Below are 71,461 nucleotides of genomic sequence, written 5' to 3'. Positions count from 1 at the left end.
ACACCGTGTTGCAAATCAAACACCTCGCCCTCGCGGTCAAGATCGAGCTTGGTGCTATGGAGCTCCGGCGGTCAAAGCCTCGATCGTCGGCGCCGGTTCTAGGTCTGGGTCGAAGGACGACTCTGTCGCCGGCACCTCTCTCTCTCTCTCTCTGGCACGAAGCCGTCACCGGTTGCTTGGACCTAGCCTTCGACTCATCCAGGCAGCAGGAAGCGGAGACCGGTCATCCCTCTCCGATCTGCACTTTCTCTCTCATCCCTCTTCGAGGTGGCGGCCGGGCTGCTGGTAGACGGGAAATTGGTGGAGGATAACAACGATTTGGTGCCCAGAGCTTTTCTCTGGGTGCCCAAACTATTTTTTTTTTTTATAGATAAAATGGGGCAGAAGACCAAAATGAAAGAAAAATGAAAAAAAAGAGGTTCTATTGGGGCAATAGACGTTTTGAATTGATGTAATCTCCTTGTTTTTTTCCTATAATCAAAGTTTTATTTGTCTAAATTTAAAGAGATTAGTTCTCATTCTAGCAACTGAAAGTCTTATTGGGGGATAGTAGACGTCTATTGGGGGGCAATACATGGCTGATAGACGTCTATTGGGGGCAATACATGGCTGATAGTCGTCTATTGGGAGGGCAATACATGGTTAATAGACGTCTATTGGGAGGCAATACATGGCTGATAGTCGTCTATTGGGAGGGCAATACATGGTTAATAGACGTCTATTGGGAGGCAATACATGGTTGATAGTCGTCTATTGCCCCTTTATTGGGGGGCAATAGACGTCTATTGGGGGGCAATACATGGCTGATAGTCGTCTATTGGGGGGCAATACATGGCTGATAGTCGTCTATTGGGGGGCAATAAACGTCTATTATGGGGCAATAGACGTCTATTGGGGGCAAAAAAACTTTCCGGTGGGTGGTAGCCGGTGATCGGAATCCGGCGGCCGGTGACCGGATTCCGGCGAAAATTGGCCGGATTCCGGCGAAGTTGTCGCCGGAATCCGGCGGCCGGTGACCGGACTCCGGCGAAGTCCCCTATGGTTTCTCTCTCTTCCACTCTCTCTCTCTCTCTCTCTCTCTCTCTCTCTCTCTAAGTAACAAAGGTGAGGGTAAAATGGTATTAAAAAAATAATAAAAACAAAAAAAAAATCTTAATGGGGTATTAGGGAAGACTCCCTTAGAGTGTATTGGGTAAGAGGGAATTAAAAAAACTTAGTGGGGTAAGTGGGAAAAAAATCCCTAGAAATGGGGTAAATGGACAAAATCCCTTACTATATATTATGATGTATAACAACTCCGAATTTAGGTACTATGTACTAATAATATTTAATGATCCAATTATGGAAAGCTAAGCAATCATTCCTTTCTTAAACTCTCTGCTCATGTCAATGGCCTCTGTCTCTTAATATGCACATGTGACCCCCTATTTGCAAGGAAAAATACCTACAACCCTACTAGGGTTGTTCTTTAGTCACCATCATATTGAATGGTTTTCAATGGAACTTTGAGTTGCAAGGGTGTCCCTGTTTCCATTGCTTATTTCTCTTTGGGGGGTGAAATTTGCACACCCCCTTTTCCATTCTGCACACCCTTTCTAATATTTTAATATTTTCTGATGTTCTCTTATGTTTGTTTTTCATAATACCCTTCTTCTCCAAGCACTCAGTGCCTAACTTTGCTTCTCTCCTCTCTTCTTCTCTCTTCTTCTTCTTTTTTCTTCCTCCTCTGAAAAAAACCCACCATTAACAGACTCAACCTTTAAAACCAACCCACCATTACCAAAGACTCAATCTTTACATCACACCCAACACCCAAAGACTCAACCATTAAAACCATTAAAACATTTGAAATGCACCACAACCATAGAATCATCCCCACACTCGATCTCCTTCTCCACCACTTTTTGTACGGACAGCCACTCTGACGCAGTTCAAAGCTCCCGGTTCAAGGTCTTCGATCGCGATTTCCGACGCAAACAGGTTCTACCTCCTCCTTCTCCTTCACTTTTCCTACCGAGTCTCCCAATTCAGAAACTGGATCATGCAATTACTGTGTCAGTTAAAATTGATTTGATCCCGAGCAATTTTATGTTGGCTACAGCTTGATCGAGCATCATGGTTGTGCTCCTTCACCCCCAAATAGCTCATCCCAAGGTTCCGAAACGCCGTGAAATCACACAACGGAAAATGGATGTGGACGTCGATTTGACCCAGTCTGAGGAAATTCGGGTCGACTTGGTCCTTTGAGTTCATCATGAACACCATGACTCTCTCTTCGGCGCGTAGCACGAGTTGAGCAAGCCGTCCATGAAGTTGGATATGCCGGAGAAGCTGACCGCCGTCGATTTCTCGGCGAAGAACCGATCCAGGTCCTCGATGAGGATCACCGACTTGCTCGTGGTCTGTAAAAGAAGCATCTTCAACTCCGAATCGTCTTTAACCCTAGAGAGGTCGAGATCGTAGACGTCGTAGCCGAGGAAATTGGCCATGGTGGCGATAAAGCTGGATTTCCCAGTGCCGGAGGGGCCGTAAAGCAAGAAGCTTCGGTTCCATAAGCGGCCGAGTCGGTTGTAGTACTGCTTGGCTTTGAGAAACGACTCCAAATCGGACTTGATCTTCGATTTGAGATCAGCTTCCATGGCAATCGTCTCCAGCGTAGATGGGTGCGTGAACGGCGCGGTCCTCCACCGCGCGTTGCGGAAGTCGTCGTCGGCCGTGGCGGAGTCATCTACGTTCATGTACAGCAGCAAATCTCGCTTCCGCTGGTCCTGCTCTTCTGCGACGACGTGGATGTGCTGCAAATACGGCCGCAGAATCCGCCGCTTATCGGCTTTCCGAACCTTCAACACCAAATTCTAGTAGTTATTAGAACCCTTACTTACTTCGCTTTGCCACCTGACCTTGGCCCCGAGAAAGTCGTCTTCGATGGTCTGGTCGGGGTCGAGCTAGAGGACGATTTCGTTGGGCTTTTTTCCGGTGAAATCGGAGTCGTCAATGGAGGTCAATGAGTTGAGATAAACGATGACCTTGCAGTAGAGCTGATTCAAAGAGGAGAGAAGCAAAGTCGGGCACTGAGTGCTTGGAGCAGAAGGGTAATATAAGAAACAAACATAAGAGAACATCATAAAATATTAAAATATTAGAAAGGGTGTGCAAAATGTAAAAGGGGGTGTGCAAATTTCACCCCCCTTCTCTTTTCTCTCATAATTTGCATTTTAACTTCATTCCAGATCCAACAAACCCTCTTCAAGTTTTTATGTCCTTGGTTTGCATTACATTTTTATTTGCACCTCTGGTTTTTCCCAAGTGTGTATGGAAATAATTTTCAGATAGGAAAAGATCATCCTGCTCGTTGAAAATTTGAGCCTCGGACTTGTGGAGGTCTCAATTTGCTCTTCATCAAATTACAATGTGTGTGTCTATTGCAGGCATCAACTAAGAAAAATTTAAAGAGAGAAATTTTACTATGCTCTGTCTTTCGTATGACTTTTAACATAAGTTCATGCAATCATTTCGATACCATTTTAGAACTGAATTAAACTTTCACAACACGCTCGAGACCTTTCAGTATATAAATATTTTCTCTTTATATCATTTTAAAATATACTATGTTTTATTCCCTCCAATGTAACCCAAAAAAAAAAACCACTAAACTAATAATTAGGTGAAAAAAAATATGTAATCCAATTGAGACCAAATTAGTCTAGCAACAATAGTAAATGAGATCCTAAATTCAGATTTCCACTTGCCCTAACGAAAAAATAATGTACAGCCAAGAAAACCCAGGCTTGAAAAAATTGGGTCCATTAATGTGGGCTGAGAATGAGAGGTGGACTGGACTCAACGGAGTAAAGTTAGTGGTAAAGGTGTTAGGCTAAGATTTGGGCCTTGCGGTGTAGAACTAGGCCTAGTGAGTTGGGCTTTGTGCTTTTGAGACTTGTTGGGAACTTGGGCTTTCAGTGACACATAATCTTTTCTTCCCAGTCGAAAAGACATAATCTTTTAGTATCTATAACTTGGACCTAGTCTTTGCTAACAAGTGGGAACTTATTCATTGTTCCAAATTCTAATATAAGAAAAAACTGAAAGCACCTTTTGTAACATCATTGGGCGATGCATCTAAATCCACAAGAACTAAATCCTTAAATTATTTTCAACACATGAAAACGATTGTGTGATGTTGATGTGGAAGATATATATCCTCCTCCTCATCTTCATCCTCATCCTCGCCTAAAAAAAATGGGACCTTTCTGTTGCTGATAACTTTACGCGACGACGACGACACGACTCGTCTCGCTTTTACGTTTCTTTTTTATTAAAATAATGACCCTTTTTAAATCTTTTCTCTTTTCTTTTCTTTTTTCGTACGACCAGAAAAACAAAAAACAAAAAAATGCGGTGGAGACATTTGTCGTTACCCGTAACGGGTCAAGAACGTAAAGGCTAAGCCGCTAAGCTTTAGCTAAAATGACCGATATGCCCTTGCCAAATCCGACAGAGTCTTTTGCCTCTGAAATATCTAACAGTTGGGGTCCAGGGGTCAATGCGTGAATCCAAAACCAATGAGAATTCTTATAAGGCCCAATATTCAGTTCATCTTGCCCAAAAAACACATTTGTGAATTATTTTATGAATTTTCCAAATAAATAAAACAAAAATTGGATTGATAATGAGAGCATAAAATGTAGGGCACATGAGAGAAATTACGTGTTTTTTTTTTTTTTTTTTATAAATTTGAGAAGCATAAGCATTTATTTTGGGGAAAAATTCTGTCTATTTTTTGGGTATGTAGTGTCGATGTAAACATTTGTGAAAATAATGCAATGACTTTCTAGTTTCTATGAGTAGCACCATCTCTTTCCATGTCCTTGAAGATATTAAGCATATACCCTTAAGCTTATTGATTATAAGAAGTCGAAAGAACACGACTCATGTCTTTTCAATGCAAAAAAATCTTAGAATATATGTATGTCGTAAATGAATTTAGGGCCAATAAATATCATCCGTTAATTAGGTAAATTCGATTTCAGTCCTTATTTAATACTTAACTGTTTAAAGATAATCATGAACAGTTTATATATATATAATAATAATAATAATAAAAATAGTAGTAATGAGACAAGATTCTCCATGACAAAATAATTGAAATATTTGGGAAATGCGTACTACTCCAACAGTCCTCATGTTGACCATATCTTGGCCCATGTGAACTATTGAGCATTTCTTAATTAAAGTAACCAAGATTTGAAACTTGATGGGAGTTTTCATTTTAAATAGAAGACGTTTGATTCCTAATAGGTTTGGGGACATAGCAGGTTCTTCTTTGGACCCTCACCCACTCCCAAAAGAATTTGACTTGTTTAAAAAGTTGAATGTCAATAATCTTCTTCGTGGACATTTTTGCCTCCATATTCGAATCGGTTGTATAGTTTTATGATTGGAATTCATTCTTGAGGTTAGTGTTTACAGTTGATCCTACAAAAACTTAACAAAGAACTATTGATCAACCTTTTTTTTTTTTTTTTTTTGTGTGTCAAGCCAATTGATCAAGTTCAACAATGGGGCTCTTAAAACTTTAAGAGATGAAAGAAGTACATCTTCTTCCCCCTCCTCCTACTCCCAACAAAGACTTTACCCATTTAAAAAAAATGGAAACATAAACATACTCACGTAGAAAGATATACGATCTTCTTTTGTTTTCTTTAAGCATGCTTTTGTTTCAGTCCCTTGTGGTGAATGTTTGTCCCTTAGTCCAGTCTTTCTCCTAAAACCGTTTTCTTATTTTCTCTAAATTTGAATCTATATGCCAATTGAAGGGTTTAGGTTTAGTTACCCAACTGTTTGTACCATATTAATTACTTTTAGATTTTGTGGGTTTAGAACTTTAGATGAATGTTAGATAATTTTATTTTATTTTATTTTATTTTATAAAAAGAGGATCAAAGGGTTTCACTCATGCCTCCATGGTGACTCGAACCCATAACTTCGTACATAGGTAGTGGGTGCTCTAACCGTTGAGCTAACACTACTTCGTCAATGTCAGATAATTTGTTATTGGTTGGATTGTTTGAGATCAAGTTAATTCTAGATCTACTGCTCATTCAATATTCTCTTCTTACTTAAACGCAACCTTTATTACCATGGGACTTCAATTTTTGGTCTCGTCAAAATTTAGGCTTATAGTTTTAGTTAGGGTTTTGACTATCTTGGGTAGTTGGGTTGTGTTAGCCAAGTTGGTTAGGGAGCATTCTTTAATTTTGTCAAGGTGATTTTGCCTTTTAGAGATTGTTGCTTTAATGTTTTATTTAAGCTCATTTTTGTTGCATTGTAGTTGATTTTGTTTTGTGTATACCGTCAAAGTTTTGATTCGATATTCTAGAAAAAATTAGCCAGCCAGGTGTGATCATATAGAAAATGAAGGTTCATTGTGTGAAAATACATGGCAAAACAGGAATGATAAAAGGAAGAATATCATTTGCCCATTTGGTAAAAGAAATTGCTTGCAATCTTGTTTCAAAAGATTTATGAAGTATCATCAATTGGATGACAAGCACCTACATTTGGTCCACATTTGGGAAGAAGCTCCAGTATACTCCATGACATGCACATGAGCTGCCAACCATTTGGTCTCATTTCTGGGACCGCATCCATCCATCCTCATATGCACAGTTATCATTTGGATTCTGATCATAGACAGCAGGTTGTGATCTTGAATATCATGATCCTTGAGGCCTCGTTTGGTTCACGTATTGAAAAATAATTCTTTTGTTTTTTTTCGTGGGAAGGGAAATGAATTTCTTAAGAACTTTCCATTCTAATGTTTGGTAATATTAGGAAAGTTATTAATAATTTTGTAATTAATTGAATAAAATAATGTGTTATGAGTAATAAATACAAAAAAATAATTTTGAGAGCGGGGGAAACACCATAAAGTATCAAATTCCAAATTTTTTTTTTCCTGATACTTATTTTCCGCAAACCAATTGACCTGAGTGTGAATGTATGAGACCATGTTTTGGTCTTCTACTCTTCTCCTACTGGTTTTATAAACCCAAGGTCCAATCACATGCATGCACATTTATATAGCTCCTTGACCGTAAATCTCTTATCTGGTTATCTATTCTCATCTTCCAAATCAATACCAGATGCAGGGTGACAATCTCTTAATTGCAAAAAGCCATCATTCATGTTCAACATAATAGTAGCCTCATCTCACCTAATGGCCTTTTGTTTCAATGGGGTCCTCATAATTTAGAAGAGGCAAGAAATTAAGTTGGAGATTGAGAGGAATATTTATCTTGGAGCATACGAATCAAAATGTACCTTTGTTTGGGAAAGTGCTATGCATTTTCCTTTTATAGGAAATTACCAATAGCTACAATCTCAACCTTTATATTACCAACAACAGACCCGTTTTTCCTTAAATCTCTTGTGGTACTGTAGCTGATCCATCCGCAAGGCCTAAACCCGTGCGACCATTTTCCTTCCATTTTAAAATTGATTCTGTTAAATGAATAAATTACCAAAATAACCTTTTGTAGACTTCTAGACAAATATGACTATAACTACTGACAATTATAGTGATGTTCAATTCTAAAAAAAAAAAAAATTATAGTGATTTTCAGAGCTCAGGTTGAAGCACTGCGTTATTAAAGCCGCCGAAGCACATTGAAGCTCTGATTTCAATGGACATCTGAGTACTTTGTGCAACTGAATGTAATCGAAAGGCTTTTCTTCATGGAGAATTCGAATGCAAATAACAGCTCATGTCTAGCTAAATTGTGATTTCTATCTTGTTGATTCTTCCTTCTTCGATTCGTGTTTTGCATTTGCTTCAATTATTGGTACATTTTCAATTCGAGGAGTTTCCTTCAATCTGATCAGTTTCAATTTGTGTATTGTGTAATTGATTTATTTATTTATTTAGTTGTTCATAGCTTTGTTCTTCGACGAATCTGGTGTGGGTAGGTGCATAGTGTGCAGGTGCTATGGCGTCATTTTGTGATCGGACAGTGGAGTCTGAGTTCAGCTTCTTCCCATATTGTGGCTCAGCTTTGTGAGACTGAATGTAGTTTCACTAATTAGGGTCTTGTTAGGGTTTTCAAGTGAATTGTAGACTATAATACTTTGTTCTTGTAAATTGAAATAAATATGAGTTTGGTGTTGCAAGAAATTGATTTTTGATGTGAAACCAGTTTGCTTTTTTTTTTTTGAAAGGGGGCTGGTGCGGCTGGCCTCAAGCCTTGATTAATGAAACTGTAGAATACAAGGAGGGGACATAGAGCCTAAATCCTTGGTTGCAATAAGCATTAAGAAATAACACATTATATTGCTTAGAAGTTTGCTATATTGCTTAGAAGTTTGAATTTTTGGGATTCTTGCGATTTTGGATAGTTGTTTCAACAAGAATTGGAAAAGGTAAGAAATAATTGGATTTCATTGAAGAGAGATGTTATGATATAAGTGCAACACGCATTACATGTCCTGTAAGACTGGGAAACAATCAAAGGCATGTATGAAAAAACAGGTATATGAACACTGTACACATAAGAAAAAGAAAAAGAAAATGGAAATGGTGTACAGATTGTTCTACTTTACAAGAGGTTTCTGTGCAGATACCATTTCTTATCTCTGATCAATTAATAGTTGTCACCGAGTCACTCTGGGACTAGTTTGTTTAAGGCTTCCTCGAACCCAGGTATGCCAAATAACATGCCTTTGTTAGTTATTGGTGGATTTTAAACTCGCTGTCTCCAAATTGGAAAACCATATTTTTGGCATCATAAAACTGCAACAAACATTTTGTTAGGTCATCTGATTTGCAGACCTGGTCCTTCTTGATCTCCTCTTCATAAAAATTCTTAATGAACCTCCAAAAAGGCGTCTTCTTTAGCTTCTCCCAAGCCTTTTTTCCAATCATTGTTCGGTGGGCGGGTGTTGATGGTAGCCCAGAATGCATGCAGATTACATTTATACTGTATGTAATTTGGTCTTTGTGTTCTTATCTTCTTTATTCCAATCGGTACATCCTCTTTGCCTATTGAAACAGCCTTCCTCTTTGCCACTGTGATTAATCTGTGTTTATGATAAATGTAAATATATGAGTATTGACCATCAATAATTTATTGACCCTCAATAGTTTACTGACCCTCAATTTAATTAAGATACCATTATATATAGCTTATAAAATGCAAGAAACCTAATAAAAAGATCCTCATAGTTGCAGCAGATCATTGACCAAAATTTCAAGCGGAAAATAAAGACTAACAATATTAATGAGATCAAATATCCACAGAGCCTATAGGCAGACATAATTGCAATGACCCTCCCATAAAGTAAAGCTAAGAAATCTGTCTAAAAATGGAAGCTCAACTAAACTGATAATAGATTTGAGTTGAATACCTCATGCAATCATGAGGTTGCAATACACATAGGGTTACTGACCCTCAATAGGATACTAATCCTCAATAGTTTATTGACACTTAACAGGATTAATTAACTATTATAGCTTATAAGAATGACTTTTGTACTGGAAAGTGGTAGCTTAAGGAGAACTGATATTTTTCACCTAATTCCATTTCCAACCACTAGTTTTGTGACTATCAGGCTGAATAGCATTTTTTGCCAATTATATTGCAAAAGAGTACAAGCTCTTCACCTAACTTAAGATGCAACGATTAAGAGGTCAAAACTAAGAAACTATAGCACCCGAAAGCCGTGCAAGCAACTAAAAAGAACAACAAAGCATAGAATTAGAATCACATTTAATATAGCAAAAGAGAATTGGATTACAATAGAATTTGCAAATTAGAATAGAAAGCGGTAAATGGAGAAAAGTAATTATTGTCTGTGAAGGAGCATATCCAACAAAAAGTAGTTCACTATGTAAAGAAAAAGTCGTTCAGTAACAGACAGACTATAACATTCATAAAGAGCATCAAGCAACAAAAACAGGTTTCTTCATATTTATGACCTTCACTCAAAAGCCCATTGGTTAAGGGTACTAACCCTCAATACCCCCACTTACAGAGAAAAATTTATGCAAAAATCAAATGATCCAGAAAGGATTTGTAGAATTTTTCAACCAAAAAATTTGCAGAACTCTCAATTTCACTATCAAATTAGAGAATTCACACTAAAAAAAACAGTAACAGAATTCACAACCAAACTGACCATAATCAAGTTTCTCAACCAAAATCCTTTACCTGAGGGAGAGATTGCGACAAGACGAGGCTGAAGGAAACTGGAGGATCTGAAGGATTCGAAAGTGTTAAATGCAAAGCCATTGAATTTGACTAAGGCAGAGAACCTATAGTCATGATCGAGGCCCTACTTCGTGCTGCTATACTCACCTATACAAAATTGAACAAAAAAAGCACAAAAATAAGACTATAGCTACTGACCCTCAGTAACTAGAAATTTCTCTATTGACCTTCAAGCCCTAGCTTTGAAGAAGGCACCGCCGGAGCCTTGCTTTTCTTCCTCACCTTTGGAATCTCGCTCTGTTGCTTCGTCGCCGCGACCAAACCCTAGCTTCCTTCTTATTGAAATTGAAATGAGGCAGTGAACTGAAATGAAATGGGTTCGAATCAACATCCATGGCATTTGACATAATTTGTTGAAAATTGTATTGCCCTTTCTATAATTGGGCCTTATAGTGGTTGACGGCTTGTTAGTTTTAATAGACCGCATGGGCTAAACGTTTTAGCTCTAGTGCATGGTAAAAAATCAGGAACTATTGTAGTTATTGGTGTTTGCCTCTTTCTTTTATTTCACAAGGACAAGGCCATATCAAAATCCAACGCGGTTAGGTAGAAGTAAAATTCTAAAATATAGTTCTAGTCATATTTTGGCATGTACTAATAATAAATTAGAAAATCACACAACTGTTCAAGTAAACCCTAATTTGTGTTTGGCCCAAACTCTAGGTTACTTGACCTAGTGGTAATAGGGTTAAATTAGAAAGATCTAGATTCCTATTCAATGTATGATTACTTTCCTTGTATGATTGAGATTCTATGCATTGTAATCCTCTATATAAAGAGGCCCCTATTATCAATGAGAATACACAGCAAATTTCTCTCAATTTCTGATTCCCTAAAACACGTTATCAGCACAAAGCCCTAACCCTGAGACCCTAAATTCGTAGCCTTCGAATCCCAGAAACCACTGCTGCCCACCTTGAAGCTCTCAACTCCAGGAGTCCGGAACCGGCGGCGCCACCACAAGAACCGGCAGGGAAAACACCAAACCGGCCACCAGAAATGACGCAAATATCTCTGCCCCGTTCGAAGGTTCCCTCAGATCCTCCTGCAACCATACTCGATCACCAGAAGAGCCTTGTCCCTAGATTCCGGGAACTGGAAAATTCACCACTGGAACAGGCCTAGAAACGCCCGAACCGGCCGCCTGAATACACTGCACCACCGAACTGTATCCTCTTCCTCTGCTTCAGTCAACCAAACCCAGAAGAAACCCTAGGCCCAGAAGCAGCCCTAGGCCCAGAAGCAGAAGTGGATCCACCAAGCCCGGAAGCCCAGCAGCAGGCCCACTAACGTCAGCTTCCAGTCAGCGTCAGAGTGCCATGTCAGCACCTCCGGTCAATGACCGGTCAACACCAGTCAACCCTCCGGTCAACCTTTTTCCGGCAACTTCCGACCACTTTTCCGGCGATATTTTTCCGACCAACTTTTCATGTCAAGATTTCCAGCAATTTTTCAAGGTAAACTTTTCTAAAAGTTCCTGTTTTTAAAAGTTTTTATTACTTTCCTCTTCTTTTTCTCGGGGACTTCTAACATCCCTTCTTCTACCCCCCTTTCTTCTTCATAGGGGAGACCAATAAGTCATGATCGAGGCCCTACTTCGTGCTGCTATACTCACCTATACAAAATTGAACAAAAAAAGCACAAAAATAAGACTATAGCTACTGATCCTCAATAACTAGAAATTTCTCTATTGACCTTCAAGCCCTAGCTTTGAAGAAGGCACCGCCGGAGCCTTGCTTTTCTTCCTCACCTTTGGAGTCTCGCTCTGTTACTTCGCCGCTAGAGTCTCACTTTATTGCTTCCCTGACGGAGCCTCGCTCTGTTGCTTCGTCGCCGCGACCAAACCCTAGCGTCCTTCTTATTGAAATTGAAATGAGGCAGTGAACTGAAATGAAATGGGTTCGAATAAGCATCCATGACATTTGACATAATTTGTTGAAAATTGTATTGCCCTTTCTATAATTGGGCCTTATAGTTGTTGATAGCCTGTTACTTTTAATAGACCGCATGGGCTAAACGTTTTAGCTCTTGCGCATGGTTAAAAATCAGGAACTATTGTAGTTATTGGTGTTTGCCTCTTTCTTTATTTCACAAGGACAAGGCCATATCAAAATCCAGCGCGGTTAGGTAGAAGTAAAATTCTAAAATATAGTTCTAGTCATATTTTGGCATGTACTAATAATAAATTAGAAAATCACACAACAACATTAGAAGTCGAAAAATATGACATATGAAGTGCTTTCCACTGCAAGCAAGTCACCTCCTTATCTCAATAATTATTTACTTTTTCTTTTGTAGTTAGGTTGCAATAAGTTTAAGACTTTAGTAGTTTATTTCATTATGATTATATGCGTAAGTGCAGACAAATATTAACTACCGTGTCATTGCACGAATGAGTATTCACTATTAACATGTGTATTGTACATAGGTTCGACACGTGTGTTAAACGATTATTTGTTATTCACGCCCATATGAAGATCATGGTTGGAACTTGAAAGCAAACATTTCCATACGAGGGGAACTTGAAAGCAAACATTTCCATATGAGGTGAACAAACAAGATCCATATAATTCACGCACAAGTTCATAACCTCTCATACTAGTTGGTTGAGAGGTGCCTATCACATGGTGGTTTTCCAACGGAAGCATGAGTGCCTACATGGTCCACAAGATGGAGGTTTTCCAAACCCTTGTTGAGGACAGAACACCGGCCAGTTAAATTTCTAAGAACTTGAGTTGAAGTTAGCACAATAATCATAACTACAAAGGTCTAGATGGAGCGGACGGAGAACCCCACCGTACTATATAAGCACTAGTGCACTACGCTCCGACATGGTCTTGTCGATATCGATCATCTTCCTTCGTCCTATACAAAAGTTGATGAAACTCAATAATTTTTGGTCGAGTCCACCAAGTTGCTGAGCTAGCTAATTATTAGTCGAGTCCACCAAGTTGCTAAGCTAGCACTTTGCATCAAATCATCAGTCCTCCTGTAGCAAGTTGCGGTCAAGTTATAAATTTCTTGAACAATGAGGATTTGCTATTCATGAACATGAACAATTGGCTCAAAGTCGCAAATCTTTATTAGTTGTCTAATTGTCATAATTTTTCAAGTTCCTCCTGCATCCTTCAAGTAAAACAATCTAGATTGTAGTTTGCGTGGTTAAAATTCTTACTCTTGTTGTCAAAGTCGTAGATCTTATTATTTGCTAAGCTAGCACCGTGCATGAATCATCAGTCCTTGAATGGTAAGTTGCGGTCAAGTTTCAAAATTTCTTAAATAATTAAGATTTACAATACGTGAACACAATTGGCGATTTGGTGCAAAGTCGCAAATCTTTATTAGTTGCCTAATTGTCATAGTTTTTCAAATCCCTCACGCATTCTCCCTCCAAGTAAAGCAATCTAACTTGTATTTTGCATGGTAAAAATTCTTACTGTTACGGTCAAAGTATTCGAGTTCTTCGGATTCCCATTTGACATACACAACCAAAATGCACTAGAAAACCATCACAATCATACATCCTAACCAATAAGCACAAAACAAGGTCCACCACTTCAATGCTCCACAATAATGATCTCTACCTTACTATCACTCCCATGAATGTACATGGTACACGTTTTTTTTTCACTCTTTACCCTATAAGATCAACCTGTTTAACCTTCCAATACTTGAACGAGATGATGACCTGAAAGTTGAATGCATTTCAAAACCCTTTCAAAAAAACAAAGGACTTGCTTTTCTTAGTAATACTTTTTGTCTCTTTGAGGAAGTTAGTTAGTATTATATTTCATTTTCGTTGAAGAAATAAAAACAAAGGTTTGAGCAGGGGAGGTTGTTCCCAGAAAAAAACTAAAAACTTGGTCCAAAAAGACTGGCAGTAAAACAGAAACAAAACCAGACGAGTCACACGTCAGTGGCATTTGCACGCCGCCGTAACGACCTTTTACTCTCTCTCTGATCAAATCCTGAACAAACAAAACGTCAGATTCGTTGGCTATGGATATGGCTACAGAGAGAGAGAGGGCCACGGAGAGGGGAAAAAAAAAAAAAAAGACCCTGTTTTTAATTTGCTTGTTGAATTCTTTTACCGCTGAGCTGAGAGACGTACACGCGGTCGTGGGAAAGCGTTAGATTCCCTGCTTCTACAGGCGTCATAGAATTTGTAATTAATCAATAGAAACTAGTACTAGAAGAACCTCTCTCTCTTTCTATCTATCTATCTCTCTCTCCACTGAAACCACATTTATAATTTATAGAAGACAGCACAGGCAGAGAGAGAGAGAGTCCTCTACTGACCTGTTCCTAACATTCATGTGCGCTTCTGTTTTGCTTCGAGGTCCCTATATTCTCTCTGCCGGCGATCTCACTTCTCTGACAGTCTCGGCCGTGTAGCACACTCTTCCGGCAAGTTGGTCCCTTTCTCTTGTTTAATTGTTTTCATTTCTGCTGAAAAGTTGTGATCTTGGTGTTGGTTTTTATGTAAAGTTGGGATCTTTGGTTGTGATGGGATTGATGGCTTTGTGGGTATCGTGTTACCTATGTATGGGATAAGCTTTAATGGATTTATGGGGTGGATGTTACCAGAGAATTTGTGGGGTTGTGTTGTTGGGGGGATTTGATTGAGTTTGTTTGGTGGAATCTGTGGTTTCAGTGAGCTGGGGTTGGTTGTTGTTCAATTGGGTATTTTTTGTTTGGTGGAGTTTGACTATAGGCATTGAAGAGTTTGTGGGTTTTGAGGGGAGTTGTGATTAATGGAGGCTTTTGGAGGCAAGCCTCGGAATTTGTATGGTCCGGTGGTGCCGGATTTGAAGGCGGTTGGGAAGAAGAGTTTGGAGTGGGATTTGAATGATTGGAAATGGGACGGCCATGTTTTTACTGCCACTCCTTTGAATTCTGTGCCCTCTGATTGTAGGAGCAGGCAGTTGTTTCCGACTGGGCCGGAAACTCCATCCAATACTGGTTGGTCCAACAGTAGTTCCTCTGGTTCGGATGATATTAGTCCGGGGAATGAGAAAGGTAAAAGAGAATTGGAGAAAAGGAGAAGGGCTGCTGTTGTAGAAAATGAAGAAATAAATGATGAAGCTGGGTCTCTTAATCTCAAGCTTGGTGGGCAGGTTTACCCAATTTTGGAAGAAGATGGAAAGACCGGGAAGAAGACGAAGATTGTTGGGACTACTTCCAACCGCGCGGTTTGTCAGGTGGAGGACTGCAAGGCTGATCTTAGCCATGCCAAGGATTACCACCGACGGCATAAGGTCTGTGATATGCATTCCAAGGCAACCACAGCTATGGTGGGTAATAATTTGCAGCGGTTTTGTCAACAGTGTAGCAGGTTAGTTCCATTTATGGTGATTCTTCCTAAGTGAAAAAATTATCTGTCCAGATCAATTGTTTGTTCCTTACTTATAGGGATTCCTTTTAGAAATATGATATGCATACAGAATTGGGGCCTTAATGATTGAGCTCCAAGAAGAGAGTTTGGTTGTTTAAGTTTCTTATTATGATATACAGAGTTTATAAATATGATATACAGAGCTTGTTGTTATGCTTTGGGTCCATACCTGTTCATCACTGTGAGATACTCATGGGCAGGTTTCATGTTCTTCAAGAGTTTGATGAAGGGAAGAGAAGTTGTCGTAGACGTTTGGCTGGCCATAATAGGAGGAGAAGAAAAACACATCCTGACACTGTTGTTAATGGAGGCTCCATGAATGATGAAAGAGGAAGCAGTTATATATTGATTACTTTGCTAAGAATACTCTCCAATCTGCACTGTAAGTCCTTTTATTGTTGCACATTCAATTGTTTGCTGCTTTACTGTGACACTAACTGATGTTAAGTTGGTTGCATGGTTGATTTAGTGCTTGATTCTATTAGCTGATGTCTGAGTTCTTAAACTGTTTTTCTCTTAGGTTCAGTCACTATTGTATTGAGGGTTGTTGGAAAATGGATTTGTATAACTCTACTAAATCTACAGCTAGTTGTTATCTGGGTGGGAAAGGTGTAGTTGTTGATGGGTCCCAGATAGCCTTTGGTGCCCTATTTGGGGTACGAATTACAAGTATTAGTTTGTCATCTGAGGCTTTTTTGATGAAACGTTAGAATTTTGATGTGTTGGCACCACATCAATAACAACAGACCACAATATTGAAAAAATTGCAAATTTCTTATTCGAGATCAATTTATACTGACAGGTCAATAAATGACACTCATGGTCCTTTGAAAAAAAAAATGTATGACAGTGATATAGAGTGATTCTGGTTCTTGGCTGATTCTTTTATAATTGTCTCTGGTTACTGAAGTTATTCTCTTTTTGCACATTGGTCCATGCTCTTTCTACTCTTTATTTGTTGGATGTTCATATTTTGTACATTAGGATGCATAAAGGGTGTACTTTTATGTTGGCCATCATTCTGTTTCTTTTCTATCATTATTGCAGCATCATTTGTCAGACTAATTTGATTCGATGTATTATGATATTTACAAAATGCAGCTAATAGTTCTGATCAAACAAAGGATCAGGATCTGCTTTCTCATCTGTTGAAGAACATAGCCAATAATATTGGTACTGTTGATGGAAGGAGCATATCTGCATTGCTGCAGGGATCTCAAGGTTTACTTAATGGTGGGTCTTCCGTTCAGACTGCACAGAAGGTGCCAGATATTGGTTTCAATGGCAAGGAACCCGGTAGGCCTTCTGTTTCAACCTCTAAGATGGACGATTGTATTAATCTTAATGGTCATTTAAGGCCTACAGGACAGTGTCCGACAGGACCTGCATCAGATAAGTTACTGAACAGAATATCTTCAGTTGGTGGTGATCTTGGAAGTCAGGCTCTTTCTGGTGTGCAGGCTACCAAGTCACTTTCCTCAAGAGACAGTCTTCCGTCCAAATCAGTTGCACCGGAATATGGGAGGATCCAGTTAAATGAGATCGATTTAAATAATACATATGACGATTCACAGGAGTATTTAGAGAACCTAGGGAATTCTCATGTTCCTGTAAATCCAGGGACCGAGTTTCATGGAGGTCCCTTTTGGATACAGCGTGATTCTCAAAAGTCAAGCCCGCCTCAGACAAGTGGGAATTCAGACTCAGCTGCTACTCGGTCACCATCAAGTTCTAGTGGAGAAGCTCAGGTAGATGTTGTAATTGCCTGTCTTTTCCTATAAATTTGCTTGGTATTGTTGTATGATGCCGAGTCCATTGCTCCAGTTATGTGGCTCTCTGTCCACAGGATACTATTGAATGACCTCGATAATTTAGTGTTTCCTTTGTGTGTGCAGTCATTGTAGTTTATTATCATTCACCATCGTAAGGCCCATATGTTTAGTAAAACGGCAGTGCTTGAGGTTCTAAAACTGTACATAATTTTTCCTTTACAACTATTTCCCAAATGATTGCAAGATGAAGTACTTGGTTATGGCGTCATAAAAATACTAATACTTCGACGTAAAAGTTGAGATGGGTTGTTCTCTTTTATTAAACATATAGGGCTGTTTATATCTAAACTGTTGTGTGTGTATGCACTTGAATCAATAGAGTTGTAGTTAAAGTAATAAGTGGTTTCAGAAGTTAAACTGGAACATGCATTTTTTCTTTTCTTTTTAATGTGAAAGATGATGATGTAAAGTGTGTCTGAGTGGCATATGTCTTACCACCCTTTTTTATGCCAAATATCAGAGTCGCACGGATCGGATTGTCTTCAAACTATTCGGAAAAGACCCGAGTGATCTTCCATTTGGTCTGCGATCACAGGTAATTTTGTGTTGACTTTACTTCTTTTTAATGTAATTTAGTGTTTCATTCTGCTGACTTTATGATTTTATAATTTGTTTTGCATATCCAGGTCCTCGGCTGGTTATCCAGCACTCCTACAGACATTGAAAGCTACATAAGGCCAGGCTGTATAATTTTGACAATTTACCTCCGTCTAGAAAAATCCACATGGGAGGAGGTATACTTCTGCTCATGCCAGATGTTGAAGCAGATCCTTGTATCATGAAGATCTCCTTTTCATCTCTATAATTGTTCCGTGTTTTTATACAGCTTTGCTGTCATCTGGGATCCAGTTTGGCAAAACTTCTAGATGCTTCCAATGATCCTTTTTGGAGAACAGGATGGGTGTATACTAGGGTGCAACATTTTGTCGCATTTGTGTACAATGGTTTGTTCTCTCACATTCTCTATTTCATCTACATTTATAATTTGTATAAACATATTTGTACAATGCGTGTGTACAGAATCATGCTTTATTTATGTAATTAATTATTTATTGGTTAATCCATATAGGATTGACTAAAACACTAGTCCTCTGAGAGAGAAAGCATTTTAATTAGTTGTTTCTGTCTTGCAGGTCAGGTTGTCTTAGACACACCCTTACCTCTTAGAAGCCACAAAACATGCAGGATCTCATGCATCAAACCAATTGCTGTCTCTTTATCTGAGAGAGCTGAATTTGTAGTGAAAGGTTTTAATCTTTCTAGTTCCACTACAAGGTATTCTTCATGTTTCACTGTTTCAATAGTACCTCAGTACTTCTGCAGATCTCTCGTGTCAGAAGTTGTTTCAGAATTAATACCTATTAGTAATTCAGCACCAGTAGGCAAATACTAAATTCTAGCTGTTGTCAGGTTACTCTGTGCTCTAGAAGGGAAGTATTTGGCCCAAGAAGCTTGTCATGATTTGATGGAAGCTACTGATACAACTAGTGAGCATGATGGGCTACAGTGCCTCAGATTCTCTTGCTCTATCCCAGATGCTACTGGCCGAGGATTCATTGAGGTGCCACCATATGTCTTTTTTATTCATTTATATTTAATATATGAAATTCTTTAATAGAGCACTATTACTAAAAAATATTTTCTAGCAGTGACATGGCCTTTACCAAAAGTTCCTCAGTCTACTTATCGATTTGGCATATGGTACATTGTATGCCAGCCACCACTTCTTCTTCCATGAACAACTGCTGTTGATATATAGTCGTACATAGGCCATTACTAGTGTGAAGTACACTCTGCAAGTTGTCACTTAATTTTTACAGAAGTTGCCTTTGGCTACTTTGAAACTGCTTTTGATTTTGTGGAAGTTCCAGGACTTTCAGAGCAGCTGGACCTTGGTTTACTATGAAGCACAAATCCTTTTTTTCATTGTTGCTACGGCTGACCCAGAAAAGATCTTTGGGTCTCTATGCATTCCCTGGCCCCCTTCTTTCTTTGTAAACTTCTTGAAACCAACCATTGTTTTTTTTTGTTTTGACTTTGTCAAGGGGGAACCCAAAGGCTTCCTAGGCCCAAGATAAACTCCTTCGGCGCATGTGAAATGCTCAAACTATGCATTGCAGCACAGTGCCTGGCCACTTTGACGGCTTCGGGGTTCGAACCTAGGTTGGGGAGCACACCCAACTAGGCAAGAACTACTAGGCCACTTGCAATGGTTAACCATTGTTTACAAAGTTGGTCCAAAATCTTTTTATAAAATTTTTGTCATGAAAGCATTTCCATTTACAATAATCAAAGTGCATTAAAAACTGGGGTAGTCAAATGAAGTCTGAAAAAAAATCTATTGCCGAAGTTGGAAGTCCAATAGAAGAATGCTCTGCATAAACCATTTGGTTCAGTAATTCAAAAATTCGTAGCTCGGGTTCTTATAATTTAATTTTGATATCAGGTTGAAGATCACGGTCTAAGTAGCAGCTTCTTTCCATTCATAGTTGCAGAGCAGGAAGTATGTTCAGAGATTTGCATGCTGGAGGATGCAATTGAGGCTGCCAATGACATGCAGAGAGATCCTGAAATAATGGAAGCCAAGAACCAAGCCATGGACTTCATACATGAATTGGGTTGGCTCCTTCATAAAAGTCAAGTCAAGTCAAGACTTGGTCACACAGATCCCAAACTAGATCTGTTTCCTTTTCAACGGTTTAGATTACTTATGGAGTTCTCCATGGAGCATGATTGGTGTGCTGTAGTGAATAAACTCTTAGGCATTCTGTATGAAGGTACTGTTGATGCTGGAGAGCATCTTTCCATTGAGCTTGCGTTATTGGATATGGGCCTCCTCCACAGAGCTGTGCAAAGAAATTGCAAACCTATGGTGGAATTCTTGTTAAGATTTGTCCCAGATAAAGGTTTAGATAAAGCAGAGTTGGAGGAGAAGCAACAAGTTGACAGGAACAGCAACAGGTTCTTATTTAGACCTGATGTTGTCGGTCCCATGGGGTTGACTCCTCTTCATGTTGCAGCTAGTACAGATGGCTGTGAGTATGTTTTGGATGCCTTAACTAATGATCCTGGAAAGGTAATTTCTTCTTATACATTGCTACATATTGATTATTTATATGTAGAAATCACAATGAGCTATTATCCAAAAACATTAAAACTGAAACCACTGCAGCCTTCCGGTCTAGAAAAATGGAAGAGAAAGTACCAAACTGAAGCCCACAATTTTAATTTGTATCTTGTTAGATAATCAATTCTTATATTGATGTGGCTTCTTTATGCAGGTGGGAATTAAAGCTTGGAAAAATGCCCGAGACAGTTTAGGATTGACACCATATGATTATGCATGCCTGCGAGGCCGTTACACATATATCCATATCGTCCAGAGGAAAATCAGCAAAACAGAAAGCGGTCATGTGGTGCTTGATATCCCTGGCACGATTTTAGACAAGAACACCAAGCAGAAACAAATAGACGGGCATAAATCATCAAAAGTAGCCAGCTTCAACACTGAAAAGATTGCAATGACAGCAATACACGGAGACTGCAAGTTATGTAACCAGAAACTAGCATATGGCAGCACAAGGTCACTGGTGTACAGACCGGCAATGCTGTCAATGGTGACCGTTGCTGCTGTCTGTGTTTGTGTGGCCTTGCTATTTAAGAGCTCACCCGAAGTTGTTTTCGTGTTCCGGCCCTTCAGGTGGGAACTCTTGAAGTATGGTCCAAGCTAAGCTAGTCACCTGTATTCATTCACGCTGACTCTGGCTCCTAGGTCATTTCTTTTGATTCTATAAGCCCTATATGAGAAATCTATTGACTAGTGGTTTTCTGCATCGGTCTAGATTTCAATGGGAAGTGCACTGTGTATGTATCAATTATAGTTCATATGAAGTATATAGAGAAAGTTGATAGTAAATAGGACTATTGGCTGATGGATAGACATGAACTTAGCTATTTTTTTTTTTCCTGTGTAAATCTGAGCTTATGAGATAACATGGGCTTCTGAGATCGCTCACCAGATTTCATTGTATACGATTCTTGCTCCAAAATGGATATCAGAACGGCACAACATGTCGAGTAATTTTATTTGAAGCATGGACACCATGTGTTTTGGTTCAAAAGTGTCAACTTCGGTCCAACTGGAAAAGTGTCAAATTAAAATTCAAAGAAAACAACATAAACAACCATCAAATTAAATTCAATGACTAGATTCATTACGAAAAATATCAGAACCATGAGAATGATAAAATATAAACTTCAAAGTTATATAGTTATTTTTAGATAATTTCAGTAACAGCAACGAAAGCTAACACATGTTCAAGATTAAAATATAAAATCATGGATTGACTCTAATTTTAATTTCATGACTGAGAAACTTTTCTGAGAAAAATGCAGCTTTGATAATTTATTATTATCATTATATTTTGCTGCAGGTTTTAAAATGGCTTTATGGTAATTTGGAGATCCAATTATTATGAGCAGTAGTTCCACTCATTTTCTTTCTAGTTTCTGCATGTACCTTTTGCACTCATTTCGGTGGGTTCATGATCCTGACTCCTGAGGATATAAAGGTAATTCCCTCTCTCTCTCTCTCTCTCTTTCTCTCACCACTGAAACCGCATTTACGCGCACAGTCTTGTCCTAACCTTTCCTAACTTTCATGTGCTTCTGTTTCTGCTTCTGCTTTTGCTTTCTTCTGCTCCTAATATTCCCTCTGCTTCTGCTTCTGCTTCCTCCTCCTCCTCCTCCGGCGATCTCAGCAGTCCTCCCCAGCTCTCAGTATCGACTCCACTGGCAAGTTTCTCTATCAAAGTCTCTACCTTTTTCATTTCCCCAAGGATTTATGGTCATAAAGTTGCAAACTTTGATCATGGTGATGATTTTGAGGGATCGTGAACTGGCTCGTTAGTGGTTTTTGGGGGGTTTATTGTGTAATTCGTTGGGTTTGGGAATCTGGGAAGCTACTGTTTTAGCTTCATGGGTACAGATGCACTGTTTTTTGGATATATGGGGTCCATACAGAGAGCAATTACCACTAATTTGTGGGGGTTGTGATGTTTCAGTGTTGAGCTTATTGATCTGTTTGGTGGAATCTCAAGTTATTGATCTCAGTTAGCTCAACTGGGTAATTGTATGTGCTGGAGTTTGACTATTGGGGTTGTAGAGTATCTGGGGGTTGTGAAATTTTTGATCTATGGAGGGTTTTGGAGCCAAGAACCGTGGGTTTTATGGTCCGGTGGCGACGGATTTGAGGGGAGTTGGGAAGAGGAGTTTGGAGTGGGATTTGAATGATTGGAAGTGGGATGGTGATCTTTTTGCTGCTAGTCCTTTGAATTCTGTGCTGTCTGATTGTAGGAGTAGGCAGTTGTTCCCGGCTGGGCCGGGAACTCCTTCCATTGCTGGCTTCTCTAACAGTTGTTCTTCGGGTTCCGATGATATCAGTCCCGGGAATGAGAAAGGGAAGAGAGAAGTGGAGAAAAGGAGACGGGGTGTTGTTATGGAAAATGAAGAGTTGCATGATGAAGCTAGGTCTCTTAATCTTAACCTTGGAGGGCAAGCTTACCCGATTGTTGAAGGAGAGGTAAATACTGGGAAGAAGACAAAGATAGTTGGGAATGGGACTACTTCAAATCGCTCTGTTTGTCAGGTGGAGGACTGTAGGGCTGATCTTAGCAATGCCAAGGATTATCACAGACGGCATAAGGTCTGTGTTATGCATTCTAAGGCGAGTGAAGCACTGGTGGGAAATGCTATGCAGCGGTTCTGTCAACAGTGTAGCAGGTTAGTTCATTTTATGGTTATTCTTGTTTTGTGGAAACATTTCCAAGTTTTTTTTTTTTTTTCCCGGAATTAAGGTCGAGGTCATTTAGTTCACTTTATCTTAGACATTCTTCCTAGAAGGATGATGCAACCTATTCTTAGTTGTATAAGTTTCTGGACATTCTTCATAGAAGGATGATACAACCTATTCTTAGTTGTATAAGTTTCTGATTATGGGTTTGCTGTTCTTGTGATTTGGGTTCATAGCCGTCCATCACTGTATTATGGATAGTTGAGCTTTTCAGAATTTCTTGGTCTTTTGTTGATTTAGTTGCAAAATGTTTATCCTCGCGGGCAGGTTTCATGTTCTTAAAGAGTTTGATGAAGGGAAGAGAAGTTGTCGTAGGCGTTTGGCTGGCCATAATAAGAGGAGAAGAAAAACACTTCCTGACACTGCTGTTAATGCAGGCTCCTTGAACGATGAAATTGGAAGCAGTTATCTATTAATTAGTTTGCTGAGAATACTCTCCAATATGCACTGTAAGTCTTTGTCTTATTGCACTCGATTGTTTGTTGCTTTACTGAGGCATTCAAATTGATGTTAAGTGGTCACATGATTGATTGATGTTGTGCTGGATGTTGATGAACTTCTGCTCTGCTCTTATGTTTAGTCATTAGGTATGATATGTGATTTAGGATTGTTGGAAAGTGGCTTTGTCAATCAAATTTTTATTACTCTACAAGGTCCTAGTAGCTATTGGGAGGAAATGGTATTCAGTTCATGGGGTCCCTTAACTACTTAAGGTGCTATATTTCCTGTACAACAGATGATGATAATAGTTTCTCTGAGGTTAATTTGATGTAACTCTTGAGTTGTGTTGCCCGGGCATGAGAATAAATTCCACAGCCTTTTTGAGTTGAACATATGGATAAACCATACTGTTGAAAAGATTGCGAAGTTCTTACTCCAGATTACTCCTATGCTTGAAGTTGGGTCTTCGGGACTGGGGCAATTTATTTCATTTCTCTGAGAATTATTTGAGACGTTTAAAGTTCATTTCCTTGGCATGAGAGTAGAATCTATGACCTTTTCCTTCAGTTAAATTTGTGTAGATGGGCGTAATGTTGAAAAAATTTCAATATTTTTCAGTCCAGATTACTAATTATATGCTTCAAGTTGGATTCTTTTGAGATCACTGTGCTGGACTTTCACTATCATACTTGATATAATTACCCATCTCATTCATAGGCTATTCATTATTAGGTTTTATGAGGTTAAGTGGTTGAAAAGTTTGATGTTTTCAGGCTTCTTACTCCAAACTATTCCTGTGCTTGTGACTAGATCTTTAAGCAAGGGGGCTGAACTGTGACTACCATATATGATGTCATTACCCTTTCCTGAGGCAGTTCTTTTTTATCATTTTTTCTTTTCAGGTTAGTTTGATGAAAATAGCCTAAGAATGAGACTAAAGGTCCCCCTGAGTGGTTGATACATCGCCCAGTCTGTTTTGATCTTCTTACTCCAAATTAATCCTATGCTTGAACTGGATCCTTTGAGGCCAGGGTGTCCAACTATCACTTACATAAACAATACCAGTGATGAGACGATTCTTTTTCTAGATATATATTTCTTGTCTTTTGTTTGGGAACTTGTTGCTGATATTGTGATACCTTAACTCTCACTTTTGGACTGTCGTCTTTTGAATTCTTGAATGTATCAACGATGGACTTGATAGTGAATTCTAATTCCCAGAATAAATTCTGCAAGCAATTATATTTCAGTGCTTGTATTATAATAGTGTTTGGTTGAATATGTTTCTGTTAGTTTTCTCTACTCATTGTAAGTGTCGCATTTTTCAGATTATTTTACTCAACATTTTATGCCTTTGCAAATTGCAGCTAATAGTTCTGATCAAACGAAGGATCAGGATCTGCTATCTCACCTGTTGAAGAGCATAGCCAATCTTGCTGGTACAGTTGATGGGAGAAACATATCTGCATTACTTCAGGCATCTCAAGGTTTAACTAACACTGGGTCTTCCATCAAGACTGCACAACAGGTTCAAGATACAGTTTCCAACATCTTTGAACCTAGTAGGCCTTCTGTTTCTGCCTCAAGTATGGATGATTGTGTTATTATTGAGGAACCTTTAAGGCCCATAGGACAGCGCCCGATATTACCTGCATCAGATATGCAAAAGAGAAGATCTTCAGTTGATGGTGATCTTGGAAGTCAAATTACTTCAGGTCTACAGGCCAACAAGCCACTTCCTTCAAGAGAAAGTGCTCCAACCAATTCAGTTACACCAATCCAGTTACTTGAGATTGATTTAAATAGTCCATATGATGATTCACAGGACTATTTAGAGACCCTAGGGACTTCTCATGTCACTATAAATCCAGGGATACAACAAGATTCTCACAAGTCAAGCCCACCTCAGACCAGTGGGAATTCAGACTCAACTTTTACTCAGTCACCATCAAGTTCTAGTGGAGAATCTCAGGTATATTCTTTTTGTAATTAAATTTCATTCTCTATTGAATTGCTTAGTTATAATTCTTTTAATTCCTTTTGGTGGATGACTCTCAGCCCAGTGCTATGTATGTGACCGTCTTTTCATTAGGCTATGTCGAAGGACCTCCATTATTTATTCTTCCCTTTCCTTGTGTACTTAACTGTGATTTTTCCATATAATAGGATTTTTTTTTCCTCGCTGAAACTAGGGGTGAACCTGTTAATTGTTGTTAATCACTACATGGGCCATAACTTCTTTTTTTTTTTTGGCTGTAAGATAGCTTTGTCATCTCCTTTATTCACTACATCACTAGTTAGGGGGTTCTGAACTTGTCTGTTTACCTCGTCTATTGAGTGCTTTGATGATGAAGGGCTTGGTTATGGAATACTTAGAAATGCTTTTATTGTGACATAAAAGTTGAGATGGACTGTTCTCTTTTAATTTCTGTGATATATATATATATATATATATATAATCTTTTAATTTCTGTGATATGTATATGGAGGGCCTTTCCACTGAGGGATCCCTTTTTTTTAGCTAATTTGAGGGATTGATTATTGCACCAACTTTTTGATTACCTATCAACATTTCTACCGTTCAGTTTTTAGATCCTAATGTATATATCACTTTTCTAAATTTTCAGCCAAATTGATGATCGTTAAGATATCGAACTAGATTAAATGAATGGACGAACTGTATCTGTCCAACTTGAACCGTTCATGTTTATAATGGTAAATCGCAGTCATGAATGCCTTAATGATTATCAATTTGGCTGTAATCTACTCATATAGACCTAAAAACTGAAGGGTTGAGATGTTGATATGTGATCAAAAAGTGGTATAATGATCGATCTCTTAAAATGGCCAAAAAAGGGATCCCTTAGTAGAAGGGCCCTGTATATATATGTATATCTATAAGCATGCACATTTTTTTTTAGATTGAAAAGCTAGTAGTGAATGTGTGTGGAGTCTTAACTGCTCTTTTTTCTGCTAAATATCAGAATCGCACAGACCGCATTGTTTTTAAACTCTTTGGAAAAGACCCGAATGAACTTCCATTTGTTCTGCGATCACAGGTAATCTTGTGTCTGTACTATTCAATGTAACTTGGTGCGTATATAGCATGGATTTATGATTACTTTGATTATCCAGATTATCGACTGGTTATCCCATAGTCCTACAGAGATTGAAAGCTATATAAGGCCAGGATGCATCATTTTGACAATTTACCTCCGTCTAGAAAAATCCACGTGGGAGGAGGTATGCTTCTGTTGTGATGCCAGAATGTAGATTGCTGATTTATTTATCAGGAAGATCTCTGTTTCATCTCTTCCTTGTTTGTTATGTGTGTATGCAGCTCTGCTGTCATCTGGGATCCAGTTTGCAAAGACTTTTAGATGCCGCCAATGATCCTTTCTGGAGAACAGGATGGGTGTATACTAGGATGCAACATTTTGTTGCGCTTATGTACAATGGTTTGTTCTTTTAACCCCTCTCACTGATACCTTTTCATGTATTATAGAATACATATACACGTGTGGTACACTCATGTGTTTAGTGGCCTTATTAGTTCTTTCTGTTTAACAGTTCTGTTTTAGTAATTCAATTATATATATCCAAATGTGTATTTGGATTGACCAAACCGATTATGTTATGAAAGATAAAGCATTTTGACTAGTTATGTCTGACCTGCAGGTCAAGTTGTCTTAGACACAACCTTACCTCTTAAAAGTCAAAAAAGTTGCAGGATATCAAGCATTAAACCAATTGCAGTCTCTTTATCTGAGAGAGCCCAGTTTGTTGTAAAAGGCTTTAACCTTCCTCATCCCACCACAAGGTATTCTTCATCTTACATTTGTGCCTCATTACTTTGTTCCCGATAAGCCTACTGATTTTGCTGACGTTCTCATTTTAGATTCTATTTCAGATAAATGGGAAAAATACTTAATCTTATATCTTTTACAGGTTACTATGTGCTCTAGAAGGGAAGTATCTGGCGCAAGAAGCTTGTGATGACGTGATGGATGGTGCTGATACAACTGTTGAGCATGATGAGCTACGGTGCATCAGATTCTCCTGCTCTATACCAAATGTTACTGGGCGAGGATTCATTGAGGTAATGCCATATGTTCATTTTGATTTCTATCTTTAAGTTGAAGTGAGCTCAGCTCTTGTTAGGAGATTGTACAAATTTCTTTTAAAAAGTGTCATCTATACTATTATTAAGAGAAGAGGGTTTGTTAGCCAAAATCAAAAATTTTGACAGAAATGACCTTAGAAGATTAAAAAACTTTGAAAATTAATTCAATCACAAGGACAATCATGAAATTTACAAAATATACTTTTATTATAAAAACCAAAAAAAAAACCCACAACCCACTTTTTCTCCCGCTATCTTCTCTCTGTAATGACAGTTTTTTTTATTATTATTATTTTTTTATTTTTCTGAAAAAAAAAAAAAAAAACTTGCACATGCATAGCATGTGTGGAGAATGACTAGTTAATATTGAATTCAGCGGTCAGATTTCATACACTGAAAGTCAATCAGCTGATGATTTGACATATATCATATGCCATTTTTAGCTCTTTCTCTTACACCAGTTCTTGTTGGTAGATATAAATTATAGAAGTCTCTGTATGATAAATTATATGAAATTCTTGATGAAAACATGATTAGTAACAAATCTTGAATTCTATTGGTGAGATTTCCTATATCAAAAGTTCCTCAGTGTAATGATTTGACATATATCACATTAAATGGCATTTAGTTAGCTTTTCTCTAACGCTAGCTCATGTTGATGTTCAGTCCTACACTGGCCATTTGTTTATATGGAAATGAAAAAGGCCCAAGACAGTGCAATAGTATATGAATACGTCATTTGTTTCAGTTTTGGAGAACGTATGAAATTTGTAATCGATTCTTGTGATCAAATTTTTGAAATCAGGTTGAAGATCTTGGTCTCAGTAGCAGCTTCTTTCCATTTATAGTTGCAGAGCAGGAAGTGTGTTCAGAGATTTGTATGTTGGAGGATGCGATAGAGGCAGCTGAGACTGTTGATGACATCCAGGCAGATCCTGAAATATTAGAAGCCAAGAACCAGGCTATGGACTTTATACATGAATTGGGTTGGCTTCTTCATAGAAGTCATGTTAAGTTTAGACTTGGTCACCTGGATCCCAACCTAGATCTATTTCCTTTTAGACGGTTCAAATTACTTATGGAGTTTTCCGTGGATCATGACTGGTGTGCTGTAGTGAAGAAACTCTTGAAGCTTCTGTTTGACAGTACTGTTGACGCCGGAGAACATCCTTCCGTTCAGCTTGCATTATTGGATATGGCCCTCCTCCACAGAGCTGTTCGAAGAAATTGCAGACCTATGGTAGAACTGTTGTTAAGATTTGTTCCAGATAAAGGTTTAGAATCTGAACAGAAGAAATACGTTGAAGGGGAAGACAACAGTTTCTTATTTAAACCTGATGGTGTTGGTCCCCTGGGGTTGACTCCTCTTCATGTTGCAGCTAGTATTGATGGTTGTGAGCACGTATTGGATGCTTTAACTGATGATCCTGGAAAGGTAAGTTCTTGACACATTATTAGTTTTATTTTTATTTATTTATTTATTGTTTTATATCTAACTGTATGACAATCACAATGAGACAACATTTATCTCAATTCTACCACGAATCTTACCTTCTGCTCATACAATCGATTTGCGTCTCTGCTCATTATGGATCACCCATTATCTCTTTTCTTATAGATCATGGATCTGAAACCACTCCCAAGTATTATTTTGTTCTTTCGGAATTTCTCCCCTGTCCACATGTTTCTTGGCACACTCATTTTAAAAGTGCATTGTGTGACGTTAGATTTTAAAGATACCGGCATGTCTAGAACTGCTGTTTTCGACAAGTTTTTTGCATATTGAGTTCTAGATTATTCGGCAATCCATTGATCATATTTATATGGGTCTGCCCTCTTTAGGTGGGAATTGAAGCTTGGAAAAATGCTCGAGACAGTACAGGAATGACACCATATGATTATGCATCCATGCAAGGCCGCTACTCCTATATCAATCTTGTTCAGAGGAAAATCAGCAAGAAACTTGAGAGTGGGCATGTGGTTCTTGATATCCCCGGCACGGTGTTAGAGAGCAATAGCAAGCAGAAGCAATCAGATGGGCATAGATCATCAAAAGTAGCTAGCCTTGACACCGAAAAGTTTGAAATAAATGCATTAATACGAAGAGATTGCAAGTTATGTAGCCAGAAACTAGCTTATGGCAGCACAAGGTCACTGGTGTACAGGCCGGCAATGTTGTCAATGGTGGCCATTGCTGCCGTCTGTGTCTGTGTGGCCTTGCTCTTTAAGAGCACCCCTGAAGTTGTTTTCATCTTCCACCCCTTCCGGTGGGAGCATTTGAAGTTTGGCTCAAGCTAAGGAAGTTTGGCTCAAGCTAAGCTAGTTTGTGTGCTACTAATTCCTAGGGGTTTCTGTTGTTTGTATGTAATGTATATCTGAGCTTCCAAAATAACAGACTTTTGGGGATTGCTCACCAGGTTGTATCCTTCTTGGTAAGACCATATTGCGACTTTTGGGGATTGCTCACCAGGTTGTATCCTTCTTGGTAAGACCATATTGCTTCCCTTTGCCCCTATCATTGTAATTTGTACGAGTAATTGTACACACTATCATAAAGTGGATAACACCAATATTTGTTTGTTATATTTTCCTAGTCAAAATAAAGCAATGGCTCCTGTTGGTTTGGTTAACCGCTCTTTCAGTATGGTCCAACATCATTTCCTCAGCCTTCATGTGACGTTCAACAACTTACTACAAGAATAAAAGATCTTGGAAAAATAAAAAAATCAATTTATTCAAGTGCTAGTTAAAATTCACGTACTTGCCAGCTGAAGGATGTCTCAGTAAGATCCTACTATCCTAGTCTTTGCTACGAAATGTATAAACAAAAGTACTGGCAGCATGTTAACACACTTTCCATAATTAGTTGCACGCCTCCATGCTCCATCTGATTGCTTTAGCACTCGGACGAGTACCGTGCATGGAGCTTCTCTTCTTAACAAATGCCTAACTTGGAGAATTAGGGATGGCACCAGGCTCTGCTTTTGGACCACTGGAAGAATCACAATATTACTTTGCTCTTCCCTCTCTACTATTATTGATTTAAATTGCAAAATCTGTCATTTTTGGGACGAGCATGGTTGGTATATTCATCTGCTTTCTAATGTATTACATCTGGAGATTGTTCAAAAGATTATTTGCATTCCTACAGGCTTTGGAAAGTTGTGGTGAATATAGTCAGATATGAAGTGACACTTTCAATGGTAAAATCTGCTTACAACTCTCTTTGATTTTACTGAGCAACATAACTCTCCCTGGAAGATAATTTGGAAACTCCAGGTGCCTCCCAAACTTAAGACCTTCATTTACATGGCAAGCTAACCAGTGTTCAACACGCATGATTGAGGAGAAACCTGTACTACTGATGCTTTTTGTCCAACTTGTCAATGATGAAACATTGTTGCATCTGTTCAAAGACCCCGTTGCTAATATTTCTTGATTGGCTGGCTTACTGCCAACTTGCATTGCAGTCAGGTAATTAACTCCAATGAATATAAGATGGTGTGATGTGTTTGTCTTCGTCTGTTGGTATATTTGGCCCCGGAGAAACGGAAGAGTCTTTGATAACAATTTTCAACAACCTTTTCATCCATCTGTGGTAAATCACGTACTGAAGCAACTAAGGAATGGCCTTCTGCTCAATCTAACATTCATGTGAACAAGAGCTCATGTCAACACATGTTTGCTTGGATTAAGCCTGATGAGAATTCTGTGAAACTTAACAATGATGGAATCAGAAATAGTACGTACTCTTAGTGGAAAAAAATTGGTGTTGGTGGTGCATGTTCTTAGAAATCACTCTGGAACTTGAATTCATGGGTTTCAAGCTAATCTTCCTTTCCCTTGGTTCCTTATTTGTCCTGCTGCAAAACTCTACTATCCACAAGTTTCAACATGTTTACTGTGAGTGCAATATTGACACGGTCGGAAGTAATGAGGTTTACAAGTTATAAACTCTAGAATAGATAGAACTGGAATCCACCAGAAAGATGAGAAAACTCTCAAACTTTATTGATAAATAATATGGAAGATAGCATTCGGCAGCCATTTAAGGTTGCTTAGATCCTAGAAAACAAATCTTAGGGCAACTAACAATCAAGCCTAATCCTTCCAAAAAAAAAAAATCAAGCCGAAAAGCGCACGTATTATATCAAAGGGAAAACAAATCCAAAACTAAATAAAAAACCTAAATTACTGGAAAAATAGTAAAATGCAGTATGAGGCCCGAAACAAGCACCAAAAAGCCCATACTTCAACGAGTTTGACTCATATATATATATATATATATATATATATATATATATATATATATACAGATTCTATCCAGAGCGGAGCTCCGCTTTGAAATTAACGTGTGAAGTTCGAGTTTTGGGTCACTTTTCGGTCGTACATCCACATCTCGACCGTTCAGTTTTTAGGTACTAGTGTGTAGATCATCTCTGCAAATTTTCAGCCAAATTGATGATCGTTAAGGTATCTAACTCGCTTAAACCAATGGACGGACTGAATCTGTCAACCTGAACCGTACTAGCTTTAAGGCAATTATCAATGCCTTAACGATCATCATTTTGGCTGAAAATTTGCAGAGACGATCTATACACTAGTACCTAAAAACTGAACGGTCGAGATGTGGATATGCAACCGAAAAGTGACCCAAAACTCGAACTTCACACGTTAATTTTCAAAGCGGAGCTCCGCTCTGGATTGGATCTGTATATATATATATATATATATGATTGTGGGAGGTTAGCGTTAGAAAGTTGGCAACACACACCTCCTTCGAGGGTATCCCAGTAGAGCCAGACTAATCCCTTCCAAACTCCACGGGGCATCAAGCACCAATTAGCTGGCTACCAAGGCCTCATGGGGATTTGAAAGCCAGACCTGGGGGTTCCAGACTGGGACCTTCTACCACCCCACTATCCCTAGTGGTTAGTTTGACTCATATTTTGCCCTTTTCATGATCAAGTTACCCTTCAATTCTAGTTGCCAGCCGTCCTACACTTCTACGTAAGAACAACATTGACAATGAATGTGGTAATATGTTAATGAAGCAAGGACTGAAAAATCGATAATATCCTCTAAGTTTCTGCAATATTTCCATTTTTTTAGGGTCTCGATATATTTTTGACTTACCAAGAGAATATCAGGAGAAATTTTTGAAATTTCATAATATTTCCGGAAATATTCAAAATTTTCGCGATATTTCAGGAAATATTCAAAATTTTTGCAAAATTCCGAGATTATCGCCACCTCTTGCGATATGTGACTCTAGAAAACTAACCCTTGTCCTTATCCAATCCGACTAAACTGATAACATCTAAAGAGGAAAACTTAAAAAAATTATAGAGTCATGTATTGCTCTTTGTGTCTTTTCCCTCCATGCTTATAAATCTTCTGATTATCTAATTTGCTAACCAGTAAACATTTGGTTCTATTAAAAAAAAAAAAAATTCTATGTTTTTCGAAGGACTATTTTCTACTTCTTTTTATGTTTATTTGAAGGCTGAGTTTTTTTTTTAACATATGTATTTAATTGTAAAATATTATTATAATTAATAATTAACTCTCCTAATCTCCTATTTAAATCATTTTTGAGAATTCTCATGTAGAATTTCATATTTTTGTCATGTTAGTATATCTTATTATACTCTAAATTACTACAATCATTATACAATTAGGTTCATCAAACACCTTTTTTGAAATATTATAGGTAACTGATCATGTAAACATTTCATGAAAATTCATTAATGATTTCCATGTTACTTTCTAAATTTCCATCATTTTTTTCAAAAATTTACTTCGATCGAAATTTCCATCGAAATTTTCATTTTTGGGACTATTGATATTTCCGCGATATTCGATATTTTAGTCCTTGTAATGAAGAGTTTCTAGTGTGGCCATTTTGGCTTTAGTTTCTCTAGGTGCGGATAAGGAATCAAGGACAAACAAGTCATTTGCTTGGCCACTTCACTGGCTACTTGATCTCCTCTCCTTGTCCCAGTCTCGGGAGCCATGGCTTCTTCTTCAGTCTCACTCTCCTTCTCTTCTTCTCTTCACCCTCATCCCCTCTCCCCCAACAAGAGCCCCACCGCTCACAGAGCCCAAGACCCCAACTTTAAACCGGCCCACTGCGCCTACGCAGCACCAGCTAAGAGCACTAGGTCTGCTAACTCTTCTTCTTCTTCTTCGTCTTCTCAGACCAGAAAGCGGCACTGGAAGCAAGGTGAATACCCAGGTGTTTCAGAGACTTCCATCCCCAGAAGGACGCCTCTCAAGAATGTCAAGAAGAAGCTTGACCGCAAGGACAAGGCCAAGGCTTGGGTCAACACCGTCACTGAAGAATTCTGTCACTCCATCGACAACAAGCAATGGCTCCGAGCCCTTGAGGTGTTACCCCTCACCTAAATTTCCCTAATTTCTTAGTATTGGGCTCATCTCATTTTTCATTTTTCCAATTTGGGTTTAGGGTTTTGGGTGAAACTGAAGTGATGAATATTAGAATTGATAAAAGTGTATTCTTGTAGTATAAGAAGCTGAAATTATGGCATGATGTACTAAAAGCTGTTGTTTAGGTGCTCTTGTTTCTATGCATAGTAAAAGTGGCTGCTATTAACTGTGTTTCAGGTGTTTGAAATGCTTAAAGAGCAACCGTTTTATCAACCGAAAGAAGGGACTTACATGAGGCTCCTTCTTCTGCTCGGACGGTCTGGCCAACCCCAGCGAGCCCAGAGTCTTTTCGACGAAATGGTTGGAGAAGGGTGTCAACCAACTGCTGAACTGTACACAGCCCTGCTTACAGCTTACTGCAGGAGCAATCTTATTCATGACGCGTTTTCTGTTCTCAACCAGATGAAGACGTTCCCTCAGTGCCAGCCGGATGTTTTTACATACAGTACCTTGATAAAGGCTTGCATTGATAATTTGCAGTTTGAATTAGTTGAGTCTTTGTATGAAGAAATGGCTGCACGGTCAATCACTCCAAACACAGTCACCCAAAACGTAGTCCTGAGTGGATATGGTAAGGCCGGGATGTATGACCAGATGGAAAGAGTGTTGTCAGGAATGCTGGAGGGTGAAAGTTGCAAGCCCGATGTTTGGACGATGAATGTTATCCTTACTATTTTTGGTAACAAGGGTCAGATAGAGATGATGGAGAGATGGTATCAGAAATTCCGTGATTTTGGGATTGAGCCAGAAACTCGCACTTTTAATATTCTGATTAATGCTTATGGGAAGAAGAAATTGTATGATAAAATGTCAACTGTGATGGAGTACATGCGCAAGCTTCACTTTCCGTGGACCACCGCAACTTACAATAATGTTATTGAGGCTTTTGCGGATGTGGGAGATGCAAAAAACATGGAGTACACATTTGATCAGATGCGTGCTGAGGACATGAAAGCAGACACCAAAACATTCTGCTGCCTAATAAGAGGGTATGCCAATGCAGGTCTTTTCCATAAGGTGATTAGCAGTGTTCAGTTGGCTGGAAAGTTTGAGATACCTGAAAATACCACGTTTTATAATGCAGTGATATCTGCATGTGCAAAGGCAGATGATTTGATGGAGATGGAGAGAGTTTTTAACCGGATGAAAGAAAAGCAAGTCTCGCCAGATTCCTCGACATATGCTGTCATGGTTGAGGCATATAGACAGGAAGGTATGAACGACAAGATCTACTATTTGGAGCAGGAGATTAGTGCTGATGGTATTCAAACCGATTAGTCCTTGGGAGTTGAGTCTGGATTGTTGTTCAATTGATATCTTTGAAGGCACCAGTTTGCTTCAACATTCGCCTAATCTTGTATTTGGCATTCCGGTACTTCTATTGCAGCAGTGGGCTCTATCGTGACATTCCTGGTTTGTGAAGGACTGCAAGAACCGTCACATCGGAGAAACTTTAGGGGATATGACTGTAAATACAGAACCTCTCTGCAAATTTGAGGTGCTCTTTAAACTAGTATGCAAAATTGTAAGGGGATTTGTACGAATGCCAACAGAGCAAGGCTTGAGTGATTTTGTTGTTTATGATTTCTAATTACTCTGAACCTATCAGCTGGTTTGCTCTTGTTGTTTCATGTGAAAGCAGCTGTTTCACTATTAGTAGAAAATTTGATTTGGTAAAAAAGTCGATCTTTGATAATAATATCATGAAATAATATTAACATTTGTATGCTCCAGCTTAAAACTCGTCTGATTCATATGCATCGTTGGGATAATATTCAATTATATTTAGACTGCAATGAGCTGGGGGTCAATTCGGAAGTGATTTCAATACGCTTCCGCTTAACAACCTATGAGACACCTGAAACATGGGCCAACATGAAGTTGGAATAATTTTTTTTCTACCTTACAAGCCCAATTTAATTAAGATAGTTACTCTGCTCCTTCTTATTCTCTTTTAATTTGTTTTTTGTAGGGTGGTCACAATTGAAAAATGAAGGAAATCGGGTTAGTTAAGTTAATTTTGTCACTGCTGAAATTCATGTTCAGGAATCTTTCCTGGGCTACAGTCTTGATGAGTGCCTCCCTGCAAAGTTGAGGTAATCAATGACTTCATTCCTTTGTCGCTTGCAATTTGACCAATAAGTAAAACATTTCCATCAACTTTTCCCTTCTGGTCTTCTTCACATATTTATAAACAATCTGGGATAAACAATCGGGTTACTTCTTATGTTACAACAGTACCCACAGGGAACCCACTTTTTTTTTTCCTTTCTCCCTCATGGTATATATAGTCTCAGAATTTGACTAGGAGCTACATCATACAGAGTTACTGATAGTGTGTTGCAGGGAATATTGAAGTGGTCAGCACTTGCCTACATGTTAAGTTACAGCTATTTATTTAAATATAAAAGATGTGATGTATCTAAGTTGATTGAACAAAGTCAATGGCATCTTTCAGTTCATATCATATTCATATAACTTAACAAATGAGCCATGCCGCTCTGGTTTTAATAATGAGTCTGGCTTATGTCATGCTTCTCATCTTCATGTTTCTTCGTAATTTTGAGTTGTCTCTGGCTCAGATCGATGACTAACGTGGATTATATGTTAAAAATGTAATAACAAATCATTAATCTTCAGCTTTGTTAGTTTGTTTTCCAAAGATGATGTCTTAGACCAGTAGGTGCAATTGCCATATCCTTGCTGCAGTATCACATGACGCATTGCATTACCTCAGCCTTTTGGTGAGAGTCGTGTGTATATTACTACTCCGAGTTCATTTATCTATTTTCTCTAATCATGGCTCAGTTGGCAGGAGCAGATGAAATTGAGTCTTTCAGGATAGAGCTAGCAGAGATTGGGAGGAGCATTAGAGCCTCCTTTCGAAGCCATGCCTCAAGTTTCCGAAGCACCTCTACTGTCAATGCCGGAGACAGTAGAATGGACGATGATGAAGAATATTATGACTTGCAATGGGCTGCGGTTGAGAGACTACCAACTTTTGAGAGGATCAAATCAGCTTTGTTTGATGATCATGATGGCGCATCGGCAAAAGGAGATGTTAAGGGGACTAGGGTGGTTGATGTTACGAAGATTGGAGCTCAAGAAAGGCGTGTTTTCATAGAGAAGCTCATCAAACATATTGAGAATGATAATCTTCAGCTGTTGCAGAAAATTAGAAGAAGAATAGACAAGTAACATTCTTTTTTCCTCTTTTTGGGTTCATGTACACATTCTGTTGAGCACAAACACGCACTAGTGTTATCATATTTCATTAACATGAACTCAAGTGAGATCTCTGCACATGTCTTGTAGGGTTGGTGTGAAGTTGCCCACTGTTGAAGTAAGATACAAGAATCTTTGTGTGGAAGCAGAGTGTAAGGTAGTTCACGGCAAGCCCCTCCCCACTCTATGGAATTCTCTAAAGAGTTTGATTCCGGTAAGTGTCGTAATTTGTAGTGCTAACCTCCTGGAGCTTCTAAATTGGAAATGAAACTCGATTTTCATAGAATTTAAAAATGCAATTGAAATTTAAGCATTCCCTTGTGAGGTGCTTCAATCATGGATGATACTAAAATGACCGGAGGTCATATTTGATCATTGTACTCTTCTAGTTAATTAGTCATCTGAACTCTCTTTACGACAGGACATTACTGAACTAGTAGGTTCAAAAAAACGTGAAGCGAAGATAAGCATCCTCAAAGATGTCAGTGGCATTATTAAGCCGGGAAGGTTAGTTTCTCTTACCTTGGTTTATTGCTCAGTTGTGTGGCTGTTATACAATTTGATGAAATGCATCTCTTCTATATCTGAAGAAATATTTTATGATTACATGAGCTTAATTTTGATAATGTTGACAGTAATATGCCATATTCAGAATAACCATTTTCCACATTTTAAGAAAAATTTAAGGAGATTAGAAAATTATAAGCCAAGAAAGCAATACTTACCAAACTTTGGCCTCTCTTAATTGCAGAATGACCTTATTGCTTGGCCCTCCGGGTTGTGGCAAAACCACATTACTGATGGCACTCTCAGGAAAGCTAAGCCATTCTCTCAAGGTGTGTACAAGTTTGAGTATCTTGAGTGATGTTAACAGTCCATAATATAAGGAATCATACCAAATGGAGAAGCTTTAGACCAAGTCTGTTTCACAGAATCGGAGAACAATGAAACTGTGTTTCAGTCTCGGTCATGTTTTCACAACATACTGGTCCATATTATTTATTTAGTATTTATATTTACCTATCATCTATGCTGAAATTTGAAATAAACTTGTCATCTTGTTTTAACAGGTTTCTGGCGAAATTAGTTACAATGGTTATAGACTTGAAGAATTTGTTCCAGAGAAAACCTCAGCCTATGTAGGCCAATATGATATGCATATTCCAGAGATCACTGTAAGGGAAACACTAGATTTCTCTGCAGGCTGTCAAGGTGTAGGAAGCCGACCCGGTAAGCATTTTCTTGCAATAAATTTTGACCTTGAAAACAGTTATCAAGTCGCACTTACATAATAACTATTTTTTATGCTTAAAGAGATTATGATGGAAGTTAGTAGAAGAGAAAAGCAGGCAGGAATAGTCCCGGATCCTGATGTAGATGCTTACATGAAGGTACAACTGGGATGCCTTGGTGCAATTTTCTGCTGTATGTATTCCATTAGTCCAAAAGTGACGAACAATTTTCTCTTGCAGGCCATATCTGTTAATGGACTGAAAAGTACACTTCAAACTGACTATATTCTAAAGGTATTCTATTTCCTTACAAAGTGCGCTTTCCGTCAGGAAATCTGTAAGTATTTTGTATGTTCACATCATTTTTACTAATCAATGTCTTGCAGATACTTGGCCTTGATATATGTGCTGACACGCTGGTTGGAGATCCCATAAGAAGAGGAATATCTGGTGGTCAAAAGAAAAGGTTAACTACAGGTAGTGTTGATTTAGTAGTAAACAAGTTCTTTGACCAAAAAAAAAAAGACACAGTAAACAAGTTCTGTGGGCAATGTAACTATGCATGCACTTCAGATTCCCTGAGTCAAATCGAATATATATGACTCAGTATTCTTCTCACTATGCAGGGGAGATGATTGTTGGACCTGCAAAAGCTGTTTTCATGGATGAAATATCTAATGGCTTAGATAGTTCCACAACTTTCCAAATTGTTTCTTGTCTTCAACATTTTGTGCATATAACAGATGCTACATCATTGATCTCACTTCTTCAGCCTGCACCAGAGACGTTCAATCTCTTTGATGATGTTCTCTTAATGGCAGAAGGGAAGATTGTGTATCATGGACCAAGAACTTCTATCCTCCAATTTTTTGAGGAGTGTGGATTTAAGTGTCCAGAAAGAAAAGGTGTTGCTGACTTCCTTCAGGAGGTAGGCTATTATTTTACTCATATCTTAAGCAGGTATCCTAATACTTTTGGTGTTGAATATTTTGTTTTCTTGTTTTGCTTCAGGTCATCTCTAGAAAAGATCAAGCACAGTTTTGGGACGGCACAGAAAAACCATATAGCTACTTTTCTGTTGATCAGTTCATTGAGAAATTCAAGGATTGCCATCTTGGCAGGAAGCTAGATGTGGATCTCTCAGAGCCATTCGATAAGTCTCAAAGCCACAGAGATGCTCTATCCTTTAAAAGATACTCATTACCTAAATGGGAACTGTTTAAAGCATGCACAAGGAGGGAATTTCTTTTAATGAAAAGGAATTCTTTCATTTATGTTTTCAAATCAGTTCAGGTAGCTTTTTTTTTCCTTTAATTTTCATTTGCTGCCCTTTGTTTTAAGTGCTTTGTTTTGCATCTTTTTTCTATCCGCTCTACACTTTTCAGAAGCACTTTTGTGTTCTTTCTTCTGCAGCTAGTCATCATTTCTTCTATAACGATGACTGTTTTCCTTCGAACTCAAATGGCTATTGACACGATCCATGCAAATTATTATATGGGTTCTTTGTTCTTTGCACTTGTGATACTTCTTGTTGATGGATTCCCAGAATTGTCAATGACTGTCTCAAGAATTGTGGTTTTCTACAAACAGAAAGAGTTGTGTTTTTACCCTGCTTGGGCTTATGCGATCCCGGCTGCCATCCTAAAGGTTCCACTTTCGTTCTTGGAGGCTTTTGTTTGGACTGCTCTTACATACTATGTTATTGGTTACAGCCCTGAGGTTGGAAGGTCAGTCACAGATTGAACTATATATTCAATTCCTAATAAGATGATTTCATGCTTATGGTTAAAACACAATCGTGTTACTTTGTGTTCCTGTTTCTTGTTTTCAAATACTAGTGTTAGATAGCTTGGACATCGTTTCAGTTCTTACATCTTGCTTATATGTTTTACAGGTTCTTCCGCCATTTCCTTCTACTCTTTGCTATGCACCTAACATCGATATCCTTGTTTCGGTTTATTGCTTCAGTTTTCCAAACTGTCGGTCCTTCTATGACAGCTGGTGTTTTATCAATATTGTTTGTTATGTTATTTGGTGGCTTTGTTATGCCAAAGCGTAAGATCTCCATTAGCTTTTCTCGAGGTTTACATCAACGAATTTTTCCGCATTAGTCATGCTCAGAAGTTCTTTTTGTTTCAGCTTATATGCCAGTTTGGTTGAAGTGGGGATTTTGGGTGTCTCCTTTGACATATGGAGAAATAGGCATAACAGTTAATGAATTTCTGGCACCTCGGTGGGAAAAGGTGATAACTATTCTCAGCTTCTGTACTATACAGTACTACTCCACATGATCATTGAACAACATGGAGGTTATATGTGTCAATGTGTCGGGCTTGACATCACTACACTCCTTTTTATTTATTTGTGAGATGCTTTATTTAATTATATTCATAGGTGTCTGGAAACACAACTCTTGGGAAACAAGTGCTGGAAAGCCGCGGATTGCATTTCGATGACTATTTTTATTGGATATCAGTTGGTGCTTTAATGGGATTCACATTACTATTCAATATTGGTTTCACCTTGGCTTTAACTTTCTTGAAGTGTAAGTGTGCTCCGTGCATTACTTGGTTATCTATGCAACAATGTATGTAAAGCTTTTGTTAACCCAGCTAATGCTATATGTTCAGCTCCTGGAAAGTCTCTTTCTCTTATTTCTTATGAAAAGTACCATCAACTACAAGGACAAAGAGACGACAGAGGCAGTTTAGATGCAGAGGGAAAATCCACCGGTGAACCTAAGACTAGTGTAGAACCTAAGAAGGGTGAGGATGATCTTATTCTCCTTGATTATTTATTTCTATTGAAAATGGGGTCACTAGGCTTTTTATGTTTAGATTTACATTTTTCTTTCCTTTCCAGGAAGGATGGTTTTACCATTTGAGCCCCTAACTGTTACATTCCAAGATGTACAATACTATGTTGACACCCCTTTGGTAATCATCTAGAACTTCTCCTTCTCTCGCTATAGGTTCTAATCAGCAAACTATATCAGCTGACCTTGTGAGTTCTACTATCTTTATACTGCAGGAAATGAGAAAGGGAGGCTTTGAGCATAACAAGCTCCAGCTCCTATCTGATATTACAGGTGCATTCAGGCCAGGTGTTCTGACAGCATTAATGGGTGTCAGCGGAGCTGGCAAAACAACTCTCATGGATGTTCTTTGTGGACGAAAAACCGGTGGTACAATTGAAGGAGAAATAAGAATCAGTGGGTATCCTAAGGTTCAAGACACATTTGCAAGGATATCAGGCTACTGTGAGCAAAATGACATACATTCTCCACAAATAACTGTGGAAGAATCAGTAGTATATTCTGCTTGGTTGCGGCTCCCGTCTCAGATTGATTCAAAGACCAAAGCAGTATGATATCTTTCCAAGAACATGATTATTTCAATGACCCTGGACTTGAATATTTGAGTTAAACACTTGAAACTGAATGATAATTTTTCCCTTCCCCAGGAATTTGTAAACGAGGTTCTTGAAACTATTGAACTTGATGGGATTAAAGATTCCTTAGTAGGCATGGCAGGAGTTGGTGGTTTATCCACTGAGCAACGTAAACGGTTGACCCTAGCTGTGGAACTTGTAGCCAATCCATCTATCATGTTCATGGATGAACCAACTTCTGGTTTAGATGCACGGGCGGCTGCTATCGTTATGAGAGCAGTGAAGAATGTTGTTGCAACAGGAAGAACAGTTGTTTGCACCATCCATCAACCAAGTATTGACATTTTTGAGGCATTTGATGAGGTAAACTGTTTTATGAGAAATCTAAATGACATGATAAAAAAGGATGTGCAATTTCTTCAACCAAGTTACTCTCGCTGCAGTTGATTCTCATGAAAATTGGAGGACGCATAATCTATTCTGGCCAACTTGGACGGCACTCAAGCATGGTTATTGAGTATCTTGAGGTAGCGCTTGATGAACAATATATTACCATATCAATCTCTTTTGAATCATTGTAAGACTCGTCTCTGATAAACATGTAACATCTAGTTCAATCCTCATCCACTTTCCTTTATTTGGCTAGAGTATCCCTGGGGTGCCCTCAATCAAAGACAATTACAATCCGGCAACATGGATGTTAGAAGTTACTTCAAAATCTGCAGAAGCTGACCTTGGTATAGATTTTGCACAAATTTATAGGGAATCGGCCTTGTATGAGTAAGTGTAATACTTGGTCATTCATGTTTGTACATATCAATCTACAATAGAATATATCATGTGCGTGCACATATGAAAACCTAGTTAGACATGACTCCTGCATTTTTGCTTGTAGGAAGAACAAGGAGTTAGTCAAGCAAGCGAGTTCACCGTCTCCTGGTTCAAAGGATTTGGAGTTTCCTACCCGCTATCCACTAAATGGTTGGGGGCAGTTCAAAGCGTGCTTTTGGAAACAGAATTTGTCTTATTGGAGAAGTCCCTCATATAATCTGGCACGGATCCTTTTCATGTGTTTCTCAGCTGTGTTGTTTGGAACACTGTACTGGAATCAAGGAGAGAAAATGTTAGTCAGCAAAATTTTACTTTTACTCATTTTTATCGTATGATGAGGAAGGGTATCATTTAAATTTGTACTGCACGCCTTAGAGAGCCGGTATTCTCTTGTTGAAAGAAGTTTCACTGACCATATATATGTTTGTTTTGTTAGAAATAACCAGCAGGAGCTCTTCAATGTGTTTGGTTCAATGTTCGTGGAAATAATCTTCTTTGGCATTTACAATAGCACAACAGTTCTACCATTTGTTGCAACGGAACGGAATGTTCTGTATCGAGAAAGATATGCAGGAATGTTCTCTTCATGGGCCTATTCATTCGCACAGGTTCAGATCTTTTAAACTAAATTTCCTCATGAACTCATCCAGAAACTCTGGTCATGAAATCTTATCACAGGTTCACTTCAAGAAGTTTTCCAACTAGTAGAGTTCATTTTGCAGGTCCTGGTTGAGGTTCCCTACTCATTCACTCAAGCAGTTCTTTATGTGGTCATCACATACCCGATGATTGGCTACCACTTGTCTGCCTATAAGATATTTTGGTCATTCTATAGCATGTTCTGTGTACTACTATACTTCAACTACCTAGGGATGCTGCTGGTGTCCTTGACACCAAATGTTCAAGTGGCTGCAATTGTGGCGTCATCTTCCTACACAATGCTGAATTTGTTTTCAGGGTTCATTGTTCCGGGACCAGTAAGTTTATGGATGATCAAGTTATTATAATTTTCTCTTAAGTAATTTTCTTCCACTGCTATAAAAATGCTGTAAGTATAACCTTTATGCTTTTACAGGGCGAAAAGCATTTTAGGCACAACTCAGATATGCTGAAACATGAGAAACTTATAATACTTTCTTTGATTGATGCAGCAAATCCCAAAGTGGTGGCTCTGGCTGTATTATTTGTCTCCTACATCATGGGCACTGAACGGAATGCTTACTTCGCAGTATGGAGATGTGCAGAAAGAAATCGTGGTGTTTGGAGAGACGAAAACTGTTGCTGCTTTTTTAGAAGATTACTTTGGGTATCACCACAACCTGTTAGGCCTTGTCGGTGTTGTTCAGCTTCTCTTCCCCATTGTGTTTGCTTCTCTGTTTGCATACTTCATTGGGAAACTAAACTTCCAAAAGAGATAAGACAATTCACGCTTTTTGTGGAGATATATATATATATATATATATATATATATATATATATATTGTTGTAAATAATTATGGCTAATATCATGTAAATAGATGGAGAGTCATATATGTCTTTCACTATAGATTAGTGATTGATAGGATTGTGAATAGTAGTAATTGACGTTGCTATTAAACGTTGCCTATTTGTATACATCATGTACTCCTATATAAACCCCCTCATGGTGATATGAATGTATACAATTTGATTCTCTGTGTCCAAACTCTCTCTCTCTCTCTCTCTCTCTCTCTCAAAAAATTTTCTGTTTTACAACACGTTAGCTCTAACCCAAGCCCTAGCCAGAGAAAAAAAAACCCCCCTGCTGCAGCCTGTTTGCACACCCTGAAACCTCTTGATCGGGAGCTCAGATCAAAATCTTTCCTTCATCAAAGTTGTTCGTCTCTGCCTCTTCTATCTGACCTCCAAATTTCAGCCCTATTGGAGTCATTTTGAGACCTGTACACCATTCGAAGTGGGAGCTGTTCAGAAGAGAAGAGGTGAATCACAACCAGAGAGCATCAATCAATTATGCAAAAATAAAATCTGCTATTTATGAGATTCGAAACCAGCCACAGTGTGTACCAGCCCAGCATGTTGTCCACTGTGCCGTTATGGCCAATTACTAATTATCACCACCATTTAATATTAATACTGCCAGAAGCAGATTCAACTCCATTTAATTGGTGATTGATCAATTAATTCAATTCATGTTTTGGATTTGATTGATATTTATCCAAAACAATTACCATAGTAGTTTCACAATGTATCCTTTATTACTACATTTTAATATTGTATATTACGCGAATTATGGGCTTAATTTTTGGTCACACAAATTTGAATATGCCATTATAATTCTTTATGCTAGAAGCATTATGGAATAAATTATTACGCGATTATTACATTAACATTATGCCAGAAGCATTTGCCCAAATGTATTACCTATATGAAATGCCAGAAGCATTAATGAGATTTGAACCCATTTCTTTAGGTACATAACCGCTACATTAATTTATTTATGTTACGATTTAATAACATATATTGAATTTGGTTATGTTATAATTGAGAATATTAAATGTGGCTGAGTCAAAAGCTAAAATCATGCCCAAAGTCACAACAACAAATCCGAGCCAGAAGCTCTGGCCCAAGGTGCAAGGCTAGCACAGAAACGTGTTGCCATAACAAAGGTTATGAATCTTCTCAAAGTAGGCTCAACCAGTTGGATGCGATGTCTAGGTAAGGTTCAAATGAGGCTATGTACTTAAGTGAGTCTCGCTCCACCTAAACCTCATCATTCCTTACCTGGTCGTATTCAATTGGAGTTACCGAAAGGGTTGAGTAATAATTTTTCATTCTTTAGCAGACCAACCTGAGCCCAGCAGGCCCACTCTCCCTCCACGGGACCTAGCAGCCCAGCAGGCCTCACACACCATTTGACTTACGCATGAAAGCTCGGGTCACAAGCCCGTAGACTAAGCCCGATAGGTTTCACTATCAAGCCCACTCCTTCTTTGGTCCAGCAGAATCAAAAATAAAAGGAAAAATGATTTGATATTGTAAATAGATTCACCATATCTAATATATGTAATTAATTGCCAGAAGCATTTATTCACATAATTGTGTGATAATTAATATGTTATGTTACTAGCATGCAATTAATATCTCAATTGCTTTGTGATTTTTATTTATCCAATTTGTGAGATTATTTCAATTTGCTCAATTCAATATTATTGTGTTACTTGTCTAAATTTTCGCACTAGAATATATGTGTAGAAAATGCAGATACCTAATGAACTATAAGTTCCAAATGAACCAATAGTTCGTATATAAATCGAACTTGTAGTTTCGATAATGCCATTTAAGAAACTTGAAGTTTTCTTCATAAATTCACCACACATGATAAAACCAGTAGATTTTACATGTCTAATCAGATTTTTCATACCATGTTATAGAACCTGAAGTTCTCATTACTTGCTTATGGATGATATTACCCAAAGCACTAATATTATTTGTTCCTTTCCTGTAAGAAATGTCAAATCTCAACATGTTTGACTTTGTTGCTTTGGAGGTCTCAAGAAGAAACTATCTAAAGTGGACTCAAGATGTGAAAATTCATCTGACTATAAAGAAGATGAGATCAACAATCGATATTGACAATGTCGTCACTGAGGTTTTTAAGGCGAGTGCCATAATGTTCATAAAGAAACATATGGAGAAAGCACTCTAAGTTGAGTATCCGATGAAGAGGATATACAGACTCTTTGAGTCGCTCTGGAAGAGCACTTTCACCAACAGATAACCATTTCTTGCTTGAAGCAAGACATGATTGGCAGAGCGAAATTAACCCATATGACCGTCTGCCACTTGGCCAAAGTCCAAGAGGCCACGCAACTAGGCTCCACGTGGTAGGAACCATGATGCCATAACTCAGCAAGCCCAAGTTGAAAGGAACACTGGTCCGGCCTGTCGCCACCAGAATCAGCATGATCTTTGTTATCGATTTGGAGGAATTGACTGCTGCTCCCGCACCTGTTGTACGATAGCCGAAGCAGTAGATGAGTATTACGCCGGTCGCGGAACTCGAAATACCAACTTTATTAAAGGGTCATTTTCTATCGATTCCACACTAGAGATAACGGATTTTCAGGCAGTTACTGAACATACCGAGGATTAGAACTCGAAGACATGGGTATAATTGGCCTCTTGTGCCATATCTATTTCTTCTTAATGAATGAAACATTTTCGGATTTTGGTGATTTATGTTTTCAATTATTTTGGATTATAGAAATGTGGTTATGTTCGAATATATTTAATTCAATATACTTATTCATACATGTGATCCATTGAATTAAATAAATGAATAGTCATATTCTGTGGGGAAGTTTGTTGTCTGGTTAAAAGTGTTATTATGCACACCATACTCCTGGATCGGATATATTTTTCAAACTTATTGTCTATTCATACCTCTGTGACAACCGTATCAGGGCAATCCAACCTGATAGAGGGCTATGGCAAAGCCTACTTTATGTTGTCCAATGGTATTGAACTTACCATTAATGAGGCCTTATATTCTCCACATTCTAGAAGAACATTATTGAGTATTAAGGATATTCGAACCAACAGTTACCACGTTGAAACCACTGAAAAAAATGCGTGGAATATCTTTGCATAACCTCCGAGTGTGCAGCCAGAAGCGTACATTGGAGAAATTGAAATCTGTTAGCTAGAAGCTAACTAATTCAAGCAACTACTTGCTATGGCATGACCTTTTGGGACACCCAGGTCAAAGTATGATGCACTGTATCCTCAACTCATCGCAGGTGCATCCCCTTTTGAATAAGGGTCCTGTATATAATGACACACTATGCCATACTCATTAAGAATATTTAATACTAGACCATCATATGCAAAGACTAGTACATACACCACCATTTTTCTGCACAGAATGCAAGGGAAATTTGTGGACATATCTAACCACCATGTGGATCAGTTAAATATTAATGGTTTTGGTTGATGTATTGACAAAGTGATCACATGTTACACTACTGTCCATAAGAAAATACTGTTTTTGCTAAACTCTCGCCCAGATCATGAAATTGAGGGCTCACCACTCGGATTATCCCATAAAGTCCATAAGACTTGATAATACCGGAGAGTTTACATCGAAGTCTTTCGATGATTATTGCATATCATTTGGGATTGATGCTGAACATTTAGTTCCCTATGTTCACACCCAAGATGGTCTCGCAAATAGAATCTTGGTAATGCGCACCAAGCTTCTAATTTCTGCATGGAGCTATGCAATCTTGCATGCAGCTATGTTGGTCCCGTTGAGGCCCACTGCTACCAACCTTACTTCGCGTTACAGCTGGTGGCTGGGTACTAACATGATGTTTCGCACTTACGCGCATTTGTGTATGCAGTCCTCGTGCCAATTGTGCTGTCACAACGTACAATATTGGGTCCTCAACAAAGGATGGGCATACATGTCGATTATGAATCCCATCCATTATGTGCTCTTTCGAGCCCTTGATAGGCGATCTCTTTACCGCTAGATTTGCGGATTGTCACTTTGATGGGACAGTCTTCCCGCCGTTAGGGGGAGATAAGAACATTACCGTTCCTGATGAACGACGTGAATTGACGTGGAATGTCCCCACTATGTCTCATCTTGATCCCCGACCCGCACAATGTGATAATGAAGTGCGGAGAATTCTAGATCTATAGAGTGTAGCCCAAAATATGCCAGACGCTTTCTCTGATCTAGCTAAAGTGACGAGATCATATATACCTGCTGCAAATGTGCTCACAAGGATAGACGTCCCTGTAGGATGTGTCGTCCCAGATGGATGAGGTACGACCATGGCGGCTAACCAATCATATGTCCCTGCCCTGAAGTGAGGTAGACCATTAGGTTCGAAGGATTCTTATCTCTAGAAAAGGGTAAACTTGGCACAAACGAATCCTGTTGACATCGCAATCTCAAACCGATTCATCTTATGAGATAAATCCGAATTATGGGTCTGTCCTAGAAGAGACAATGTTGGGTGACGCTCCAATATTTGAACCCACTCCCGAGAATAGAGAAACTCGGTAAATTTAGTGAGATTTGGAATTGGAATGAGATCATCATCGATGATGTGTTTGTATTTGCGGTGGCCACCGAAACTATAACAAGCATGAAATTGAACCTTGCTTTGTTGATCAATATCAATGAAGAGACGACTGGCTAAAAATGGAAATAAGCAATCCAGGTCGAATTAGATTTCTTGACAAAGAGAAAGGTGTTTGGACCTATTGTTCCCACACCTCCCCATGTTAAACCTGTAGAATTTAAATGGGTATGTGTAAGGAAGCGTAATGAGAAAAACGAGATTGTGATACACAAGGCTCATCTAGTGGCGCAAGAATTTTCTCAACGCCCTGTGATTGATTACGAGGAGGCGTATTCTCCCATAATGGACGTCATAACGTTCCACTACCTTATCAGTTTGGTAGTTTCCGAAAAACTGAATATGCAGCTTATGAATGTGGTCGTAACTTATCTCTATGGGGATAACGATACAGAGATATACATAAAAGTTCCTAAAGGACTTATGATACCCAATGCAAATAGTTCTAGACCACGGAACACACTCTCCATTAGTTTTGAGGCGTTCACTTTATGGATTGAAAGAATCTAGACGGAGGTGGTATAACCGTCTAAGTGAATATTTGATCGGGATGGGATATGTGAGTAATAAACTATGCCCATGCGTGTTTATTAAGGAAACAAGTTCCGGGTTTGCAATTATAGCGGTCTATGTCAAAGACATGAATTTGATTGATATTCCTGAAGAGATCAAGGAAACCGCAAAGCACCTGAAGTCGGAGTTTGAGATGAAAGGCCTTGGGAGAACAGATTATTGTCTCGACCTGGAGCTCGAGCACAGTGCAGATGAAAAATTTGGTCCATCAACCAAATTACAATCCAGAAGATGTTAAGACGCTTTAATGAGGATAAAAGCAAGCATACCAATGGTCGTCTGAAGTCTAAAGAGAACCATATCATTCTGCAAATGATAACGAAGAGATATTGGTGCCAGAAGTCCCATATCTAAGTGCAATAGGCGCATTATTGTACTTAGCTCAATGCACTAAACAGGACATCCCATTCAATGTGAACTTGTTAGCTAGATATAGCTCTGCGCCAACACGCCGCCACCGGAATGGCATAAAAGACATTTTTCGCTACCTTAGAGGTAAGGCGGATATGGGCTTATTCTATCCCTATACATCAACTCCATCAAGGAATGGATCAAACCCCCTTGATCTTCAGAATGATGCTTGCCTTGTTGGATATGCTGATATAGACTATCTATCAGACCCGCACAAGGCACGTTCCCAAACTGGTTATGTCTTTACCATTGGGAATATTGCAATTTCTTGGAGGTCTATGAAATAGACACTTGTTGCTACCTCTTCAAATCATGCTAAGATACTACTAGCTCTTCAAGAAGCAATATGTGAATGTACAGGGCTAAGAACCGTTACAAAGCATGTTCGAAGCACATGTGGACTGCATTCCACCACTGATGAACCAACCATTATCTACGAGGATAATGCTGCTTACATAGAGCAGATAAAGACAAGTTTCATCAAAGGAGACAACACCAAACATATTGTACCGAAGTTCTCCTTCAATTAGCAACAACAAGAGCATCAGAAGATTGAAGTTAAGCAGATTTGATCTGAAGACAATCATGCAGACCTCTTCACCAAGTCACTACCAAAGTATACATTCCAGAAGTATGTTCAAGTTATTGGTCTACGTAAACTATTTGAATTACTTAACTTGTAATTTTCAAGGGGAGTCGAAATCAGGGGGAGTATCTTGAAGCATACCCACTTGACCACGTGTACTCTTATTGTCTTTCGTCCAGGGTTATTTTGTCCTACTGGGTTTTGTTACCTGGCAAGGTTTTAACGAGGCACATCTTTAGCATGGTCACCCCAATTATAGTACATCCTGAAGATGCTTTGATTTGACATATATGTATTTGCTCATCTTTTCCCTTCGACCACGGGTTTCTCCCACTGGGTTTACCGGGCAAGGTTTTGGTGTAGCAACTCTAATACATCCCTCTCGTAGACATACTATCTACTTATGATGCTGATAAGAAGACTTCACCTATCTCTATTGTGATACGACTACTCCACATTCACGCGCGTTGTGCTCTTTTTCTCCTTCGACCAAGGTTGTTTTTCTTCCACAGGTTTTTTATTACTTGGCAAGGTTTTTGACGAGGCAACTTAGAAGCGCTCAGCCTAGGCAACACTATTGACATGAAATATCCAACGGGGAGTGTTGTAAATAATTATGGCTAATATCATGTAAATAGATGGAGAGTCATATATGCCTTTCACTATAGATTAGTGATTGATAGGATTGTGAATAGTAGTAATTGACGTTGCTATTAAACGTTGCCTATTTGTATACATCATGTACTCCTATATAAACCCCCTCATGGTGATATGAATGTATACAATCTGATTCTCTGTGTCCAAACTCTCTCTCTCTCTCTCTCAAAATTTTTTCTGTTTTACAACATATATATATATATATATATATATATATATATATGGGCTAAATACTAGTAGTACCTTGTGGTTTAGGTCCAAAATCAATTCAGTCCCTGAACTTCTAATTTCATCAAAAACACCCCTGCACTTTCAATTTTGATCTAATAGGTCCAATTCGTTAATATTCTGTTATGGGTTCAAGTTATAGTTAGATTATTTGTTGAAAAATTATTTGTTTTTAATAGTAGGAATCACTCCTAAATTGACTATGCAGACCACCTCGACATCACATCATAAAACATAGGCCATATATGAGCCACATTAACAAGTTAAATAACTCAATTGTCGGAAAACTAACAAATTGGACCTGTTAGATCAAAATTGAAAGTGCAGGGGTGTTTTTGATGAAATTAGAAATTTAGGGACTGAATTGATTTTGGACCTAAACCACAGGGTAGTAATTTGTATTTAGCCCTATATATATGTGTGTGTGTGTATGTATGTATGTATATATATATATATATATATATATATATATATATATATATATATATATAACACCAATCTTTGACTAATAGGTACCAAATTTATACTACTTTTGTGTGATACATTATCTTTCAAGTCCTCCATGATGAGTATGTTTCGAGGAGATCTGACCAAAAAAAGAGACGACTTGCAAGGAGACCAAAGAAATAAGTTTCAAGGAGAGAACTCATCACTAGTTTTTAATCAATGAACTCGATCAACACACAAAATACGAATCAAATGGGTTTGTGAGTAGCTTTTGGCTATTGTATGTTCACAAATGAATAAAGAGTTTATCTTTACATATATAATATAGAATATGAAACTGAGAGTGTCTTGTAGTTTATAAGCATGGCAATTTGTGACTTCTTAGTGGCTTATAACTTGTTGCTGGAGACCAACATCTGTCAACTTGAATTCAAAGATGAATCACATGATCACTTGAATTCAAAGATGAATCACATGATCACAGCAGCAAGCGACTCCCATTTGCTATTTTCTTGTTTCCATTTTTCCGTTTTTCTTTAGTTTTGCTAGAGAATATTATATGTTTGAAATAGGAACCTATCAAGTATACCTCACCTAGGATCAGGAACAATCCAAAGCGGTGCCGTAGTCTTCTTTCGGTGGAAGTTGTAAGATTTCTCCACAACTTTGTTACCATTCAAGCTGTATACCCGGACAACTTGAGGCTTTCCGGGGAAAGTATAGTAAATTGAGTTTTCTTCACATCCTGGACAATCTCGAGCAGATAATGCCATTGCTTGCTTCTGAGCCAAGAACAAAACCTGGTCTCCCAAACGATCCACATTCTCCCACTTTTCCGCGGCCAAGTTCAGCTTGGAGATTCAGAAGCGTTGGTCATTGTAGGTAGCACTCTTCACACGCAAAATCTCACCCGATGTCGGCACCACTAACCAAGCATAACCATTCTAGTTACAAATCGAATAAGCTCTGAGATGGTGAGTTTTCATGATAGGAAAGGGTAACCTAAAGTCCCAACTTCAACTGAACCTGCGTGGTCCAATGTAAATAATTGGTCATTGTGGAACACCATATCTATATGATAGTCATAATCACTGACGCCGTCCAAATCCGTCCATGAGATGTATCCCTGCTTACAGAATGAAAGTCTTGCTGGATGCCTAATGCCTATTACCACAAGATAGTTAACGTTCTTGCCCGAGGGTGGTTCCTCAAAGAAAACCCTAGCTGTATAAATATGCCACCAATAAAACCCCTTGGTTGTGTCAGGAATATCCTCAATCTCTGGGAGTTCAATGCTAGCTCCTGTAATCGGATTGAAAAGATGTAAGGTTGCTTCCTTGTCGAGAATAACGAGCCACCCGTGCGACGAACCCCAACGTTAAGTGTGCTTGGGAAAGCTCTCAAACACGTTCTTTATAGTTTGGACGTTGTTCTCCTCAAGATTGAAGAAGTTGCAGCGTCGAGTTCTTGACCTTCAGTAGGTTAATCGCCATGGAGTTTGAGACAACTTATAAGATTCTGCCGCAGAATTCCAGGATGTACAGATAGATCTGAAGATAATGGTCTCGAAAGAAGAAAGCTTTTTTAGGATCAACTGTAGCAAATCGGTTTGGAGCTCAGACCAGGTTGGCTCTTCTGTAGAACCTGTATTCCTAGTTTTGGGAGCAAGCCATTGTTAATCCTCCCTGAAATTCAGTATGATAGGTTTATGTAGGTCAGTAGGTGTTTATATAGAAATCAAATCCTATATAGCTACATAAACTAAAATTAAACCGAAACCTAAACGATTAAGCAGTCAAATCCTTTTTCTTTTTCTTTTCCTTTAATTTTTATTGTTTTATATTTTTAACCCCACATCACATACCCCATGATTGGTCTGCCTATTTTGGTTATTATATAACACTAGAAATCAACCCCGCGCGATGCCGCGGGTATGTTCTATGTTTAACTACAGCAAATACAAACATTCGTAAAGGCCATCTCAAGTATTATATTCACAGGTATCATATTCACTTGAGAAAAAGAATAATCAAATGGTGCAAAAATTGATCTGTCAATAAGTTGACCAATGTGAAATTGAAATCATCTCTACGTGAATGATTGTTTAGCATTCAACTTTTGAAAATCATGAGTGTTCTTTGAAGAATCCCAAATAGCTTATCATCAATCTGTGAAGTTTTCTTACCAACTTGAAAATCTCAATTATCTGCAAGAGCAAGAGAAAATGTTGAATTAGTACAATGCTTTAATCTGTACATGTATACAGACAATCGGGACTTTCATAGTGCTACTACAATGTTAGTCAAGTTTAGTTAATCTATACATAATGGAAGTCTAGAATCTGTACATGTCAACCTGTATTGAAAAGTATACTTTATAACAATGCAACTCTAATGACATTTGCTCATTTGTTTACTTCTCTGTGCCAATTATTTGTTCATTGTTTACTTCTCTGTGTCCATTATAAACTATATGTATCCACAATGCAAGTCTAGTCAATCTGTACATGTTAATATGTTCCTTTCTTTCTCTCTGCGCTTGTGGTGAGTTTGAATAGGAACTTGAGCTGGCTAGAAAGAGCGAGATTAAAACTGAACCTGTAGGTGTGATGAGTGTTGTAATGTGTGCATGACGTGCTAAGGCCTTTATGCATTGGTCAAGACAAAGGTGAAAGAGTAAGCATTTCTCAATAAGTTGCTGAACCCGAATAGATCAATTCATTCATTAGCAAGCAGTAAAATTAACTATATATCATGGTAATTCAAAATTTCAAATATGGGAACCAGTTTGCTGGCAAATGAGCACAAAGGCAAATTCCAAAAAGAAAGAAAGACATATGAGCATAGGGATGAGCACTTGCTCCGATCTGGACGAAAGAATAACATATTCATGTTAGCTAGCTCTACTTTGTCATAATCATACAACAGAATGCGATTAACACCACATCTTATTAGCATCTCAGCTGCTACACTTCCTATGCGACCTATTCCCTGCAAAATTTCATGAGGATGAAAGGTCACCTATCAAATAACCAAAGAGTGACTAATAAGTTAAATATACTGCATTGAAAAATTAATGAGAGCTACTTTGAGTCATGCTACTTTAATCGGAGGGAGTTTGTGGTAGCTGACTTGTATTTGTAGTAGCTAACTAATTAGTTGTAGCTTTAACTATGCTGATTGATGAGGTTGTATCATTTAAGCAGGAATGACATAAATTTGTGTCAGGAAAAACCAAATTTGAAATGAAACAGTACTGCTGCATCGTTCTTGTATATGAATATTTAGGTATTATAAGCCGAAAAAAAAAGAAAAGAAAAAAACCTGAAAATTGAGTAGTGCTGATGTTTATGATGAGTTGCCATCTATATGCAGCAAATATATGAGTTGTTGACCATAAATTCTACTATTAGAGGTTAATTAATGCTATACCATGCAATATATAGAAGAGAAATATTGTTGAAGCTCAGGGACTATGAACGAAATTTCAAGGACATGGGGATGCATGAATCCATGAAAGGTAGTGATGAGTACTGATGATTCTCGCCATGTAATTAAATTTCACAAACTTTGCTTCTTCAGATCGATTGCAGCAGAACCGACTAACCTTCTCCATCATTGACACAACCACAAACTCTTCCTGATAATTTAAACCTACTACCTTAGCTTGTTCCTAGACTCAAAGACTGAGCAAGCAGGAGAAGGCTAAGTAAGCAACTTCTGAGGCTAGCATGAAGGTATATATAATTAATTCTAGGATGCATCGCTCAATTAATAGAAATTCAACCTTTTTGAAGAGGATACTCTGCAGCTGAGTTTTATGTTTAATAGATTACTCTAATTGTCGAGATAAAAGAAACATCTTAATACTTGATAGACTGCCAGCATTCTATTCGTCATGGCAGTCCAAATTCACACACCAAAGCAACATTTACATATTCTACCGTCAGTTAGGTAGAATAACATATTAACTGTTGCTTTCTTTTGCAGTTCTATTAGCTGCTGGGGGTATCAAAGTAAACAGCCCTAAGATCATATTACTTGAACTAAACCTTCTGTAGCTCTCATTCACTACTTCTTGACCATGTCTTTTACTGACACTTTATATGTTGCGGTACAGATTATGTCATACTTGTAGCTGTTGTGATATTAGTGGGTTTGTTCAGCAGTCCAAAGTCATACACTAAAGCAACATTTTTAACAGACTCAATAGATGCTACTCTTTTGTCAGTCAAACACGTTCCCATTACCAAACCACAGAAATCCGTATTCCAACAATAAGCAAATTTCACTAACTCGACTCTAAAAATAGACCAAATTCAGAAGCCAGAAAACAACATATAGCTGTCCTATTCTTTCAAATTCCCTCCAAGCCTCTCGATTTACATGAGAAAAAGACTCGATTTTTGGTCAGCCGTCAACACAGCCCATTTTAACCAACAACAGAAAATCCATTTCTTCAAATTCCCATCAATCCCCTCAATTTACATGAGAAAAGAATCAATCTTTATTCTTTCGCAAACTCAAGAATCCAAGAACCAATCTTTGGTCAGAATGACACAGTCCATTTTAATCAACAGCAGAAACCCAAATTACTCAAGCACATTTCATTTGTATTCTAAAAACAAATCAAAATTCACAAACCCAAATCAAATTTCTCAAGCTATATTAAACCAAGCTAACCAAACAGCGAAGTGGAGAAGCAAAAACAACCAAAACGTAGCAAGGAATTCAAGAAAACTAACATAATCTAACTATACCCAAGTCTCTATACACAAAACGTAGCAAGGAATTCATTACCTGATTGTTGTGAAGTCTGATGAATCTGAAAATTAAGAGAATTGATTTCTACAGTTTTGTAGCTTCACCGTCAAATCAATTGATTGTTTTGTAAAGTTGAGAGCGAGAGCTGCAGCTGCTGCTGTTCGGTTTAGGAGGCAGAGAAAGGAAAAAACTCGGTCTGGGAGGAAAAAACAGATCAGTGGCTGTGGCAGAGCCGTAAAAACAATTCAAATAGGTCGGTGTATATAAGAATTGGCTCGGCTTCAGCCGACACACCAAAACAGCTTACAAACAGTACACGGCTTATGAACAGTTAACTGACGTTTTATATATTAAATAAATGTTCACTACTATGCTTCAACTACCTAGAAATGCTATTGGTCTCCTTGAGCATTTGAAGTGGATTCAATCGTGGCATGATCTGCCGCCACAATGCTGAGTTTGTTTCAGGGTCATTGTTCAGGACCAGTAAGTTTATGGTTCACTAAGTTATTCATTGTTCCGGGACCAGTATGTTTATGGATCACCTAATTTGGGCCAAATCTTTGAATTTGCGGTGATCAAATTTAACTCTCAATTCACACCTGTTGATTGGAATTCAAAGATGTTGATGGAAAAAAAAGAAAAAGAAAAAAGGAATTCAAAGGCATGATCCCCCATTTTTTCAAGGGTTATTATCACAAATGGTACCTGAACTTATCCTTTATTTTATCGACGGTACATGAACTTCAATTTTGATCACAACCAGTACCCGAACTTTTAGATTTCATTTTAAATGGTACCTAAAGCCACCTTCGGTCACTATTCCGGCCAAAAAAGCCAAATCTAAGAAAACAAAAAACAAAAAAACATGTTCAAGGCAAGTCTATTACAAAAAAATCACCACTATATATGATTGCAACCCTCGAAATCATCAAAAATCATCACTATGATGGCCTCCCATGCCGTTTTTAGTCAGAATAGTGATCGGAGGTGACTCTAGGTACCATTTAAAATGAAATCGAAAAGTTCGGGTACTGGTTGTGATCAAAATTAAAGTTCAGGTACCATCGATAAAATTGATCGATGTATAGTTCAGGTACCATTTGTGATAATAACCCTTTTTTCAAAGGCATATTCACCCATTTTTTCTGGTCTTCTTGTATCCTCGATCTTTATTATAAACTAAGCTCCTTTTGCTATCAGAGCTGATTTATTTGTTTTATTATATGTTTGAAATAGATAGGAACCTATCCTCACCGAGGATTAGGAGCATTAATTAATCCAAAGTGGTGCCATAGTCAAATGGTGAACGTCGTATGATTGATTTCACTACAACTGTATTTTAGGTTAAGCTGTATACATGTGGGCCACAGACAAGGAGTGTGGTCTCTTAGTTCAACAAACACGGTCTGACGGTAGTAACGGTGGAGTTGTAGTCAAGGTTAGAAGGGTGGCTGAGAGATTGAAAGTGTGGGGAAAGGAAAATTTTGGCAGTGTGCGTCGGCAAGTGAATGAATTAAGACAGGAGCTTGATGATTTGCAGCGTCAATCACCCTCCCCTGAAATACTAAATTGGCTCCAACATGGGGATCAGAATACTAAATTTTTCCACAGCTATACAAGGCAGAGGGGACGCACCAATAAAATCTCTGGTATTTTGGGAGAAGATAATCGGTGGAGAACTAGCTAGTATACCTGATATTGGCCGTGAGTTTATGACATATTTTCGGCACTTGTTTTCCTCTAGTGATGGGCAGTTCAATGATAGCATGTTCCAGGTTGTTAGTGCAAGAGTTTCTGAAGCTCATGTGGATTCTCTTTCTAAGAGTTTTACAAGGGAAAAAGTTGAAAGGGCTCTTAAAGGAATGGGAGCTATGAAGGCTCCGGGACCGGATGGAATGCCACCCATTTTCTATCAAAAGTATTGGTCTGTTGTGGATTCGGAGGTGGTAGCGAGATGCTTGGATTTCTCAATGGACAAGGCTCTATTGCGGAGCTTAACCAAACTTTGATTGCATTAATTCCGAAAGTTGCAAGTCCAAAGAAGGTGACGGAGTTTAGACCGATCAGTCTCTGCAATGTGTTATATAAATTGGTGTCGAAGACTTTGGCTAATAGATTGAAGTCGGTGCTTCCGGATGTTATTTCTAACTACCAGAGTGTGTTCATACCAAATAGGTCTATTCATGATAATGTGATTGCAGACTTTGAGGTAATTCATGGCACGTTTACTTACTTGGAATGGAAAATAATCATGAATCAGAGACAACTGGAATGGGAGAAGAAATGAATCGGTATTGATTCCGGAGGAGTTGATTCCTAAACCCATCTCCTCCCTTCTTAATCAAATTCCTGAGTATTCAGGAATCGATTTCTTATAAGGATGTGAGACCTACACCCATTTCAATTCCTTCATGCGTTAGTAAACACAGGAATACTTTTACCCGGAATCATTCTGATTCCTTTATGTGTTAGTAAAAGTATGAATAGTTTTACCCCATAATCATTCTCTCCCATTCCAAGTAAGTAAACGTGCCCTCATAATCTGAAGAGGCGGGGTAAGGAGTAGACAGAAGGTGGCGTTGAAGCTGGATATGGCTAAAACCTACGATATAGTGGAATGGAATTTTCTGAAAAAGATGATGGAGGTGTTGGGATTCCCTAGTAGATTTGTGGAGCTTATTATGGAGTGCATACATACTGTTACTTATTCTATTTTACTCCAGGGAAAACCTTTTGGGAAGGTGAGGCCTAGGTGCGGGCTTAGGCAAGGTGATCCGATTTCCCCATATCTCTTTATCATTGTTGCTGACGGTTTCTCTTCTTTATTACGAAAAGCAGAGGCTGATAATCAAATACATGGTGTTGCAATAGCGAGGGGAGCTCCTTCTATATCTCATTTATTCTTCGCGGATGACAGTTTACTTTTCTGTGCTGCTTCAAAAGAGGATTGTATGAGGCTAAAGGAGGTTTTTGGGATGTATAAATTAGCTTCGGGGCAGAAAATTAATAAAGATAATCTGCTATTAGATTTAGCCTGAGAATGTCACATGGGGTGAAGGAGTGTTGTGAAGTCCTTGATATGAAGATGGTACCTTGCCATGAGAGATGCCTAGGATTGCCTACAATTACAGGAAGATATAAGAAATGTACCTTTTAGGGTGTGGCAGGTAAAACGCTTCAAGGATGGGAAGGCAAGATCTTATCCAAAGGTGGCAAGGAGATTCTTATCAAAGCAGTTGCGCAGGCAATTCCTACATATACTATGAGTGTTTTAATTTTCAGCTACCAATTGGTACTTGTGAGGAGATAAATAAACATTTAGCAGGTTTTGGTGGGGCAAGTCAGGAGGTAGAGGAATTCATTGGCAGAGATGGGATCGTATGTGTCTGAGTAAGAACAAAGGTGGATTGGGTTTTAGGGAGTTCCAGCAATTTAACAAAGCTCTCTTGTGGAAAATAAGGTTGGAGACTATTACGTTATCCTAATTCCCTAGTTGGCAGAATGCTCAAGGCTCGTTACTTTCCAAAATCCAATTTCCTTGAGGCTGATGTACGTGGGTAAGAATCCTTCATCTATATGGCGTGCTATTGTTTGGGGTGGGGAATCATTGAAGCAAGGGTTGAGGTGGAGAGTGGGTAATGGAGAAGGTATAAGAGTCTTCCTTGACCCGTGGGTACCTGAGTTGAATGGTTTTGGTGTGACTTATAAATCTGGTGTGTATATGTCAATGAAGGTGTCAGAGTTGATCTCAGTCTCAGGAGAGTGGGATATATCCAAGTTGGAGCAAATTGATACAGCTTAGGAGGTTGATTACTAAGTATCCCACTAGTGAGGTTGGGTGGACGTGTTCAATTGATTTGGAATCAAAATCCACATGGAAAGTATTTCGTGATGAGTGGCTATTGGTTGGCTCTTAAGGATGCAAGAGGGTGAGGAGATCACCAGAATCCGGCACCGGTGGTCGCTGACTATTGGCGTCATCTTTGGAAACTTAAACTCCCTCCAAGATGTTTCATTTTATTTGGAAGTGTTCAATGGGGACTATGCCATGCATGAGGTCTTTATACACGAGACGTATTGTGAACATTCCTATGTGCTCTAGATGCCAGGAAGCTTATGAAATGCCTTTACACGCAACATATCAGTGTCCTTCGAGTGTTGCGGTGTTGGAAAAGGTGTGCTTCTTCTCAAAGTTGGGCTATGGTGCATGGGGCAACTTTATGGAGTTTCTAGAAGATGCTAGAAGGAAACTATCAGTGGATGAGGTTAGTTTTTTAATTGTTCGCCTTCGGGTTAATTGGAAAGAAAGAAATGCTGTTTATCATGGTGAGCAAGGAAAAGATCCTTCGGTGGTATATGAAATGGGTGCTTCCATCTGGGAGAGTATTAAGCAAGAAAAGCTTCGTACTCAAGGGGGTCAGGTGGATGACTATACTGGAGATGGAAGTGCAAATACGATTTGGGTTCCACCACCGATTGGAAGACTTAAATTAAACTGTGATGCATGAGTGGCTGCTAATGGAGAACAAGTGGGTGTTGGTATTGTATGCCGAGATAGTGAAGGAAATTTTGTCGCAACGTTGGGAGATAGGCTTGTTGGAAGATTAAGTCCATGTGCAGTTGAGTTGTTCTCTTTATTGAGGGGTCTTGAATGGGCTATGGACCAGGGCTGGAATGGTTTGGTAGTTGAAACAGATTGTTTGGAGGCTGTGAGGATGGTAAATGGAAGTGATGAATGTCTTGCAGGTGAGGGTGTCCTAGTGGAGTGAATCAGAGAGATTTTGGTCGCTTCGGATATTCCCAATATTCATTTCGGATGTACCAAGGGCGGCTAACATGGCGGCTCATACTGTGGCAGCTTGGTAGGAGTTGCAGCCCGGGGTAATGGGCGAAGTAGTTGGTTAGGGGTTGGCCCTCCTTGGCTCATGGATGTCATTGTTAATGACGGACCCGTAACTGGTTAGGTTTCTAGGGAGGAGAGTGGGGAATTCATGTCCACCACCGGTTATTCTCATATTTTGTAATCTTCGTTAGCTCTTGAATAAAAGTTCTTATTCTCAAAAGAAGAAGAAGAAGAAGAAGAAAGAAGAAGAAGGTTAAGCTGTATACCCGAACAGTTTGAGGGTCTCCAGGAAAATTAAGTAAAGTGAGTCACATCCCGGAAAATCTCGAGCACTAGTTGCCATATCTACATGATAGTCATTAAACTTCCAAACTTCAACTGACCTGGCGTGGACTAGTGCGTATAATTGGAATGGTCATTGTGGAATACCATATCTACATGATAGTCGACATAGCTACTCACACCGTCCAACTCCGTCCAAGAGGTGTCTCCCTGCTTACAGAATGCAAGAGCAAGACTTGTTGGTGCGATCATACCAGTAATAATGCACCGGATCCCATCAGAACTCTGAAATTAAGCTTGCTTGGGCGAGAGCAGTACTAGGATGGGTGACCGGCCTCCTGAGAAGTCCTTGTGTTGCACCCCTCTTTTAAATCTTTTTAAAAAAAAAAAAAAAAAATCCTAAATCACTAAGGATCGAAACTAAACTAAACCTATACGAAGAACGGAAGCAATCAAAATCCTATTTAGGAAAGAAAAAGTTGACTACTTTGTGGCTTTTGTTATTCATATATATCTTTGTTAGTTCAGTGTAATAGAAATGTCGATAACAATTTGTCATTCCAAGATTGTTTTAGCAGCTTTAACCCCGATTTGAATCTGAAACATATTTTGCTAGATCACACACCAAAAGTTATTGAAGATATAACAACATAAAACAATAAAATGACATCGAGCTATCATGGTAGGTCATAAGTTTGACACTCGAAGTCATTTTCTATTGCAAAATCATGAAAAGAAAAAAAAATGTTGAGCCATCATGCTGACTGTGATCAAAATAGTTCAAAACTCAAAATGCTAATGACAAACAAGAGATAGTTGACTATTCCTGTCGTATTACATATTTTTCTTTTCCATGGTGCATGCATGCATGCATTTTACATTTTAATCACCCCCTTAATAACAAAATAGAAAATTAGGAGCAGCCTTGGCAAGTTGCATCATTTCAATGAGAATTGGACACGTAATTAATTGCCCAGGTTATGAACATAAACCCCTTCTATCAACGTAGCAGTTAGGGGTGTAAATGAGCCGGGCCGGAGTGAATACCAGGGTGATCATGTTCGGCTCATTTGTTTTTTATTGAGTTTGAGCCGGGCTAAACCTTGAATTCTTTCTTCCATGCTCAAGCTCGGCTTGGCTTGAATATTTTTCTTAAGCCCGAGCTAGGCTTGGCTCGGCTTGATTTATTGACGAGCTCGAGCTTAAATAGGCTTAGCTGGGTTCATTTGACTTTAAATTTAAAAAATAAAAAAGGAAGAAAGAAAATTTAAAATAATAATCTAAAATTTGATGTCTAACCATCACACAAATCCCTTTTAACTATCACTACCACAAAAGTGGGCTAAGGATACCATTTCCTACCCACTATTGGGCTAATGGTGTGTCTTGCCAATTTGTGCTCGCCAATGTTTTTAATGGTGTGTGTCTGATTGATTTTTATATGTATAAAATCAATAAAAGCAAAAAACAAAAGAGTTCTAGTGTCACTAAAATCCTTGAAGCAATAAAATATTATTTATAAAAATATCAAAACAATTGTTGATAAATCTCTAGTGATGGTGTTTCATTTTGTGCGGTGCCAAGCTCACAAACAAACCCACCCCCACCCCCCCCCCCCCCCGGGTTTCTCGCTAACTCTCTACTCTTTCCGGCCTTCTCTTCAATGGCCACCACGACCACGACCACCTCTCTTGCATCACTGTATAATCATTTCGTCCTTTACCTTTTACCTGTCTCTCTTCAAGCTTCTTAGGCCATTGCTGGCGTACCCGAACATCAACCATTGTCTCTTTTTTATTTTCTGCACTTTCACTCACATATGCACTTTCTCCTTACCTAATTTCTTTTGTCAAATTTATTCGCAGGTTGCAATTTTTTCAACCTTAGGGTTTCGAATTTGGGGCTTCTGCAACAACCTATCAAATTTGTTTCCCTCGTTACAAAATTGGAGTTTATCTTGACACGCATGCAGACTTTCCATGATGAGTTCAGTCACTGTGATTTGAAATTAGATTCGGTATAGATCTGAATCCATGTAGCTTATTTTTGTTTCTGATTTGCTATATGGCTAAGATTTTATCTTTTAATTTTATTCTTCTGGGCATGAAAGAGGCATATTGGTGAGATAACATTTTTAACGTTAGTTTTGCATGCCACTGATTAGTTGTAAATGTAATAGCATATATGCTTGGTACGTTTTGTTGAATTGTGGTTCATGCCACTGTTTTCCTCTTCCAGATATGCTTGGTATGTTTTGTTTTCTCTATTATGTTGGTTTACTGGAATTATGGATGAGGACTTAGAAATAGTAATTGATAATGCTTCTTGTGGATGTTCTTTGATTTTACAAGTTTTAACTTCTCATTACATTAATTTATTTTATGTGCTATTTTACTTTTATTCTTTATACATATATGCTTATGTGTGACAAATTTGGTCATGATCTGCCATGTTTCTTTTGCAGAACAACGTATGATGTGAGTTTGAGTGATGAGAGCTGACCTCAAGATCTCTTTGATTTTGTCAGCGGCAAACTCTTTCAAGTCATGGGAAAGGCTTGATGTGAGTGTAAGTGCCAACTGTTTGATATGACTTTTGCTGCTTTGTATGGTTTCTACTTTCCACTTCTTCTGTTTATTATTTACTAATTCTGCATACTGGGTTCCCACTCTTTTAAATTGGAGGCCAAGACGAAAGGATTGTTTAGTGGTGCAACAACTGTTATTACATTTCGCTTTCCCTCAAAGGCTGCTCTGCAGGTTGAATAGAATGTCCAAATTCCTTGTATAATGCAAGCTTTTCTTTGTTTCCTTTAGGAGGCATATTCTGTGCCTCTTCCCTTTACTCCAGTTCTTTCTTAGTAGGAGCCCTCTATTTAACGCAATGACTTGTACTTTTTCCACAGGAGAGTGTTGATGCTTTTATCAACTGTGTTGTGAAAAATAGAGGATTCAGCTAGGGAAAGCATGTTGCCTGTTTGATCAGAATGTGGAAGGACCAGTCACATATACAATTGGTATACAACTTCCTCCATTTTCTTCTATTATAGCTTCTTCCGTTTTTTTTTTTTGTATTTTTCCCTTCACAAATGCTATGTAATGATTGTTAAACTGATTAATGAACCTGTTGCAGTTATACTTTTGATGAGAATACTCCACTTGTTGATGATCTAGAGTACATCTCTGCATTGAGTGAAACAATATTCAAGGGACTGCAAAGCGGAGATAAGGATGGGGTCTGGCTAATGCAGGTAAAAGGAAGGATTTAATTGAGTCTTACTATTTAACTCTGAGTATCTCTTTAAGAGAATGTAGCTAGTTACATTGACATCCCACTTGTAAACAGTAACCATGCCTGATTATTTATGTTTCTCTAGATATTAGGACATAATACTTGCGCCATTTTCATTTTAGTGCAAGAAGCATGCATACTATGGAATAGTTTTTATACCCTCATATATTGTTTGTGCATTAGTCCCTATGAATGCATACTCTGAAATCATAGTGATTATTTCTAGCCAAGCAAGCTGACTTGCCCCTCTGCTGCTTGCAGGAGAGAGATCTTTTTGCAGTTAAGTGATGGACCAAGAGAGATGATATATTGTTCTTATTTCAGATGAAAGAAGAGTGAAAGGAGTCTCTTGTGGGAGTTGTTTACAATAATTTGTATTTACAGATTTAAATATTTTTTTTATAAAAAAAATGGAATATATATAGTCACCAAAGCTTGTATTAGTGGGTATGAAGCTTTTGTGGGACCCATAATGGCAGACACCAAAAATATGATAGTGGGTACTTGGGTCTCTGTCACGCTAGCAAAGGAAACCATTGCTGATAATGGTGGCTCAACAGTGGCTATTGGTGTATAACACCAATGATTGGTACCCATTGACCCAATAGACACCATTAATGATGGTGTCTAAAGGCCAGATTTGTGGTAGTGTATTAATATATGTTATTACTTTTTTAACTTTCATATTAACAATATGTAGCCATGAGAGCTCTCGTTCTCTCACCTCTGCGGCGGCTAACCCTAGGGTTTGGCAGTCTGATTTCCTTGGTCTGCAACGATGGCGTCCGCGGTCCATTGCTGGCGAGTCCTTTGGCTTTGCGAACCTCTCTTCTTCAACCATCCAGTTGCTGCACCCTAATCTTATCGTTTTGGAGTTGGGATTCACTCCCGATGGGTTTTGCCCATGTCGCTGCTACTCTCTATTTCAGTAATGGTGGGGGACGCCGACATCATGGTTTGGTGGATCCAAATCACACATCGGATCCCGGTCTTTTCATGGGAAGAGGTCCTGAGTTCGGGTTTGCTCCGAGGGCGTTGATTCGGTATCCTGGTGCTGATGGGTTATTTCGGCGGTGGATAGTGACCCTATGGGTGGATCCTTTCCGGTGGCGAATCTGGTTGCTGCGGTCGGGTTTGGAGCCAGAGGGTTGGAGCGGATGGGTCAACAGATTACTATAGGATTCCCATCCCAATGTCAGCCTAGCCTTGTCGGAGATGTAGCGGTGTGATTCGGTGGGGCGGCGTGGCGGATCTGGAAGGTCGGCTGGACATCGGGATGAGGCCAGGGTGCCCAGATCAGATTAAGCTGGGCCTGGGCCTTTGTCAAGTTTAAGCCGTCAGATTTGAGTTTGGATTCGGGCCGGATTTGGATCCAAATTTGGGACCCGGGTTGTATTCAAATCCGGATCATGGATCCGAGACAGCTGGTCATATTGATATGGTATTTGTTCTGGTTCTTGGGAGTTTGTTTGCTAATTTTCGAGTTTCTGACACCCTCGATTACTTTCGAACTCCCGGTGAGCGAATCACCTCTCCTGTGATGTCCCGGAAATTCGTAATTATTTTCTGAGGATTTTCCTGAATTTAATTAGTGGTTATTGGACGGTTTCATGGCTCGTGGATGGAGCGGAAGTGTTTCAGACGAATTTTTATTCGGAAAGTATGACTTTAGGGGGGTTGCTAAGGTTGACTTTAGATACGTTGAGATTCTCCAAAAATTTCCTTCATGAAAGTTGTAGAGCGCGTTGATACGAGTTCGTAGACATGCGAAAATCAAAGTTCGTATGTGAAAGTTATGAGCGTTTGAAGTTTTGGGAAAATTCTATAAATAGGAGTTTCCATTTTCGGAAACTTACTATTTCCATTTTCCATTTTCCTTTTCCGGAAACCAGAAACGCTCCGTTCTCTCTCCTCACCCGCTACTGACCCGACCCGAACCCGGCTTTTCCGGTGGTCTCGGGTGACGAAACTTTAGAGATCGGTTCATCGTTGCTGTCCGCTCCTCCCTGAGGTGTCCTCTAGCGGCGATTCGTGGCGGTGATAATGCTAGAAGGTGGCGGAGTTGGTGTATTCGGACCCGGTTGGAAAACGTAGCTTCGACGACTTCGTGGCTTCATGCTTCCTTTGTTGAGTTGAGAGAAGGCTCCCTGATCGATCTATGGTGTTTGTTTGGATCGATTTACGTGGAAATCGATTCAACTCGGATTGAGCAAAATTCAAAACTTGTGAGGTAGTTTTCGACCCTTTATGCTTGTTTTCTTACTTCGAGCTAGTTATGAAAATTCACAAGCATGCTTAGATGAACAACTTTGATGTTGGGAGTTTTGTGAAATATTGAGTTTTGGCCGGCGGCGGTGCGCCACAACCCGTGGAGGCGTTCTGGTGGTTTTCCGGCCATGTAGGGAACTGTTTTTGGTATTATATATGTTCTACTCGTTGATATGAGCGTTTTGATATATAATATGCAAATTTTGGAGTTCGTATGGATTTTTTTACGGTTTCATACCGGTCGATTTATTCGATCCGTGAGGATTCGAGCTTCCGATCGATTTGTGGGTTGGTCATATCGATCGTGGAAGTATTTCAGAGACTTTGGGAGGTCTCGGATGTGGTTTTGCCTTGATTGGAGCCACTTTGGGGGATTATAGTTCAAAACAGGGGTTTCAAACTTAAATCAAATGTGAATCGTTACTAAGTTGGAACCGTATGTGTTAGGTACTTGACAAAGTATCCTTGGATGGTTAAATTGTGGTTGGTTGCTTTCTTTGGTATTGAAGATGCAGCAGGAGTTTTGAGGTGAGTAATCTCACAAGGTTCAGTTGTGAACGGAGTTACCATTATTGTTTTGACGTTAATTATTTAACTGCAAACTATAGTTGGTAATAGTAGGCATTCCTGAGCGAATGACTACGTATATATATATATTTACGTGAAATATATATATATATATATATATATATATACACTCTTGTGGATGATGTGTCATGAATAATATGCATGATGGTGTTCATATTATTATTGAATGTGACTTTTCAGGAAACAATATTGTGGAAAAAGATGTTTTCTATTGTTTGAAAAGTGTTGAGCTTGATGTTACATTTTTGAGTCAAGCGTGACTTATTTTAAATGTATTGGTCCTTGTAACAAGGGTCACAGATGGTGAGTAGGGATTGGGAAAGCCGAAACTAGATGTTTGTAACGTTTCTAGGTCGGGTGTGACCTACTTAACGGTTGATTCTAAGACCAGATGGGGTCTGAAGATCATATGTCACAGATGGTGACCGAGGCAAGGAATTGGGAAATCTCGCCTTTGGCCGGACGAGTAGCTACGTTCAGTTAGAGCTCTAGTCCGTTGTTGGTACATCATGGGGGTAGCGGGGAGCTATCTGATGCTCATGAGTACGTGTTTTTAAAAGAGAGTTTCAGGGATTTCTTCTTTTAAATGTCCTGGGAGGACTTGTGAATTTATATTCTATTTGTTAGGTTAACGATAAATATGACTGAGGTGTGTGTTGATGTGTTGTGTGTCCAGGTTGGACTAATGTATTAATGTTTGTATAGGTTGGACCGATGTGTTGTTTTGTCCAGATTGGACTGAATTGTTGTTGGTACATCATGGGGTGTAGCGGGGAGCTATCTAATGCTCATGAGTACGTGTTTTTGAAAGAGAGTTTTGGGGATTCTTTCTTTTAAATGTCCGGGGAGGACTTGTGTATCATATTTAATTGTCAGAGTTTCAATTATTATGATTTTGTCACAGATGGTGACAGGTTGCAGATGGTGACCAAGGCAGGAATGGGTAATCACGTCCTTGGCCGGATGAGTGGTTATGATTTCAGTCAGAATTCTAGTCTGTCTGCTATTATAGCTTATGGGGGTAACGATTGAGGTTGCTGGAGACTCATAAGTATGTATGTAGTTTGAAGGAGAGTTCTGAGAGTATTCTTCTTTTATTGTCTAGGCGAGACTTGAATTGCTTCTTGATGGTTAAGTTAGCAAATAGAGCATTTTCACAGCGGTGACTTATGTTGTCCTTTCGGTGGAAATGATATGGAAGGTTAGAAGGAATCATGGTTGCATGTTTTCCTTAAGCTGATATGTGTGAGTTGTTGATTGATGTTCATGAGTTACTCATACGAGCTTTCATAAGCTTACCGGGTTTTGTTGTGTGGAAACCCGGTGCACCATTCTATGGTGTAGGGGTTAATCCTGCAGGTCAGGGTAATCGTGGCTGAAGTTGAGCTAGCTTGTTGGCAGCTGAACGGGTAGGAAGCAGATTTTGTTGGCTTTGCCATTGTTATGACTTCCGCTATATATGTAGTAAGCTCTGATGAGCATTTACGTTTTATTTTGTGATGACAATTTAATTCGTAAGTTGTGTAATATGTGACTCTGTGGAGCAGGTCAATATTTGGAATTGTGGGTTCAGGGCATCAATATGTACTTGTTGTAAAGGGAAGATGTCTCCATGTATTTTGTATTGATGGCTGAACGATCGCGCATGTATAATTATGATATTATATATCGATTTTTATTTGTGTAAAAATCAGGGGCGTGACATCTCCTAGGTGATATGATCACCTGTTACGGTTACTATTATATTTACACTACTCTCGTGACATATGCAGTGCAGCGATGTCGTCCAACATTAAGTCACATAGTTACCTTTCATTTTATATGCGTCTGTGCATCTTGCTATCCTTGATTGTTTTCCTCCTTTATAAATGCGTTTGTGCATCTTGTTATGCTTTTTTGTTTTTTCTTTCGATACTTTTGCATCGCTCCATGTATTTCTCAGTTTCATCTAATATAGTTTGTCGTCTTTCCCTTAAAAAAAAAAAAAAAAAAAAATCCCTTTTGACTTTATTGTAATTTATTTTATTTAAATTTTCAGATTCTTTTCCAATTAAAAAGGAAGGTAATAAAAGGAATTAAAGATTTGAGACTAGAAAAATTATATTTTTATTTATACTATTTACATATTTTCATGAGTCGAGTTTTAACAAACGTCGAGCTTTAACAAGCTCGAGCTACTCATGAGCTAGACGAGCCGAATACATCCTTGTTCAAGCTCGGCTCATTTTTTTGTCGAGCCTAATATTGAGCTCAAACTCGGCTCATTTATCTTACGAACACAAGCCGAACCAGCTAAAATCGAGCCGAATACGAGTCGAACACGAGCTATATCAAGCCTATTTACATCCCTAGTAGCAGTCCATTCTCTTTACATGGTTCTCGATTGTCAAAAGGATATATAATTCATAAAATTTCGAACACGCACATATTATTATATGGTATCAAAACAAGAAAGAAATCAGGGTGATTAATTAACTAGTTATTCTTCTAGTAGTATTCCTCCTCGCATATGAAGAGACCCTCGATATTATTAAGGTATAGGGATTTAGGTGTGTTCACTAAGCCACCTGATGGATGATTTTTTTTCATTTATAGAATTATAATTGATGTGGGAAGTAAATATGAACCCTCTGTTCAAGTAAAACCCTAATTTGTGTTTGGCCCAAACTCTAGGTTACTTGACCTAGTGGTAATAGGGTTTAATTAGAAGAATCTAGAGATTATCTTTCCTTGTATGATTTAGATTTTAGACTCTATGCATTGTAATCCTCTATATAAAGAGACCCCTATTATCAATGAGAATGCACAGTGATTTCCTCTCGATTTCAGTTTCTCTAAAACATGTTATCAGCACGAAGCCCTAACCCTGAAACCTAAATTCGTAGCCTTCAAATCTCAGAAACCACCGCCACCCACCTTGAAGATCTCAACTCCAGGAGTTCAGAATCGGCGGCCCCACCACCGGAACCGGCCGAAAAAACATCGAACCGGCCACCGGAAGTGGCGCAAATCTCTCTGCCCGGTTCAAAGGTTTCCTCAACGCCTCCAGCAGCAGAATCTTGTCCCTAGATTCCGGGAACCAGAAGAAATATCACAATAACCGACCAAAAAATTGCTGAACCGGTCGACTGAAAGTCCGGCAGAAGGAAAAGAAGAAAAAAAAAAGGAGGAAGGAGAAGCTGCAGCCCAGAGGCCCAAGCCGAAGCCCAGAAGCCCAAGCCGCAGCCAAGGAGTCCAAGCTGCATCCGCTAATGTCATCTCAGCCACGTCAGCTACGATCAGCCACGTCATCAGACAGTCAGCAGCCACGTCAACAGATCTGCCACATCAGCAAATCGGTCAACCCTCCGATCAA

At 38.7% G+C, this 71,461-nt stretch overlaps 3 protein-coding genes, 2 long non-coding RNA genes, 1 other non-coding gene and 1 pseudogene across 8 annotated transcripts; 5 read left to right on the top strand and 2 right to left on the bottom strand.

Annotated features, from left to right (window-relative positions):
• Positions 1–2,055: 2,055 nt before the first annotated feature.
• Positions 2,056–3,122, bottom strand: LOC112199528 (annotated as a pseudogene).
• Positions 3,123–14,262: 11,140 nt separating this feature from the next.
• LOC112196800 lies at positions 14,263–30,537 on the top strand. The gene is made up of 20 exons (XM_024337248.2): positions 14,263–15,600; positions 15,861–16,042; positions 16,762–17,408; positions 17,953–18,027; positions 18,119–18,226; positions 18,319–18,436; positions 18,626–18,767; positions 18,903–19,053; positions 19,939–20,568; positions 20,774–21,166; positions 22,693–23,273; positions 23,611–23,792; positions 25,152–25,756; positions 26,769–26,843; positions 26,920–27,027; positions 27,125–27,242; positions 27,463–27,604; positions 27,733–27,883; positions 28,713–29,342; positions 29,750–30,537. Exons 1-20 carry the CDS (start codon positions 15,020–15,022, stop codon positions 30,203–30,205), a joined length of 6,075 nt encoding a protein of 2,024 aa, XP_024193016.2. The 5' UTR covers positions 14,263–15,019; the 3' UTR covers positions 30,206–30,537.
• A 3,305-nt stretch (positions 30,538–33,842) lies between these two features.
• On the top strand, positions 33,843–36,056 carry LOC112200935 (pentatricopeptide repeat-containing protein At3g06430, chloroplastic). Its single transcript, XM_024341947.2, has 2 exons — positions 33,843–34,297; positions 34,535–36,056. Exons 1-2 carry the CDS (start codon positions 33,923–33,925, stop codon positions 35,633–35,635), a joined length of 1,476 nt encoding a protein of 491 aa, XP_024197715.1. The 5' UTR covers positions 33,843–33,922; the 3' UTR covers positions 35,636–36,056.
• Positions 36,057–36,337: 281 nt separating this feature from the next.
• LOC112200133 (pleiotropic drug resistance protein 3) lies at positions 36,338–44,512 on the top strand. 3 transcript variants are annotated; one of them, XM_040517465.1, is made up of 25 exons: positions 36,338–36,453; positions 37,166–37,551; positions 37,673–37,796; positions 38,004–38,089; positions 38,334–38,418; positions 38,653–38,812; positions 38,897–38,973; positions 39,055–39,108; positions 39,201–39,291; positions 39,441–39,742; positions 39,826–40,107; positions 40,228–40,541; positions 40,709–40,869; positions 40,954–41,057; positions 41,209–41,359; positions 41,445–41,579; positions 41,677–41,750; positions 41,845–42,177; positions 42,277–42,567; positions 42,648–42,731; positions 42,851–42,984; positions 43,100–43,327; positions 43,472–43,643; positions 43,758–44,012; positions 44,187–44,453. In XM_040517465.1, the coding sequence occupies exons 2-25, from the start codon at positions 37,298–37,300 to the stop codon at positions 44,451–44,453; spliced, it is 4,218 nt and encodes a 1,405-aa protein (XP_040373399.1). In that variant the 5' UTR covers positions 36,338–36,453; positions 37,166–37,297. The 3 variants fall into 3 exon arrangements, with proteins under 3 accessions (XP_040373399.1, XP_024196913.1, XP_024196912.1); XM_024341145.2 differs by lacking the exon at positions 36,338–36,453 and adding an exon at positions 36,958–37,101; XM_024341144.2 differs by lacking the exon at positions 36,338–36,453 and having other exon boundaries at positions 37,157–37,551; positions 44,187–44,512.
• A 10,254-nt stretch (positions 44,513–54,766) lies between these two features.
• On the bottom strand, positions 54,767–57,078 carry LOC112198468. The gene is made up of 2 exons (XR_002935985.2): positions 56,868–57,078; positions 54,767–55,058 (listed from the first exon to the last, which is right to left on the bottom strand). It is a non-coding gene; the product is annotated as an uncharacterized LOC112198468 (long non-coding RNA).
• A 5,121-nt stretch (positions 57,079–62,199) lies between these two features.
• LOC112201242 lies at positions 62,200–62,322 on the top strand. The gene has a single exon (XR_002936694.1). It is a non-coding gene; the product is annotated as a 5S ribosomal RNA (ribosomal RNA).
• Positions 62,323–64,622: 2,300 nt separating this feature from the next.
• On the top strand, positions 64,623–65,210 carry LOC121052648. Its single transcript, XR_005809706.1, has 3 exons — positions 64,623–64,718; positions 64,865–64,975; positions 65,092–65,210. It is a non-coding gene; the product is annotated as an uncharacterized LOC121052648 (long non-coding RNA).
• The last annotated feature ends 6,251 nt before the right edge of the window (positions 65,211–71,461 follow it).

This window comes from Rosa chinensis, chromosome 4 (genome assembly GCF_002994745.2).
Source record: "Rosa chinensis cultivar Old Blush chromosome 4, RchiOBHm-V2, whole genome shotgun sequence".
Taxonomy (NCBI): Eukaryota; Viridiplantae; Streptophyta; class Magnoliopsida; order Rosales; family Rosaceae; genus Rosa; species Rosa chinensis.
Note: the sequence above shows the minus strand (reverse complement) of the source record. Positions and strands in the feature narration are given on the sequence as shown.

Bases quoted from the DNA above. Each gene is read 5' to 3' on its own strand.
- LOC112196800 (XM_024337248.2), top strand. From the start codon at position 15,020: ATGGAGGCTTTTGGAGGCAAGCCTCGGAATTTGTATGGTCCGGTGGTG. The intron at 20,569-20,773 runs GTAATTTCTTCT...TTCTTTATGCAG, and splicing joins TAACTAATGATCCTGGAAAG to GTGGGAATTAAAGCTTGGAA. The intron at 27,605-27,732 runs GTATTCTTCATC...TATCTTTTACAG, and splicing joins CTTCCTCATCCCACCACAAG to GTTACTATGTGCTCTAGAAG.
- LOC112200935 (XM_024341947.2), top strand. From the start codon at position 33,923: ATGGCTTCTTCTTCAGTCTCACTCTCCTTCTCTTCTTCTCTTCACCCT. The intron at 34,298-34,534 runs GTGTTACCCCTC...ACTGTGTTTCAG, and splicing joins AATGGCTCCGAGCCCTTGAG to GTGTTTGAAATGCTTAAAGA.
- LOC112200133 (XM_024341144.2), top strand. From the start codon at position 37,157: ATGGCTCAGTTGGCAGGAGCAGATGAAATTGAGTCTTTCAGGATAGAG. The intron at 42,732-42,850 runs GTAGCGCTTGAT...TTATTTGGCTAG, and splicing joins TGGTTATTGAGTATCTTGAG to AGTATCCCTGGGGTGCCCTC. The intron at 44,013-44,186 runs GTAAGTTTATGG...TGATTGATGCAG, and splicing joins GGTTCATTGTTCCGGGACCA to CAAATCCCAAAGTGGTGGCT.